This window comes from Falco cherrug, chromosome 5 (genome assembly GCF_023634085.1).
Source record: "Falco cherrug isolate bFalChe1 chromosome 5, bFalChe1.pri, whole genome shotgun sequence".
NCBI lineage: Eukaryota > Metazoa > Chordata > Aves > Falconiformes > Falconidae > Falco > Falco cherrug.
The window spans coordinates 77,519,938-77,590,033 of record NC_073701.1 but is presented as its reverse complement, the minus strand read 5'-3'; the positions used below and the strand labels follow the sequence as shown (position 1 = coordinate 77,590,033).

General features: G+C 52.4%; 1 protein-coding gene and 2 long non-coding RNA genes across 14 annotated transcripts; all 3 read left to right on the top strand.

Annotated features, from left to right (window-relative positions):
* The first annotated feature begins 14,158 nt into the window (after positions 1-14,158).
* On the top strand, positions 14,159-19,382 carry LOC129736179 (uncharacterized). Its single transcript, XR_008732454.1, has 3 exons — positions 14,159-14,263; positions 15,048-15,186; positions 15,488-19,382. It is a non-coding gene; the product is annotated as an uncharacterized LOC129736179 (long non-coding RNA).
* A 23,894-nt stretch (positions 19,383-43,276) lies between these two features.
* LOC129736178 (uncharacterized) lies at positions 43,277-53,775 on the top strand. Its single transcript, XR_008732453.1, has 2 exons — positions 43,277-44,587; positions 53,546-53,775. It is a non-coding gene; the product is annotated as an uncharacterized LOC129736178 (long non-coding RNA).
* Positions 53,776-55,133: 1,358 nt separating this feature from the next.
* Positions 55,134-68,035, top strand: LOC102047946 (zinc finger protein 239-like). Of its 12 annotated transcripts, none has more exons than XM_055711931.1 (4): positions 55,134-55,236; positions 64,047-64,094; positions 65,588-65,865; positions 67,045-68,035. In XM_055711931.1, exons 3-4 carry the CDS (start codon positions 65,697-65,699, stop codon positions 67,941-67,943), a joined length of 1,068 nt encoding a protein of 355 aa, XP_055567906.1. In that variant the 5' UTR covers positions 55,134-55,236; positions 64,047-64,094; positions 65,588-65,696; the 3' UTR covers positions 67,944-68,035. The 12 variants fall into 12 exon arrangements, 10 of the variants coding, with proteins under 10 accessions (XP_055567906.1, XP_055567904.1, XP_055567905.1 ...); XM_055711929.1 differs by having other exon boundaries at positions 67,042-68,035; XM_055711930.1 differs by having other exon boundaries at positions 64,047-64,098; positions 67,042-68,035.
* The last annotated feature ends 2,061 nt before the right edge of the window (positions 68,036-70,096 follow it).

Here is a 70,096-nt window from a genome sequence, read left to right as displayed (position 1 = left end):
ACCGCGCAGCAGGTGCAGAGTGGTCCCACACAGGAAGGGCTTTGGGGTGGCTCTCCAAAAGAGGCCAGCGGGTTCTGTGGTGATCAGGCACAGGGCTCAGGCAAGCGAAGCAGCCAGCACTTTGCTTCTGTGTGACAGTCTCCTCGATCCCCCCTGCTCTCCAATTGCCATCCTTATACGTGCCCCTCACCTTCCCTGGCTCCTCCCTTTCTCAGCCCTGCTCTCCTCCCAGAAACGGGGCCAACCCCGCTTCTTTTGCCCCGCCATGCTCCCAGGTTTGCCCCATCTGTCAACACACGCGGTCTTTGGGTGCTCTTAGCTAGGTCACCTCGGACTTGCGTGCCATTACTGGACGGGCTTGCCTGGCTACTGCTGTCCCTGCCAGAGTCCTCTCCTCCAAGTCACCCCAAGCTCTTCCTTCAAGCAGCTGTGAAGCGTGGCCACCTCTGACGGCATTCCCCGCTAGCCACCTGCCAAACATGGTGCTGGAAGAGCAGAGTTTCCCCAGCACACAAGTTGTCTTCTCCAAGGCCGCCTTCTGCCTGCTCTCAGCAGACCCATGGGAGCCGGCAGCAGGTCCCTTTTCAAAACACAAAGCAGCCTTGAGCCCGCTTGCTTGGAGGCCCGGTTCTGGGGCCTAGGAAGCCGGGCTGCGCCTCAAGCGCCTTGAGAGCAGCTCTTCCGCTTTCAGGCAGAGCCTGCGTGGTCCTCCTCCTCGGGACCCGGTTGCTCCCTCCGCTCTGTGCCTTACGCCTCGCCACACAAGCCAGGATGGCAGCAGGGAGCTGCCGCACCTCTCACAAGCTTTGGGGCTGCCATCCTTCAAGCCACTGCCCTCTACCCTCCAGGGACCTAGCCCTGCTGCGCAACCGTAATGCACGTGCCTGGCTCCTGCTTTTCTCCTGCACTCCAGCAGGTGAGCAAGGCTCCGCCAGACAGCGGCAGAAGGCAGACGCACGAGACAAGGCTGATGCAGGATTTACCAAAGCCATGGACAACAATGGCACGTACGGCTGAGAGCAGGAGCATCCTTCTCTCTCGAGAATTTCACCTTGCTTGTCCTTGCCACAAGTGCCCTGCTCGGTGTGCCCCCAGAACCGCAATCGAGCTCATAGGCAGCAAGGACACGAAGCCTGCCAGAGGGCGTTGCTGTGGCTGACATAGCCAGCCAGGACTGTGCTGCGCCTGCGTTTCACTGTGCTTTGTGCAGCAAGGTTGACAGTGCTGGGCTACGCGTGGCTTATTTGGCTTGCCCAGCACTGTTGCCGGCCGCAGCCGTAAGAGAGATTGGCTCTTGGACACCCAGGCACGCGCGTGCTGCCTGTAGTAGCCCCGCTCTCTGGTGTCTCTTTATTGGGAAGGAGACGGTGGCACAGGGCTGCAGAGAGCAGGGCGGCAGGGAACTTCGCAAAGAGGCTGCGAGGCCATGCTCGCTTTTGTCCTGTGAGCTGTTAACAGGCAGAGCTGGGAGCCAGGCGCCGCTGCCTGCCACGGGGCCTGCCCACCCTGATGGCGCAGCGCAAGCAGGGCATTGCACGGGGCTCTGTCGGGGTGTGCGATCCCAGCTTCTGCCTCCACTCCTGCTTGGAACCCCTCCTATTGCCTCCCCTCCCCCCCCACCCCCACCCCCCCGACACCACCACGCCCAGCACCCGGAACCGGGCACTCTGTGACATCAGCCCCACGTCCAAGGGAACCCCAGGCAACGGGAATCCTGCGGGCAGTACGACGGCGGCCGTACTGGTGGCGACAAGCCCTCGTCCTTGCAACTGCCACATGTCGCTGGCAGCGATGGATTTTCTGCATGTCCTCATTGTCCTGCTGGCCGTGTGCTGTCCTGTGCACGGCACGTGGGACAGCTGTGGGTAAGTGGCCCCAGGCTCTGGGAGGGAGCTTGGGCAACCCTTGTGGGCTTCACTGGAGGGGGCCTGCTTGTCCCCCATGGCCACCCCACAGGTTCTTGAAGGCCGTCTGGGAGGCTCAGCTCCTTGCCAGCTCCCGGGCTGCCGGCACAACTGGTCCACGGGCTGAAGCAGAAAGCGGGGCGAGGGGAGCGGGCGCACGCCCCACGGGTTTCCTCGGCCCTTCTGGCCATGCCGTGTGGGGAGGGAAGACAGCTGGCCTTCAGCCGCAACGGCGCAAGCCATCCAGCAGCACAGTAAGGAGTTTCTGGTTACAGAGGGAGCTGCGGCCTTCGGCCCATGGCTTTGCACTACGGCATGTCGCGCGTCGTGGGTGGCACAGATGCCCAGCCAGGGGCCTGGCCCTGGATCGTCAGCATCCAGGCTCTCTTGGAAGGAGGCACGGCGCACATCTGTGGGGGCTCCCTCATCAGCCCACAGTGGGTCCTCACAGCAGCCCACTGCTTCATCGAGGTCAGGTAAGGAGGACCAGGGGTCGGGGCTAGCCCCACAACACTAGCAGGTGCCCTGAGCGCAGGAGCACGTGCTACTGCCATCCCGTTGCCCTGCAGTATACGCCCAGTGCCTGGGCACTCCGGAGCCCCGCCGAGAGGCTTGCTCAGGAGAAGGCTGGGCTCGCGTGCCACTGCTTGCCAGCAGCCTCCAGCTGGACACTGCTTGAGCCCAAGGCACGCCAGGGCAGTCGCAGCCTCCCTAGCGCTGCTTGCCTCTCTCCCTTGCCAAGCAGAAGGCAGGGCAAGTGCCAGGCTGCTGCAGCATGTGGCTGCGCTCCCTCTGAGCCCTCTCTCCATCTGCCTTGCAGGTACATCACCGCCTTGCGTGTGGTGCTCGGTGTCACCCAGCTGACTCAGCTGGGCCCTGAGGCTCAGGTGCGCAACGTCAGGCAGCTGCTGGTTCACCAGCACTACCGGAATGTCACGCAGAGGAACGACATTGCCTTGCTGGAACTGGACCAGCCTGTCCAGTGCAACAGCTACGTACAGCTTGCCTGTGTGCCTGACGCCTCGCTGAGAGTCTCAGAGCTGACAGCCTGCTACGTCAGTGGCTGGGGTGCCAGGAATGCAAGAGGTGAGTTGCCAAAACCTAGTGGCGGCGCGAGTGCAAGCTTGGCCAGCTTGGGGAGGCAGGTTGCGCTTCCTGATGGCAGAGGCGAAAGCCAGAGTCAGGCTGTGGGGACGTATGCCTCTTAAGGAGATGGGCCTGAGCCATTCCCCCAGAGCAAGGCAGAAAGGAAAGAGCGGTCCAACGCCTCTCCGCATGCAAAGCCAAGCCCCGGGATAAGCCTTCAGCCCGCCAGACAGGGGGAGGAGAACTGGCAGTGAGCTGCTGGGTGTTCATTCCTTTCTGTGCTCTTCACAGCTGGAGCATCGGCATACGCGCTGCAGGAGGCCCAGGTCCACCTCATCGATGCCAGGGTCTGTAACAGCAGCGGGTGGTACAGAGGGGCCATCCACACCCACAACATCTGTGCTGGCTACCCGCAGGGCGGCATCGACACCTGCCAGGTAGGAGTGTGCTACAAGCCAAGCCCCGGCAGCACAGGCAGCCCCGCCACAACCGCCCAAACGTGTGCCGTCACTCACGGCCTTTTGCTGGCCACTCACACTCCCATGGCTGGGTCCCCACCGATGAGGGCCTTCCCCCGCCCTTCCCCACGGGAAGGCCCTTGCCCAGGGCCTGCCCGCCTTGTCCCAGAGGCATGACACTCTGCCTGGAAGGCCCACCCGGTGCCCTTGGCAGCCCAGAGCTCCACCATCCCAAGCCTGACACAGCCGTCTGCCTACACCTGCAGCATCACCGTGCCGCAGCGAGAGCGAGCCCTGCCTTGCAAGCCCACCGCCCCCTGCCAGGCAAGCTTCTACAGAGCTTGCCTGGCCACTCCATACAGCTCTGGCAGGTGCTGTGAGAGAGAAGGAGCCCGCCACCGGGCTGACGCTGGCCACCCAGCAACCCCTTCATCCTCTCTCCTGCGCTGCAGGGGGACAGCGGTGGGCCTCTCGTGTGCCAAGACAAGCGCGCGGACTACTTCTGGCTTGTTGGTGTGACCAGCTGGGGGACGGGCTGTGCGAGAGCAAGGAAGCCCGGCGTCTACACCTCCACCCAGCACTTCTACGACTGGATCCTGGCGCAGATGGGCCTGCGCCTAGCAGTAACGACTACTGCAAGGCCACAGCCGGTCTTCACCTACACCCCCGTCCAGAGGCCAAGGCCAAGGCCAAGGCCAACAGAAGCGGGCAGGTTTACACCCTGCCCGTTTCCAGTCCAGAAGCTGCTGGACTTCTTTACTCGGCTGCAGGAGCTCCTGCAGTACCTAAGGGGGAAACAGCTTGGAGCAGCACGATGAAGAGGGTCCAGGGCAGGCTGCAGCGCACCACCACCGCTTCCCGCTGGGGCAATGCCTGCTGAAGCAAAGGCAACCTCCGTGTCAAAGGCCTGCTCTGTCCTGCCCGCGCTCCTCGCAAGGGCAGAATGAAGCTGGCTGACTTCTCGCAATAAAGTGTTTCTGTCTGCACGGCTAACCACGCGCCAGTCCACTTCAGTCTCCTGTGCAAGGCAAGGACTTCCGCGCCCGGCACCTGCCGAAGGAGGCGGGCTGCCACGTCGGGCACAAAGGGTCACTGCAAAGGGCTGAAGCTCTGCCCGCTCTGAGAGAAGCATGAGGACAGAGTGGAAGAAGGGAAGGCAGGTCATCGCAGGGCTCGGGGCCTTGGGGGTGGCACCTGGAAGCAGAGAATGCCTTAGGCCGGCTCCTGGTGGGAACCCCGGGTGCTTCTGGACGAGGCGCAAGCAAACTTGAAAGTGGACTCTCACGGCCAGCTGGGGGTCAGGGCAGATCCACGAGCTTGGGCCTTTGCTTATGCCGCGGAGTTCCTGGGCTTCCCCAGGCTGCTCTGCTTTCACAGCTGCGCCATGTTGCCAAGCCCAAGCCTACAGCTGCCGTGGCTGGAGGGAGCGCCAGTAGCTTTGAGCGGGGAGCAAAGCAGCTGCTGCTTGGCTGTCCCCCCTCCCCCCTCTTTGGCCGCCTTCTGGCTGTAGTATCGACCACGCTTGACGAGCAACTGGAGGCTCTGGGGGTACCAGACATCTATGGAGGAGTGCCACGGGGACTTGAGTGGAATGGTCGAGTCTAGGGGACCAGATCCCTGGTCCAGTGTGCTTTTATTGAGCGCTTGAGGCTCTGCAGAGCGGTCTGGGGTGCTATGAAGGCCGTAGAAGGTGGCCTGAGTGGACTAGAGAGAACCTAAGGCTGCCTCAGGGTAGCCAGGGTAAAGGGTGCCCAGTGCCAGGTGGCCTCCACAGCTATCAGGGACCTGGGAACAGGCACTGTCATGTGGGGAGGCAGGGAGCGTGGCATGGGCTTGTTGTGCTCATCATCTCCATGCCCCTTTTCAGTGCCTTGATGTTGCAGCTAGTCCAGGCACTTCCCCCCACCAGCACAGGGACCCTTGCACAGCACCCAGCTTAAGATCACTGGCACCGGCTGCCCAGAGAGGCCTCTGGAAACATTCCAACACCACCTGCACATGATTTTTTGCAACCTGTTCTAGCACAGCCTGCTTTTGCAGGGGATTGGGCTAGATAATCTCCAGAGGTTCCCTCCAACAATGACCATTGTGTGATTCTGTGACTTGTGGCACTTTGGCTGAGGAAGAAAAGGTCAGGATCCTCAGGCAACTCGACATCTGACTGCCTTCCCAGTGTCTGTCCAAGAAACCTGTCAGTCCTCACTAACAGAAGTTTGACCTCCACATGTGGGCTTGCAGATGTGCATGAGCACTGCAGGGCAACAGCCTTCTCTCTCTTCCCCATCCTCTACTGCAGGGCGAGTGCAGATGTTCTGCCAAGGGAGCACCAGTCTGCACAGGCCCTGCTGCTGTCACTGTTGTGCAGCGGCTCTTCTACCCTGGGCTCCCTCTACTGTGTCCCACACCACTGGCCTGGTGTGATGGCAGAGCCAATGGCACTACCCTGTTGATGCAGAAGGCTCGGACACGACTTATACGACCAATGTGATCAAGTTAGTGCCACTTTATTAAGGGATACACAGCAATTTATACTCTACAGATGCTATTAATAGACTCACACCAATTTATACTCCCAGCTAAAAATACACACTCTACGCAGGCTTTGTTATGTAAAAGGTGATAGGTTAAAACTACTCGTTCACACGCTTCCACCTCCCCTAGGATTGGTCCCAGTGTGGTGCCCACACATTGCTCCCCCCTTGTGTAGGCATCCTGGTTTTTTCTCATCTTTCTGTCCAACTCTCTTATCTCTCTGCGAATACACAGTTTCTTTGTTTCTCTTGGCCTTGCATATGTCCTTCACAACACCGGCAGCTTGTTACAGCTTTGGCCTGCTCGGCCTGCTATTACAACAAAGTTACTTGGTCTGGATTGCTCATAACATGTCCGTTGTCTTCCAGCCACTCCACATACCCGGTACTGCAACTTCCTGGTCCATCAGGGCAACCTGGGTGCCAGTGGGGAAGCTGGGAATTGCCCTTGGCCAGGGCCTCTCCCTGGAACTTCCAGAGGAGGAATTCCTTGTGGATGGCAGGGATGCCAAAGCATGAGGAGTTCCCCATTGGATGGCAGGAACAGGGCGTAGAGCACCATCCATGTGATGGGGCAGCCCTTCAGCCATGGTCACACAGAACCTCACCAAGGAGCTCATCCGCATCATCAACGGCACCCTCACAGTGACCAGGCAGTACCAAAAGTTTCTGCAAGTAATGATGGCCAAGTAGCGAGAGGCAGCCTGTGGTGGGACACACACCACACACACCACCTCCCTGCAGTTCCCTCCCTCCACGCTGCCAGGAAAGAGGAGCAGCTCTAGCCAGGGCTGCTGGAGCCCAGAGGGTGACCCCAGGGCCTTAGAGTGGAGCTGCTGAGGGCAGATGCGCACATGGAGAAGATGGCAGATGATGACAAAGACCAAGGGGAGGACACGTGGCTAAGCAGAAGCAGCCCTGTGCAGGTGGGTAGGAGTCCAGTGGGGGTGAGGAAGAGGAGCCCCATGATGCCAGACAGAATCAGCTCCATGGGCCTGGGCAGCACCACCCACATGGGGCCGGGCAGGAGCACCCCAGCAGAGCCCAGGCCTCAGCACTGTGTGCCCGTGGGAAGGGCATGTGGCCAGGTGTCCTCAGGACTGTGCTGGGCAGGACTGTGCCTGCAGGAGGGCTGCTCCCACCTGTGGGGCTGCCCAAAGGCTTGGTGGAGATGCGACTGCCGGCCCCACTGTGTCCATTTCTGCAAGCCCCCATGGTGGCAGCGCTGCTCCCACAAGAGCAATGGGTTCCCCTGCCAGTGAGCAGCTGGCGGGGTGCAGGGCTGGGACCCTCCTGGGGTGCCCCCTCATCTGAAATGTTCAATCTTTTCTGTCTCCTGGTGCTAGAGCTCACCCATCCATCCTGCAGCTGGGGCTGCGTCATCCTCAGTGCCTGAACCCAGTGGGGATGGTCTGGCATTGGGCACTGCTGGCACCCACAAAACGGGGGGTAGGAGTGTCTGGGACCACAGTGGGTGTGCTGGCATGTGGGGACCGAGTTGGGCTGGAGAAAGGGGCCAGCAGGGAACTCATCAGGTCCAACAAGTGCTGAGTCCAGCCCCTGGGAAGGAACAAGCCCAGGCCCCAGCACAGGTGAGGGCCACCTTGTTGGAAAGAAGCTTGGCAGAGAAGGTCTTGGTGGGCCCCTCAACGAGCTGCCTACTGGGAAGGGGATCTGGACCCCTTGCAAAGGGGGGATCCAGTATGTATTAAGACCCCACGGTGAATCCATACACCACAAATAGAAAGTCAGCTTATCACCGGGTTGACATATTCAAATGCCTAACAAATGGGGTATGGCCTTGGTCCCTTGAACGTTTCTTGTCCAAACCAGATAATAGAGTTGAAACATGGGAAATAAATCCCCTACCCCATCTGAATACTCCCCTGAGGCATTGTTTGTGAACAATTTGATGTGAGTCGTGAAATAGAACCACAGTATACCCCAGAAGTGCAAACCCTTATTCCAGGCACGTGTCCTTGTTGGAGTTTTCTGGCACCAGGTTTTAAACCTGGAGATCACACATGTTATGCAAAAACTACCAATCCAGAAAACGCATCGAAATATGCAGTTTCGCTTACCCACAAAACAAAATGGAATTTTTTGTGGGAAGGAAAAAACCCAAACTACGACCCATCAGCACGCTCCACCAGTCAATATCTAGCCCCTCAGGGTCCTTTCTGGGCATGTTCAGATGGCAAGATGTACTTTGCACTAACTACTTCCTCAAAATTATTTACATATGCATAAGGCACTTGCCTATGTCACTTTGCTCCTGGGGGTCTTTGGAGACTGCTGGTGGTCAACAACTTGGTGAACTTCAGCTGAACTTTCCTGGGGCACCTGCACTCTACTTGTTCTTATAGGTCTTCATTTATTCTCTGTGCTATATGGTTTGGAAGGCAACGCTCTGTTACCCCACTTCCCTTGGCTACTGTTATAGCCCAGCTGCCTCAGAAGGCTAGCCACACCTTGGTGAGCTTATTCTATAGGTGGAGTTAATCATTGCTTTAGCTGCAGCCTCTCCTAGTGATGCTCTATAACTTAATCCTGTCAGCGAGGAGAGGCATCCAGCTCTGACACTGAAGGCAGCAGCCTCGAGTCACCAGGCTGCTCCCTACAGGAAGCAATCCTGACGGCCTGGATCTCGCCTCTGAGAGGCTGTATTTACAAATGAAGAGTTTTCCATCAAGGGAAACAAGGCTTGAGCACTCATACTCTGGCTGGTGACTCTCCCAGGCAGCTACATATTCCCAGTCCCTCAAGGGGACTGGGCTGCCTCCAGGGCTGCCCTGGGGCCTGGCACACCGGAGGCTGGGAGCTCCCTCCCGCACCCCAGGGCAGGCAGCAGACACTCCTGCGCCGGCCCAAGGGCCTCCCTCACCCCACGGCTGGCCACGGACCCCTCTCAGCTGGCCCCAGCCACAGCACAGGCTGTGCCTGCCTAGCCCAACATGGCTGCTGGGAGGCTGAGGGTGGTAAATGGCAGCTCCCAGCATGCCCTGGAAACAACATGGCTGCCCTGGAGTACCAGGCCTACAGCTCCCAGCATACACCAAAAAAAACACGGCCATGGGGCAGCCCCAGGCCTACAGCACCCAGCATGCCCCGGGAAAAAATAGCCATGGGCTGCCCCAGGCCTACAGCTCCCAGCATGCCCTGGGAAACACCTGGCCATGGGGCAGCCCCAGGCCTACAGTTCCCAGCATGCCCTGGGAACAACCTGGCCATGAGGCAGCCCTGGGCCTACAGCTGGCAGCATGCCCTGGGAAAAATATGGCCATGGGCTGCCCCAGGCCTACAGCTGGCAGCATGCCCTGGGAACAACATGGCCCTGGAGCAGCCCCAGGCCTACAGCTCCCAGCATGCCCCGGGGCACACCTTCTTTCAGCAGCCTCCCCAGGCAAGAGAGGGGAAACACCAGCTGTCCCGAGCGGCAGGGGTCAACAAAAGCCACCCAAGTGAGTTGGTGGCCAAACTGGATGCCTAAAGGTCAGGGTTTGTCTCGGCAGGTAGATGAAATTCCTTGGCAGCAGACCTGTCAGAGCCCAGGTCCTTTGCTCCATGAGTCTCACACGCACAGTCCTGTAGCTGGGACAAATGACAAAGAAACCCTGCGCAACATGACGGTGCCAGCCACAGCTGTGCACAGGCAGCTTCCAGCCCTGGGCAGGTGTTTCCTCCTCTGGCTGTCCGGAGCGGGGAAGAAGTGGGAGCTGTGCCGGCAGCCAAACAGCCCTTCGCCAGCAGCACGTGGGGAAGCCCAGCAGCAGCCACCTGCTGGCTGCAGGGGAGGTGGTGGCTGCGTGGCCACCGTGTGTCCCCGTGTAGCCTCGTATCACAAAGGGGCAGTGATGCGGCACCTGCCCGGAACCTGGCCAGGGCTTGATATCCTGCACAGAGGGATGGCGAAAGCCAGTGGGGCTGAGCTGCCCTTCGGGAACACATGGCTCCTTCTTTGGCTCCTGGCGTGGCTACCTCCTTCCACGCATTTCTCCTTTCCTGCTGACCCCTCCTCAGCTTCCACCCTCTTTCAAAGGTAAGTTGGGTTTGACTTTTGGCACAGATCCTACAGGAGGTAGATTGGGGATAAAAGTGGAGGCTGCTCTCTTACTCCCAAGCTGTAGGCAGAGCTCTTCTATCCTTCAAGGCTGGCCATACAGGCACTATGGGTAGCGTTCCTCTTGGGTAATTACTATCTCTTTGCCATCACCTAGGCTGGGGAAGTAGGGAGGTGGCAGCCCGAGGCGTCGAGCTCGGTGTAGCCTGACCCAAAGCCCACCTTGACTGATGGGTTAGGAAGGGAGACCAGAAACACAGCCCAGCAAAGGCAATCATTAAGGAGCGGACAAAAGCTGGTCACTCCTGCAGACAGGGTGGGCAAGTGTGGGCTGGAGAGCCAGAGGGCTCTGCTGCCAACAGTCGCTACAGGCAGTTAAAATGAACACTGGAACACTTTTGATGGCGATTTCTGGCCTCTGGGGTTTTTGGTGCTTGAATGATTTTCTTGAGCTCCGCTTCTTTCATTGCAACCAGGTGATGGGATTGGCATTGATCTTCTCTTTCTGGACCGTGGTGGACATCCATTGTCAGCCAAAGCTTCCCACTGTGCTGCTGAGAGGAGCAACGGCTGCAATGGGGAACAATTCCTGTGAGTAACAGTTTCACCGGCAGGCTTGGCCTTAGTGAATCCCCAAATGCAATGGGCATGGTTGGTGCTCCATCCCATATCTGGAGCTTTTCCTGAGAGCAGCCAGGCCTACCCAGGGTTTCTGTGCAACTGCTGCGAATGAAGAGATGGGACGCAGCTTGATGCAAGCAAATGTCAATTTATTGTACAGAAGCACAAGTTTATATACACTTTCAGAAGCTGCATGTTTTAAACAGATTGGTTCTTGAAGCTAAACATTGCATACTAGGCAATCCCTGATTGGTGGTTAACTACCATCAATTAACAGCAAGGTGTTACCTTTCCTTGGCGCCATCCTTGGCGCCATCCGTCTCCCACTCCCCTGTGCTCTGTAAACATGTCTCATCATGTTAATTGTTGTCTAGACAAGCTCGAGCACATTCCCCTCAGCTAACAGGTTGCCACGCATGGTCCTAGTTTCCAGCCCGCTCCTGCATGCAACAAACCTGTTATTTCCCTGCAGTCGTTGCCGAGGGAATGGCTCCACCACAAAAGATCCTCTTTCCCCTGGAGAAGATTTGCATGGACTGGCAGCAAAGGCAGAGAGCTGGAGCAGGGCTCTACAACCTGGGCAATACGTGCTTCCTCAACTCTGTGCTGCGGTGCCTGATGTACACCCCGCCTCTTGCCAACTACCTGCTCTCTCGTGAGCACAGTGACTCCTGTGAGTACTTTTAGGAAGATCTCCTTGTCAGTCTGATGAGCACTTCCCAAGGACCCCCAGAACCTGCCACTGGATGTAGGAGAAAAGCATCCCTTCTTTCTCAGCCACTGCCAAGGTGGTGCTCTTGGAACACTCAAGCCTACAAGCCGCTTGTCCTATCGAGGTGTGTTTGCTGTCACAAAGACGTCTCTTTCTAGTGCTGCCTGTCTTTCCCTATTCCTACATATAACCTACATATTTGCTGGTTGCACAGAAAACTTCTGTCAGCGAGGCATCCCTCTCAAGAATGTTTTCTATGCACTGAGATGTCATGGGCTTGCTGGGCCATTGTCACCTGGGGACGACTAGGAGGCTGTTCTAGCAGAACTCCAAGGTCTCCATGAAGTTTCCCATCACAATGGCTATTTTAGTAACCTGACCAGCTTCCCTCCCTCCCTCTTCAGGTCGCCAGCAAGGCTTCTGCATGATGTGCATCATGGAAGTGCACGTTAACGATGCCTTGTCCACCTCAGCCTGTGCCATCCAGCCCAGGGCCGTCATCAATGCCCTCTCATGTAAGTCGTCTCAGGTGCTTTGACATGCTTTCCTCTGTTGGTAGAGGACTGAAGTACTACCTTCCTCTTGATTAGGAATAGGAGGGCATTTCACGCTTGGCGTGCAGGAAGACGCCCACGACTTCTTACGCTGTACTGTCACTGCCATGCAGAGAGCTTGTCTGGCTGGAAGCAGCGCGTAAGCACAAGCAAATGACCTTTCAATGCACAGTGTACCCCATCAAGGAAAGCCTATGCCCAGGGCTTTCAGGCACAGGAAAACTCTTGGAGGAGATAACTCTCTGCCTTACCATTTCTTTCCAGCTGGGACATCTCTTCTCAATATACTACCATCGACCATCAAATATTTGAGGCTTCCTGAGGTCCAGAGGTATGTTTCCACAACTGTTGCTCTCCTTACACTTGCCTGTGCCCTGCTGTCTGCCCGTGAGAGACACCTGAGCATGGGGCTGGCTCTAGTAGGGATGAAGGGCATAAACAGGCACGGTCAATCGACTTCCCCTGTTGCTGAGCATTTCCGTTTGCCTTCCAATCATGTGCTGCAGCTGCAAAGCAGTTTCTGATTCCTACGAGGCCTTCCTGGATGTGCCTTTGGATATCAAAGTAAGAGGGTTTCTCACTGTGCTTCAAGACATCCCAAACTCCTTGTGGCTTCCCAGAATGCATGCAGTTGGCTTTGAAAAGTGCACTGTGTACACAGGAGAGCTGTGTGGGGGGGTGGAAGGTGGTATGGGTGATGTCCTCCTGCAGAGGCCATGGCAGTGGACTCCCTGTAGGTGCTGGCTTCAAGCTGGACAAGCACACATTATCCTCTCTGCACTTCTGAGGGACTCTCAGCCGCCTTCTCTTTGCTCTCCCTCAACACCCACCTGGCTCCTAGGCTGATGGCTCGTGTTGTTTTCATTCCTGATGACCCTGCACACCATCAGTAGCTGAACTGAGCGGTGGCACGGCAAGGTAGCTCTTGATAGTGCCGGCCAGTTAATCTCTGGGAAGGGAGGGAAGTGTTCAGCATCATACCCTCTTTCCGCCTACCTCTGGCCAAGGTTTGCAGGGTCACAGTGGGTCTCCTCAGTGGCAGCTACCCGGGTCTCATGGGCAACTCCTCCTGAGTGTTTGGGCAAGGACATTTCCCCCAGCTCAGAGCTCTCCTTTCTCACCCCTCCAGGCAGCCTCATCTGTCGCCGCATCTCTGGAGGACTTTGTCAAACCCGAGAGGCTGGCTGGTGAAAACAGCTTTCGATGTAGCAGATAAGAGGATGACTAACACCAGATTAAGACTTGTGCCTGTGTGGAGATGCTGCGTGTCATCGAGCCTCAGGAGGTTCGATGCACAATCAGGAGGCACAGCTTCTCTTTCTTCCGGGCTAATGATTCTGAAGAGTCTTGAAATGGTGTGAGGACGTGTGAGACGGGAAAGGTTGTCTGGCCACCTTGGGGCAAGCTAGGGTGCTTGTCTCTCTGCTTGCTTTCAAGGTGTGGCAAGAAGGTTACCGCCCTCAAGAGGTTTACAATTGATCGCATGCCCAGGGCTCACACGCTGTGCCTGAAACGCTTTGATTTCTCCAGCAAGAAGATCGGCAAGGTGTGTACGCAATTGAGAGCCACTTTCTTTCTCGTCCCAGAGCAGATTTCCCAAAGCAGGATGCTCTGTCACAAGCTGTTCAGGTGGAGCTTTTGATGTTCCCTTCTGGGGAGAGGAGAGCTCCCTTGGCAAGGCAAGCATATACTCTGCTGCAGCAGAGCTGCTCTGCCCAAGAACAGTTTCGTGCCACCCAAGGCGTTACCTGCTGCTTCAGGGACAAGCGAGTGTTGATGAGCTCCAGAGATGTGTTTCTACACGGCTGGGCCCCGGTCTTGGCAGGCTCTTTTACGTCATATGCCAGGATCCCTCCTTAGCCCTCTTGGTCTCTCCGCAGTTTGTGCAGTATCCCCAATACTTGGATCTCCGGCCATACATGTCTCAGGGAGCTGCAGAACCACCCCTCTACACCTTATACGCTGTCCTGGTGCACAGCGGTGGCAGCTCTCAGGCAGGACACTATTTCTGCTACACAAAGGTAAAGAGCCACTTCCTTCATCACAGCGACTATGTGTGCTGGGGAAGGAAAACTTTGGTGGCACTCTTTCTGGCAGCCAAGGTTCTGGGGGAGAAGGTCTCCTTACCAGCTGCATTGGATCTGTGTTGGTGGACTCTTGCTTCTGTAGTTATGCCTGTGTTGTTCAGGAGAAACCATGCAGTTCATCTCCACATGTCCTTGCCTTTCTTTGACAGGCCAGCAATGGACTCTGGTACCAGATGGATGAAACGCCTGTGGGTTGCTGTGACCGCAACACAGCTCTTGGGCAGCCAGCCTCCTTACTGTTTTATGTCAGGTAACAGCCAGGACTAACAGGTGTTCAGAACACGTTTCCTTTTCCGGGTTTTGCTATTTCTCTTCTGATCCTCCTGAGTCGTTCCGTCCCAGGAGGCAATTACTACCCACACCACTCAGGGCTGTCGAACGTGACCTACCTGCTGCCAGTCCTTCCCTTCCCTTGCTGGGCTTTAGGCTGCTTCCCCCATGTAAACTGCTACTTGTCTGCTCTCTGTAGCTGACTGATAGAGAGCAGAGTACCTAAAGGGGCCTACAGGGAAGATGGGGGGGGAGGACTCCTGGTCAGGGAGCGTAGTGATAGGGAGAGGGCCAGTAGTTTTCAACTTAAGGAATGTAAATTTAGATTTGATGTTAGGAAGAATTACTTTATGGCAAGGGTGGGGTGACAGTGGAAGAGGTTGCCCAGAGAATGCCCAGAGAATGCCCCCTCCCTGGAAGTGTTCCAGGCCAGCTTGGACAGGGCTTTGAGCAAGCCGGTCTAGTGGAAGGTGTCCCTGCCCGTGGCAAGAGACATGACCTAAATGATCACCAAGGTCCCTTCCAACGCAAACTGTTCTGTGATTTTACGATTCCATGAAATGGAGGCCATAGCGGGTATGAAGAGGAGGTCTTGCTGTGACAGGGGCAGAGCTGGTGGGAGGACCCCAAGTGAAGTCCCCATTTGTAGTCTTGATATGTCTTCTCTCTGTCATACAAACGGCTCCAAGTCAATGAGTGATACCCAGTGGAGGTTGCAAGAGCAGCCCTAAGTGGACATCACTCTTTTTTCTTATTTTCCCCAGATGCTCTGATGGGAAAACTGGTCAACAGGCATCAGTGTCACCAGCACCATCATATGCCGGCTCTTTCCTCGGTCAGCAGCAGGGCAGCAGGCAGCAGGCAGACCCTGTGGGACCACGGGATCAGCCTGATTGGACTAAGGTAACTCTGGAGAGGTGGGTCAGGGCAACAGATGGACAGCGGATTTCTTTTTGGGGTCTTGGCATTGCTCTCCTTGCCCCCACACACCGCAGCTTTCTTCAGAGCCGCCGCTCTACTCCCTCTCAAAGCATTGCCCCTAGATCCAACCTACTTGTGTGCCTTTGGCCCCTCTTCCTTTGCAGCCCTCCAGGAGGGTCTCTGGGAGGTCTTTAGCTGTCGCCTCAGAGAGCTCTGGGGGTTTCCCACTGTTCCGTCCCTTCCAGGAGGAAAGGACAGGACCTTTTCACAGCTCTCTTGGCAGGACATGACGATGGGCATGGAGGACTCTGCAGAGGACAGAAGCTCCTGGCCACGCGGGCTCAGCATCACCTCCCATGTGGACATGCCCTTGCATCACTCCTGTGGCTGTAGGAGGCTGGAGTCCTGCACAAGAGCTGCATGCCCACACTGCTGTCCACCATTTGACCATGTGCTGCACACTGTGTGAGAAGACAGCCACCGAGAAGAGCACAGATTCAGCCCTTCTTCCCGCTGCCAGAGGAATGGTGCCAGGGAGAGGACCTGGAGCAGATCTCCGCAGCGCAGAAATGATCTCTGCAGCTGCTTCGTGGGAACCACAGACTGCAAGTGCTCCACAGGGAGGAGGAGGAGAAGACCTAGTCCTCCAAGTTGTCACCACACTCCCAGGGATAACACAGCTCCAGGGCCCTCCAAATGCAGCTCCCAGTATACTCCTGCACCCAGGACTGCTCCCAGGGAGCAACCCCTGCCAATGCAGAGAGTGCAGAGCAGATCCCTGTGGCACCGCTATGATCTCCATAGGCAGTTCACAGGGTACCACCCCTCAGCAGCGGGGATGAGGAAAAGAGGAAATGAGGTGATTCTAAGGAGAGCAAACCCTGCTGTCCTCAGCGCCACAGAGACAGAGGGCTGGACTGAGCGGCGCTGGCAGGAGAGGCCATTGCTGCCTGTGGTGTCTGCAGCCCCAGAGAGCCTGTGGTGCCAGTGAAGCTGACCTCCAGGAAGGACAAGGTGCTTTTGAAACTGTCCTTGCCTATGGACATCCCGTGATGCAGCAACACTGTCAAAATCTTTGCTCCATTCCCTGAAGTGTCATCAAAGGGATGACAAAAGGATGTGGAGGAGCACTGCCCAGGTCTGCTGGCTGGGGGGGCGGGGGGAGGGCAGGACTTGCTTCCCTGCAGCTGCTGGAACAAAAGCACGGACCATGGCTGAGGTTCCCTTGGGCTCTGTTTGACTTTGCTGCTCTGAATGGGGATGGTGTTCCTGTAATGCTCGTGCTGTGCCTGCTGGTGGCACGCGGTTGTGCTGGAGAGCCCTGGCATCTGAGGAAGCACCACAGGCTGCAGTTAACCTTGACATTGAGCAGCTGCCCTGGATAAGGTTAGGCATTGCAGGGGTGTCGGTGGGAAGCTTGCCACAAGGCTCAGTGGAGAACCAGCCAATAGAGCTGGTGGGGAAGAGAGGCTTGGCTCTCCCCATGGCGATGACTCCATATACTCAGAGGAATAGCTCCATAGGCTGCCCTGAACAGTAGAAGCAGGATCAAGCTTCATGGCCCTCAAAGCGGGCATCTGCTGTCACTTCAGGTGGCACAAGGAACGTCCCATCAGCCTCCAGAATGAGGGCTCCAACATTGTCATGTCCCTCTGAATTGCTCCAGCATGGCTTACAATGATGTGCAAATATCTTGGAGCACCTCTGGCACCTCAGACGACACCTGTGGTTTGCAGGGATACAGGAGAGTCCTCCCTTGGACTGTCTGGGTGCCCTGTCTCACAGTGGGACAAGATTATTGGACCTAACTCTGTCACTGATCAGAAAAAAGACATTGCTGGAAAGAAGTGTCCCTTCCCATCTGAGAGCAGTAACACCAGTGATGACTTCAGGCTGTTCCCCAGCAAGTTCCCCTGCAGCCCCAGGGACCCCTGGAGGGAGCCCAGAGGGGCAGAGCAAGGGCTGCCTTGGGCTGCTCCCTGCTGCTGAGCTGGGCTGGGCTCCTGACATGGAGGGAGCTCATGGCAAATGGGCAGCGCTGCAGAGAGACAGCTCTGCCCACCAGCAGCTCCTCTGCAAAGCGCAGCAGGGCTGAGGCACTGCCTGCAGGCACCCAGGGCAGATAAGGGAAGGGAGCGAGGTGTTACAGTCAGTCTGTGGTGGGAGGATAGGTGCAAGCTGACCAGGGCAGGAATCATCACAGCCTTTGACAGGGTAAGTCTCTGCAGGCAGGGCAATGCAGAGGAGGTCCTGTAAGTGTCTCCTAGACCTGGCATATGTCACAGCTGAGAGGACCTGTCAGGATGGCTCTCCTGCATTTTCTGGTGTGGAGCATGGAGCAGAAGACATGCTCCAGGGCAGGGCTTGCCTGCTGCACCATCGGAAGGACAGAGCATGGTGGATCCCTCCTCCCGGGGATGGCTGCAGGGCTGTGAAGGTGGGTGTGCAGCCGGGTGTTCCCACCGCTGTCTCTCCCAGCAGGGTCCCTGCAGCCCAGGGCGTTGTGTGCTGGGAAGGGACTCTGCCACCTGCCAGGGTCAGCTCTCAGCCTGCCGGGGGCTCCCCACAGAGACGCGGGGGTATGGAGCAACCCCTGGTAGGGCAGTGCCCTTCTGTTGTTGAGGGTGTGCTGCGCTGGCCAGGGCTGCTCACAGGTCTAGGTGACCCTGAGAACGTGTCTGGAGACTTCCCATCACTGCAAAGTGAACAGTAATTTTAAACTGCAGAATGAAACGTCCTGTTAAAAGCATCCTGGAAAAGGGATATTCAAAATATCAGAATGGATTTCTAATAGAAAATGGGCGATGCTCCGTCACATTGATCACTGTGGTGAGGGATGTGCAAGTGGGGAAATCCTCACCTACTGTTTGTTTAAAACAGGCGAGCAAATGAACTAAGCAGGAATCATCTGCCATGACGCAATCATCACCTTTGTGTCTGGAGCTAGAAACCCCTGCAGAGGGGAAACTGGCCCCCCAAAAACATTGAGAGTCCTCCTTCAGCTACACTCCTTTTGTCTCAGCACACAAAACTGTGCACAGCTGAAAATCCTTACTCTGAACAGGTTGGGAGGCTGTAGGCAGAGAAATGAATGCGAATTCCAGCTCTGCTCTTTCCATTTTCTGGCCAGGAAAACGATTAAAAGGGATTATTTATGAATACAAGCCAACTCTGACAAATTATTTCAAGTCATGCCTGATCGCCTGGCTCGGAGGTCTCGCTAGCTTCCCCTGGCCATGAGGATGCCAAGGAATGGGCATCCCACTCCCCTTCAAATGAACACAAAGGTTCTGCAAATCAAACGTCACTGATTCAGTGCAATTTAATTACTGTCAGCGTCAAGGAGAACAACTGGGGGTGGAGGGCAGGTTTTGGGGGTGTTGGGAATGGAGGCTTGGCAGGCTGTAATTTGCCTTCAGATGGGAACATCCAGTGACTATGGTGACATGTTGCAAAGATGGAGCATCACATCATGGGGATGGATGTATCCTCCCACCCTCTTGGATGGCCCCAGCCCTTGGGCTGCCCCCAACATGCAGCCCCCTCGCCCACTTGGAAAGCAGCTTTGTCATTGCTGATACTGCTCCCCCCTGCCATGTCACCTTCACTTGCTGCTGCAAAGAGCATCCTTCATCCTGCTGCCCTAATCCTGCTGCCCAAAAAGGACAGGGCGGGGGAGTCTTTGATCCCACCAGCTGCTCTGCTGAGGGGGCATCTCTTGTCCCTCACTGCTGTAGCTATTGTCCCAAATGGCCTCTGCTCGGGGAAAACTGAGCTGAGAAGAACAAGCACAGCTTTTTATTTTTTTCTTCTTCTTTTTTTTTTTTTCTTTTATTTATGCTGCGAGGCAGCCAGCCTCATCCAGGCCGGGAAGCTGTCAACATTTTAAAACAACGATCCTCTAACACCTTCCCTTTCACACACCCAGCCACCTACCTCCTGATTTTCTGGTGTCCCACACAGAACTGGCCAGGGATTTGGGGAGAGTGGTGGAGATGGAGCCCAGGTAGAGGAGGGAGAGGGTGAGGAGGAGGAAGTACATGGGGGTGTGGAGGTGGTGGTTGCACTCTGCAGCACTGATAATGAGGCCATTGTCCAGAAGAGCAGCCCATGAAGAGCCAGGAGTGCAGGAGCTGCAGCTCCCGTGCATCTACAATTTCCAGGAACTGGGTGATGGAGCTGCCATTGGACATCTGCTGCCTCTGGGCATGGGGACCTCTCCCAGGAGAAAAAGTGACAAGTTATGGGGGACTTCTCCCAGCAAAACCAAAGCTGTTTCCCATCAACCATCCCCCCCCATCAGACAAAGAAACCCTTTTCTTTTTCTAGGAGACCTTCCTTGAGCTCTTAAAATGCAGAAAACTTAGAAATGGCTGTACTGGCTCAGACCAACTCCAGCAAGCCCCAGGTTCAGCCTCCAACAGAGCCAACACAAGACACTTAAACAAAAGCAGCAGAGCAAGACAAGCACCCTGCGATACTTTCCCAGCTTCCCTTCCTGAGCTGACCGGGATGTCCTTGAATTTAATATCCCCCAAAGGATTTATTTCACACGGTCTTGGGTTCTAGTTGTTCCTCAAGCCTGTGCAGACTTGCAGCATCCTCGCAGCACCATCACCCTCGGCAGCCACTCTTGGGACCTTGGAGATGACTGAAAAAGGGTCCAGACCTGGGGCTGTTGTAGCCAAAAATCTCAATAGCTTGGGCAGAAAAGGCTGGCTTAGATCCAAATTGGTTGAACGCTGCTCACAACGTGTTGGCCCCTGTTTGCCATCAGCGTGCAGGAGACAAGCACAAAATCGTGATTTCTGAAAGTATCTGAGTATGTTCTGGCACAGTCGTGTCCCAGCTGGGAAGCTCGGTTGGGAGTTTGGGGGTTGTTTTTTCTTGTGCACGTAAATTTTGGTTTTGTTGAAGCTAGTGGGATTTTCTGCAGAGATTTCAGCCTGCCTTTCCCAGTGACAACAACTGGCTTGGAGCTGAAAGTTGGATGGAGCAGTTTCTTGGACATGAATGCAGACAGGACTGAAATATTTTATAAATCCGTCTTGGTTTGGTGGACAACAAATGTCAGGAAAAGCAAGTAAATGCCTCCAAGAGGTATTAGACCAGCCCTGCCGTGGGGTAGCCTTGCAGCTCAGAACCAGACTCAGAAAGTCCATGTGGGTTTGAGGGAGAATAAAAATGGCATTTTTCTGTTCTTTTTTTTCTTTATTTCCACCAGGATAGAGACGGAACTTCAAATCAGGCCCTTCTTGATCATAATCCAGATGTTTCCTGGGATATTCCCAGATCAGGGATCATTTTCCACCCTTCAAAGCGTGGCCAAACCCTTCAAATGAGGGAATTGTGGCAAATCCTCTGTTGTCATAATTCACAATCTGTTACAATGCAGTAGCATTAATCCTTAGGAAACTGAAAAGTCATAAAACTTACTTGAGCCCCAGTATTTATAAACAAGGTAATAGGAGCGGTACCTTTCTTGGAGGTCAAAAGGAGGATTGCAGCACCAGAAGCTAAGCATTGAGCTTTACAAATGAGGATTTGAGACCTAAAAGAGGGGGTTGGACCCTACAAATAAGGGTTTGGACCCTCAAAACGATGGGCTGGAATCCTAAAAATGACACTTTAGACCCTGGAAGGGAGGGGAATCTCTAGGTTCTGATCTGAGCAGGCTTTGGTGCCCAGGAACTCCACAAAATGCCCTTCTTTTCCTATCCCAAGTGACCACTGTCGAGGCGGGGCCTGGAATCATGGACCTCATCAACTGTGGACATTTGGTGGATGTTTTACAGGGGCAGTCCATGGGCTAAGGGAAGAAAAGGAACAGAGGAGGAGGAGGAGGAGGAGGAGGAGGAGGAGGAAAATGAGAAACGGGATGCAGAAGAGGAGGAAGATTAAGAAGAGAACTTGGAAGAGGAGGAGGGGGAGGAAAATGGAGCAGAAGGAAAAGAGCAGGAAGACCAAAGCAGGGCAAGCAAGAAGTAGAGGAGGAGGAAAATAATTAAAAGGGGACAACCCCCCCCAGAAATAACAGGAAGAAAAGGGCAGCTAGCAGGAAAAAAAAGGAGGAGGAGGAAGAAACGCCCCCAGACTCCATTGTCAGCCCATCTGCCATCTGATCTCTGGTCCCAAGTGCTTGCTGGAGCCTGACTGTAAGGAGGGGAGCTCAGCCTCAACAGAGGTCACTCTAATCCTCCCTTTGTCCCTTTACTCTGCGCCTATGAAATTTCGCTGCCAGTGTTTGGCCCGCTTTTGGTGCTTGTCCTTTTGCTCTCAGTCGGCTACTCATGTGGTTAAAACTGCTTCATCAGCAGCAATGTCACAGCAGGCAAAAGGTTTGTGTCAGAGCAGGCAGCAGGTGACTGCTGACCATTTCACATTGGATGGTGAAGTCAGCAGCGGCGGCATCATTGTGATGTCACACCGGGTCTGTGACACAGGCCACGCAGGGGTACAAAAGGGGGCGTAGGGTGGTTGTTCCCACACTCTGGAGGAGCATCTCTGGGGTGAACACAGGGAAGAGCTTCCTACACGGCTGTTGCCACAAAGCAGTGAGGCGCTAGCATAAGGCAAAACAAGATGGACTTCTGGGATGGGATGAAGCCCATCTTCATGATGCCCAGCATCACCCCCAGAGGTACAAGCACCCACAGCCACTACAGGAGTGTTGTCAGGACGGAGAGTTGTGGCGTTGTGGGGGTGGGACGCAGGCAGAGCCAGCAGACAGAGAGTGTGACCTGGTTTTCCTTTGCTTTCCAGAGCAAACAGCCATCTGGGACGCAGTGGCCAGCTACATCCAACAACAGCTCTTGCTACACAAGGTAGAGTGACACCCGCATCTTCCTCATCCCCCTAGAGAAGCTGGGGGGATCCCGTGGCCGTGGAGCTTGGGCTGCAGTTGCTCCTTCCCTCCTCAAAAAGCAGGGAACTCCCCACAAAATCCCCACTGAGAGAGAAAACAGGGCTCGGGCAAGGGTGGTGTCACCTCTGCTAGGTAGTCTTCTACTGCAAGGCTGATCCGTTGTTGGAGAACCCTGGATGCCCTTGAGTGGCTTCTGCCCCCAAGTCCCGCTTTTTCCAAGGAGGAAAAGGAAGGGGAGGACTCGGCATCTCCTCCCCAAAGCTCTCCCCACTGTCCCAGCTGGTGCCTCCAAAGAGCGGGAGGTGGCAGGGTCCGAGGTACCATCCCTGGGTGGAGCCATCCCCCAGCTCTTCCCTCTTCACCCTTCACGCCCTTCTTCTCTGCTCCAGGGGGTACGAATTCCCACCCTCGGCTCCTTTGACGTGGTCCCCGCACAGAAGCAGGTTGGGACAGAGATTGTCACTATCCAGAGGCCTGTGTTTCGCCTGTCCAGGACCCTCAGAGACATCCACAACCTCATGGACAACGAGGATGACCTGTCTGGTAGGACAACAACTGCATGGTGTGGGTGAAGATGGGAGTTATCACATCCCTTGGCGAGAAGCAAACTGGCCCCTCTGCGAAGCTGGTCCGCAAACAGGACACGCGCAGTAAGAATCCCTCGGGGAGGGCTGCAGGGTGAGCGCCTTCATCCCTCTCGTGTGGTTTTTCCAGACAATAAGGTGTTGGAGCCTGTGAAATATGCCAAGGTGGCCACGGATGCCCACGTGTCCCGGTGCAAAGTGGAGGGATGCATCCTAGGCACCATGTCCCTCCTGTCTCACTGCCTGGCGAAGGGGAAGAGCATTGCACTTGTCCTGAGAGATGTTGGGGTGCTCCTCATTGAAGACAGGATGGTGCAAATGAGATTCTACTATGATTTCCTGGAAGAGATATCTGGGAAGACAAACCTCAGAATGGCTGCGTTCATAGTGAGTGTTTTGGATTCCCTGTGGCTCCAGCGGCTCATGCCGCCCTGAACTCCTCCGTGATTGAGTGTCATGGTCACGTCGAGGATGTCCTGGCATCTCCGTGTTCCTCCATTGCAGTTTCCCCAGCTGCTGGACATGGTGGTGTCCCGGATGGTACCTGTTTCTTCCCTGACTCGCACCAGCCGTGTCATCATCTTTCCTGAGTGAGTCCTTTCCCCAAGTGACCACGGGGGTCCTGCTGTGGCTCTGCCCTGTTGTCATTCCTGCAAACGATGGGATGGAGGAAGGATTTGAGGAGACCGGGACACCTTTCCTGGGCGACCCCATTTCCTGGGATGCTCCCTGGGGATGGGGAATGGATGATTTGGGGGGGGAAAAAACACCTTTTACAATGGTGCCAAGCTCTGGCTGGGAGCAGAGCAAAAAGGGCTGGTGGTGCCTTTGGTCATGCCACTGTCACCTCTTTGTCACCAGGTTTGAACTGGAGTTTGTGCCCAAATCTCAGTCCAGGCACCCTCTCAAGGTCTTGAGGCGTGCCCTTGGTGAGGACATGTGGAAGAAAGAAGAGGATTTGCCACCCATCAGGCAACACACAAAAGGTAAGGCAGTTCCCGGCTCTTTTCCGTAGCATGGGCAAGCGGCTTCCGGTAGGAAAATCCACAGCAATGATGGTCAAATGCTTGCACCAAAGCTTTGTGCCACATTGGCACGGCCTCTTCTCCCAAGCTTGGCTTTGGGAGTGGGCCAGGATGCTCGGATTCTTGGGAATGACTTAACATTCCCTCTCCAAAAGAGGCTTGCCTACATCACCCACCTCCCCTTTTTCCAAACCCCAGCGCTACCAGTGCCTTCGCCGAGGAGCCCGGTGAGCGCTGGTTGCTGGGGAAAAGGAACTTGGTGCACGCTCAAGGCGTCAAGTTCTACCACCTGAGACTTTGTAGACCCTTCATGGCGGGCCACTGATCCAACGGGCACGCTGCCTCGACTCCACACATGCACTCATGCAGATATTTTCCCTTTTTGCTCAACCCTAGGATCCCCCAAGCAGAATCTCAGGCAGGATCTTGATAGATTAATTTATTACAGCCGGCATAACCCGTACCGCTTCAAGGAGGACTTGCGTTTCTTAGAAACGAGGGGAGGAATATTGCACGTAGTTTTGACTTGCTCGGGATTTATCAGAGCCTGTCCTTCTCTCGGTGTAAACCTCCTTCCAAGCCAGCCATAACTTGGTGGGAGATGCACGGTGTCTGCTAGTACAGCCTGTATGCAGACAGCTCCTAGGACACATCTTTAGTTTTACTGGCCAGCACCGAGTAATCCATGTCCCGAATGAGAGCAGATTTCCCTGCTAATTCTACACCTTTTATTTCCAAGAACCCTTGAAAAAATAGTAGGGGAATAAGCAAATCCCCAGAGCGATGGAGCACAGGTTAATCATCATCCTTTCCACGTGAAAGCAGACAGGGGTTCACCCGCTTTCCTCAAGCCTTATGCTGATAAAAGCAGCTGTCTCGAGGCCTCCTTTTGTCCAAGTAGGGAAAAATGTGGGTGTAAATCCAAAGATTTTAGCTTTCACAGCTTGCAGCCAAGGCTTCCCAGCTGCTAACGCCAAGTTATGCTAAGTGATTCACATCACTTTTGCTGGTATTGGGGAGGCAGTGGATAGAGCAGAACGGCTGCCTTGGATGTTTTGGGATGAGATGTGAGCACCGCTCCATGTCCCTGGGACTGGGAGCATCACGGTGATGCTCTTCTTGACGAGGTTTCTCCTTCCCATTTGCAGCGGGACTTCCTGAAGTGCCTTTGCCTGCTGATTCCAGCTCGGTTACTAACAAACAGGAGGAAGTCCACAATAAGGCGGCGATGAATAAGAGGACGAAGCGCCAGGCTAGGTGAGTCTGGGGGCTCAGGACTGAGCATCTGCATCGGGTTACTTGCCGACCCGGTGAGAGCCCCAAACCCTCACTGGGTTCATCACTGCCTGACAGCAGCACAGGGCAGTGCGATGGGGCTAGGGGAGCCCCCATTTCTAAGGGGGGGGGGGTGTCCTCCTCCCCTTCATGAGAGCACAGGTGTGGCCTGGGGACATGGGGACAGCTGTGTGTCAGCTGAGGGTGCCGGCTTGGGGAGGGCATTTCCCCTCCTGAGCTGCCGGAGGCTGCGCCAAGAGGCACATGGCTTGCAGGGCAGGATGTAGCCCCGAAGCCATCATGGCCTCGGGCAAAGTCCTTGTGTTATGTCCTTCCAGGCAGCTGCCAGGGATCCCCGGGGCCGTGTCTGGAAAAAAGTTGCTGGTGAGCGGCCAATCCAAAGGCAAACCTGCAGCCAAAGGCCAAGCAGCAAAGCCGAACCAAACACAAGCAGCAAGACTGCAGAGGCACAAGCAAAGACAAGGAGAAAAAATATACCCTGTTGGAAGCAAATTCAACACTGAAACAAATTCATCAATGAGCCCGGAAGCCTGGATGCCCAAGGAGATCACCTACAAGGTCATGACTCCGCTGCCAACAAGAGACGAGGCAGCACAATTACTACAATCAAGACCTGAAAGGTTCTGGTCGGTGCTGAAAGACCCACAGTATACAGTCTTAGCGGGATACAACTTCACAATTCCCCACGTGATGCCCTATATGTTTTAAGGGTCTGGGCTGACACAACACCACGCATTTGAAGACCAGACTGGTGATCTCCAGGATGGAGCGATCAGGGTTTGGAGGTGCTCAGAGCACCCACCGAGGTGGCAGAAAGGTCTACATGCGGACAAAGAGCTTCCAGAACATGGCGGCACTGTTCGAGAAGAGCCTCTCTTCTTTTGCAGAAATCTCTCTGTCTTCAGGACGCAGGGAGCTGTGAAAAGAGACAAACAAAACGGCAAAGCTGTGAAATAGCACTGAGTTTTTTCATTGTTCGCAGCAACCGTTCACCTCTGTGATAAGAAAGGAGCAACAGACCTCAGTGCCCTTGGGGTGACCTTGCAAGCTGGAAAGCCCCTGGCTCACGGACAAGGGGGTGACGGTGCCCTGAAAAGGGCTGAGGAAAACGGTCACCTATTTTTTTTTTTTTTACGCGTGGTCAAAGCTGCTTTTGAGCCCTTTGACCTTCGTGTCCCCAGTGAGCCCCTCACTTCCCCACCGCCACCCAGAGTCACTTGAATTTGGGGTGCTGCGGTTAAAATTTATTACATTGATTACTGCTTCTGAAAAAGCCTTTGTTTTTAATCAGGGCTCGCTTCACTTGGGAGCTCAGGGAGCTCAAGGACAACTAATGAGTAGGTGGGTTTTGTCCTGAGACCCCCAAACAAGCAAGATGTGAGCAGGAACATCCAGACAATACAGTGTGCAGCTGTGTCATGGCGGTAACTCTGTCGCGCCTGGCCAACGTCCTGGCATGTGTGAACTTTGCAGATCATGACACAGCGCACACCTGCACTTTGCATTAAATTAAATGTTATACATATAGCAGGTGTGTAAACTATTTTTGTTTTTCACCGACTATAAAGGTGGGCATGCTGCGAGACGGGGCAGAACCCTCACATATGCGTAGACGCGCCTGCTAGGAATTTTTTAACCATTCCTGAGAGGCTCCTGGCACCAGCTGCAACGGGACTCCCAGCCAAAGGTGGGGGGGGGGGGGGCTGGACAATGTTTAGGCCGGAATCAGTGAAGGATCCTATTCTTAGTCTCATTAACACTTTGCAGGACTGATTCGATGAGCGACCCCCGGTAGGGCAGTGCCCTTCTGTTGTTGAGGGTGTGCTGCGCTGGCCAGGGCTGCTCACAGGTCTAGGTGACCCTGAGAACGTGTCTGGAGACTTCCCATCACTGCAAAGTGAACAGTAATTTTAAACTGCAGAATGAAACGTCCTGTTAAAAGCATCCTGGAAAAGGGATATTCAAAATATCAGAATGGATTTCTAATAGAAAATGGGCGATGCTCCGTCACATTGATCACTGTGGTGAGGGATGTGCAAGTGGGGAAATCCTCACCTACTGTTTGTTTAAAACAGGCGAGCAAATGAACTAAGCAGGAATCATCTGCCATGACGCAATCATCACCTTTGTGTCTGGAGCTAGAAACCCCTGCAGAGGGGAAACTGGCCCCCCAAAAACATTGAGAGTCCTCCTTCAGCTACACTCCTTTTGTCTCAGCACACAAAACTGTGCACAGCTGAAAATCCTTACTCTGAACAGGTTGGGAGGCTGTAGGCAGAGAAATGAATGCGAATTCCAGCTCTGCTCTTTCCATTTTCTGGCCAGGAAAACGATTAAAAGGGATTATTTATGAATACAAGCCAACTCTGACAAATTATTTCAAGTCATGCCTGATCGCCTGGCTCGGAGGTCTCGCTAGCTTCCCCTGGCCATGAGGATGCCAAGGAATGGGCATCCCACTCCCCTTCAAATGAACACAAAGGTTCTGCAAATCAAACGTCACTGATTCAGTGCAATTTAATTACTGTCAGCGTCAAGGAGAACAACTGGGGGTGGAGGGCAGGTTTTGGGGGTGTTGGGAATGGAGGCTTGGCAGGCTGTAATTTGCCTTCAGATGGGAACATCCAGTGACTATGGTGACATGTTGCAAAGATGGAGCATCACATCATGGGGATGGATGTATCCTCCCACCCTCTTGGATGGCCCCAGCCCTTGGGCTGCCCCCAACATGCAGCCCCCTCGCCCACTTGGAAAGCAGCTTTGTCATTGCTGATACTGCTCCCCCCTGCCATGTCACCTTCACTTGCTGCTGCAAAGAGCATCCTTCATCCTGCTGCCCTAATCCTGCTGCCCAAAAAGGACAGGGCGGGGGAGTCTTTGATCCCACCAGCTGCTCTGCTGAGGGGGCATCTCTTGTCCCTCACTGCTGTAGCTATTGTCCCAAATGGCCTCTGCTCGGGGAAAACTGAGCTGAGAAGAACAAGCACAGCTTTTTATTTTTTTCTTCTTCTTTTTTTTTTTTTCTTTTATTTATGCTGCGAGGCAGCCAGCCTCACCCAGGCCGGGAAGCTGTCAACATTTTAAAACAACGATCCTCTAACACCTTCCCTTTCACACACCCAGCCACCTACCTCCTGATTTTCTGGTGTCCCACACAGAACTGGCCAGGGATTTGGGGAGAGTGGTGGAGATGGAGCCCAGGTAGAGGAGGGAGAGGGTGAGGAGGAGGAAGTACATGGGGGTGTGGAGGTGGTGGTTGCACTCTGCAGCACTGATAATGAGGCCATTGTCCAGAAGAGCAGCCCATGAAGAGCCAGGAGTGCAGGAGCTGCAGCTCCCGTGCATCTACAATTTCCAGGAACTGGGTGATGGAGCTGCCGTTGGACATCTGCTGCCTCTGGGCATGGGGACCTCTCCCAGGAGAAAAAGTGACAAGTTATGGGGGACTTCTCCCAGCAAAACCAAAGCTGTTTCCCATCAACCATCCCCCCCCATCAGACAAAGAAACCCTTTTCTTTTTCTAGGAGACCTTCCTTGAGCTCTTAAAATGCAGAAAACTTAGAAATGGCTGTACTGGCTCAGACCAACTCCAGCAAGCCCCAGGTTCAGCCTCCAACAGAGCCAACACAAGACACTTAAACAAAAGCAGCAGAGCAAGACAAGCACCCTGCGATACTTTCCCAGCTTCCCTTCCTGAGCTGACCGGGATGTCCTTGAATTTAATATCCCCCAAAGGATTTATTTCACACGGTCTTGGGTTCTAGTTGTTCCTCAAGCCTGTGCAGACTTGCAGCATCCTCGCAGCACCATCACCCTCGGCAGCCACTCTTGGGACCTTGGAGATGACTGAAAAAGGGTCCAGACCTGGGGCTGTTGTAGCCAAAAATCTCAATAGCTTGGGCAGAAAAGGCTGGCTTAGATCCAAATTGGTTGAACGCTGCTCACAACGTGTTGGCCCCTGTTTGCCATCAGCGTGCAGGAGACAAGCACAAAATCGTGATTTCTGAAAGTATCTGAGTATGTTCTGGCACAGTCGTGTCCCAGCTGGGAAGCTCGGTTGGGAGTTTGGGGGTTGTTTTTTCTTGTGCACGTAAATTTTGGTTTTGTTGAAGCTAGTGGGATTTTCTGCAGAGATTTCAGCCTGCCTTTCCCAGTGACAACAACTGGCTTGGAGCTGAAAGTTGGATGGAGCAGTTTCTTGGACATGAATGCAGACAGGACTGAAATATTTTATAAATCCGTCTTGGTTTGGTGGACAACAAATGTCAGGAAAAGCAAGTAAATGCCTCCAAGAGGTATTAGACCAGCCCTGCCGTGGGGTAGCCTTGCAGCTCAGAACCAGACTCAGAAAGTCCATGTGGGTTTGAGGGAGAATAAAAATGGCATTTTTCTGTTCTTTTTTTTCTTTATTTCCACCAGGATAGAGACGGAACTTCAAATCAGGCCCTTCTTGATCATAATCCAGATGTTTCCTGGGATATTCCCAGATCAGGGATCATTTTCCACCCTTCAAAGCGTGGCCAAACCCTTCAAATGAGGGAATTGTGGCAAATCCTCTGTTGTCATAATTCACAATCTGTTACAATGCAGTAGCATTAATCCTTAGGAAACTGAAAAGTCATAAAACTTACTTGAGCCCCAGTATTTATAAACAAGGTAATAGGAGCGGTACCTTTCTTGGAGGTCAAAAGGAGGATTGCAGCACCAGAAGCTAAGCATTGAGCTTTACAAATGAGGATTTGAGACCTAAAAGAGGGGGTTGGACCCTACAAATAAGGGTTTGGACCCTCAAAACGATGGGCTGGAATCCTAAAAATGACACTTTAGACCCTGGAAGGGAGGGGAATCTCTAGGTTCTGATCTGAGCAGGCTTTGGTGCCCAGGAACTCCACAAAATGCCCTTCTTTTCCTATCCCAAGTGACCACTGTCGAGGCGGGGCCTGGAATCATGGACCTCATCAACTGTGGACATTTGGTGGATGTTTTACAGGGGCAGTCCATGGGCTAAGGGAAGAAAAGGAACAGAGGAGGAGGAGGAGGAGGAGGAGGAGGAGGAGGAAAATGAGAAACGGGATGCAGAAGAGGAGGAAGATTAAGAAGAGAACTTGGAAGAGGAGGAGGGGGAGGAAAATGGAGCAGAAGGAAAAGAGCAGGAAGACCAAAGCAGGGCAAGCAAGAAGTAGAGGAGGAGGAAAATAATTAAAAGGGGACAACCCCCCCCAGAAATAACAGGAAGAAAAGGGCAGCTAGCAGGAAAAAAAAGGAGGAGGAGGAAGAAACGCCCCCAGACTCCATTGTCAGCCCATCTGCCATCTGATCTCTGGTCCCAAGTGCTTGCTGGAGCCTGACTGTAAGGAGGGGAGCTCAGCCTCAACAGAGGTCACTCTAATCCTCCCTTTGTCCCTTTACTCTGCGCCTATGAAATTTCGCTGCCAGTGTTTGGCCCGCTTTTGGTGCTTGTCCTTTTGCTCTCAGTCGGCTACTCATGTGGTTAAAACTGCTTCATCAGCAGCAATGTCACAGCAGGCAAAAGGTTTGTGTCAGAGCAGGCAGCAGGTGACTGCTGACCATTTCACATTGGATGGTGAAGTCAGCAGCGGCGGCATCATTGTGATGTCACACCGGGTCTGTGACACAGGCCACGCAGGGGTACAAAAGGGGGCGTAGGGTGGTTGTTCCCACACTCTGGAGGAGCATCTCTGGGGTGAACACAGGGAAGAGCTTCCTACACGGCTGTTGCCACAAAGCAGTGAGGCGCTAGCATAAGGCAAAACAAGATGGACTTCTGGGATGGGATGAAGCCCATCTTCATGATGCCCAGCATCACCCCCAGAGGTACAAGCACCCACAGCCACTACAGGAGTGTTGTCAGGACGGAGAGTTGTGGCGTTGTGGGGGTGGGATGCAGGCAGAGCCAGCAGACAGAGAGTGTGACCTGGTTTTCCTTTGCTTTCCAGAGCAAACAGCCATCTGGGACGCAGTGGCCAGCTACATCCAACAACAGCTCTTGCTACACAAGGTAGAGTGACACCCGCATCTTCCTCATCCCCCTAGAGAAGCTGGGGGGATCCCGTGGCCGTGGAGCTTGGGCTGCAGTTGCTCCTTCCCTCCTCAAAAAGCAGGGAACTCCCCACAAAATCCCCACTGAGAGAGAAAACAGGGCTCGGGCAAGGGTGGTGTCACCTCTGCTAGGTAGTCTTCTACTGCAAGGCTGATCCGTTGTTGGAGAACCCTGGATGCCCTTGAGTGGCTTCTGCCCCCAAGTCCCGCTTTTTCCAAGGAGGAAAAGGAAGGGGAGGACTCGGCATCTCCTCCCCAAAGCTCTCCCCACTGTCCCAGCTGGTGCCTCCAAAGAGCGGGAGGTGGCAGGGTCCGAGGTACCATCCCTGGGTGGAGCCATCCCCCAGCTCTTCCCTCTTCACCCTTCACGCCCTTCTTCTCTGCTCCAGGGGGTACGAATTCCCACCCTCGGCTCCTTTGACGTGGTCCCCGCACAGAAGCAGGTTGGGACAGAGATTGTCACTATCCAGAGGCCTGTGTTTCGCCTGTCCAGGACCCTCAGAGACATCCACAACCTCATGGACAACGAGGATGACCTGTCTGGTAGGACAACAACTGCATGGTGTGGGTGAAGATGGGAGTTATCACATCCCTTGGCGAGAAGCAAACTGGCCCCTCTGCGAAGCTGGTCCGCAAACAGGACACGCGCAGTAAGAATCCCTCGGGGAGGGCTGCAGGGTGAGCGCCTTCATCCCTCTCGTGTGGTTTTTCCAGACAATAAGGTGTTGGAGCCTGTGAAATATGCCAAGGTGGCCACGGATGCCCACGTGTCCCGGTGCAAAGTGGAGGGATGCATCCTAGGCACCATGTCCCTCCTGTCTCACTGCCTGGCGAAGGGGAAGAGCATTGCACTTGTCCTGAGAGATGTTGGGGTGCTCCTCATTGAAGACAGGATGGTGCAAATGAGATTCTACTATGATTTCCTGGAAGAGATATCTGGGAAGACAAACCTCAGAATGGCTGCACTCATAGTGAGTGTTTTGGATTCCCTGTGGCTCCAGCGGCTCATGCCGCCCTGAACTCCTCCGTGATTGAGTGTCATGGTCACGTCGAGGATGTCCTGGCATCTCCGTGTTCCTCCATTGCAGTTTCCCCAGCTGCTGGACATGGTGGTGTCCCGGATGGTACCTGTTTCTTCCCTGACTCGCACCAGCCGTGTCATCATCTTTCCTGAGTGAGTCCTTTCCCCAAGTGACCACGGGGGTCCTGCTGTGGCTCTGCCCTGTTGTCATTCCTGCAAACGATGGGATGGAGGAAGGATTTGAGGAGACCGGGACACCTTTCCTGGGCGACCCCATTTCCTGGGATGCTCCCTGGGGATGGGGAATGGATGATTTGGGGGGGGAAAAAACACCTTTTACAATGGTGCCAAGCTCTGGCTGGGAGCAGAGCAAAAAGGTCTGGTGGTGCCTTTGGTCATGCCACTGTCACCTCTTTGTCACCAGGTTTGAACTGGAGTTTGTGCCCAAATCTCAGTCCAGGCACCCTCTCAAGGTCTTGAGGCGTGCCCTTGGTGAGGACATGTGGAAGAAAGAAGAGGATTTGCCACCCATCAGGCAACACACAAAAGGTAAGGCAGTTCCCGGCTCTTTTCCGTAGCATGGGCAAGCGGCTTCCGGTAGGAAAATCCACAGCAATGATGGTCAAATGCTTGCACCAAAGCTTCGTGCCACATTGGCACGGCCTCTTCTCCCAAGCTTGGCTTTGGGAGTGGGCCAGGATGCTCGGATTCTTGGGAATGACTTAACATTCCCTCTCCAAAAGAGGCTTGCCTACATCACCCACCTCCCCTTTTTCCAAACCCCAGCGCTACCAGTGCCTTCGCCGAGGAGCCCGGTGAGCGCTGGTTGCTGGGGAAAAGGAACTTGGTGCACGCTCAAGGCGTCAAGTTCTACCACCTGAGACTTTGTAGACCCTTCATGGCGGGCCACTGATCCAACGGGCACGCTGCCTCGACTCCACACATGCACTCATGCAGATATTTTCCCTTTTTGCTCAACCCTAGGATCCCCCAAGCAGAATCTCAGGCAGGATCTTGATAGATTAATTTATTACAGCCGGCATAACCCGTACCGCTTCAAGGAGGACTTGCGTTTCTTAGAAACGAGGGGAGGAATATTGCACGTAGTTTTGACTTGCTCGGGATTTATCAGAGCCTGTCCTTCTCTCGGTGTAAACCTCCTTCCAAGCCAGCCATAACTTGGTGGGAGATGCACGGTGTCTGCTAGTACAGCCTGTAAGCAGACAGCTCCTAGGACACATCTTTAGTTTTACTGGCCAGCACCGAGTAATCCATGTCCCGAATGAGAGCAGATTTCCCTGCTAATTCTACACCTTTTATTTCCAAGAACCCTTGAAAAAATAGTAGGGGAATAAGCAAATCCCCAGAGCGATGGAGCACAGGTTAATCATCATCCTTTCCACGTGAAAGCAGACAGGGGTTCACCCGCTTTCCTCAAGCCTTATGCTGATAAAAGCAGCTGTCTCGAGGCCTCCTTTTGTCCAAGTAGGGAAAAATGTGGGTGTAAATCCAAAGATTTTAGCTTTCACAGCTTGCAGCCAAGGCTTCCCAGCTGCTAACGCCAAGTTATGCTAAGTGATTCACATCACTTTTGCTGGTATTGGGGAGGCAGTGGATAGAGCAGAACGGCTGCCTTGGATGTTTTGGGATGAGATGTGAGCACCGCTCCATGTCCCTGGGACTGGGAGCATCACGGTGATGCTCTTCTTGACGAGGTTTCTCCTTCCCATTTGCAGCGGGACTTCCTGAAGTGCCTTTGCCTGCTGATTCCAGCTCGGTTACTAACAAACAGGAGGAAGTCCACAATAAGGCGGCGATGAATAAGAGGACGAAGCGCCAGGCTAGGTGAGTCTGGGGGCACAGGACTGAGCATCTGCATCGGGTTACTTGCCGACCCGGTGAGAGCCCCAAACCCTCACTGGGTTCATCACTGCCTGACAGCAGCACAGGGCAGTGCGATGGGGCTAGGGGAGCCCCCATTTCAAAGGGGGGGTGTGTGTCCTCCTCCCCTTCATGAGAGCACAGGTGTGGCCTGGGGACATGGGGACAGCTGTGTGTCAGCTGAGGGTGCCGGCTTGGGGAGGGCATTTCCCCTCCTGAGCTGCCGGAGGCTGCGCCAAGAGGCACATGGCTTGCAGGGCAGGATGTAGCCCCGAAGCCATCATGGCCTCGGGCAAAGTCCTTGTGTTATGTCCTTCCAGGCAGCTGCCAGGGATCCCCGGGGCCGTGTCTGGAAAAAAGTTGCTGGTGAGCGGCCAATCCAAAGGCAAACCTGCAGCCAAAGGCCAAGCAGCAAAGCCGAACCAAACACAAGCAGCAAGACTGCAGAGGCACAAGCAAAGACAAGGAGAAAAAATATACCCTGTTGGAAGCAAATTCAACACTGAAACAAATTCATCAATGAGCCCGGAAGCCTGGATGCCCAAGGAGATCACCTACAAGGTCATGACTCCGCTGCCAACAAGAGACGAGGCAGCACAATTACTACAATCAAGACCTGAAAGGTTCTGGTCGGTGCTGAAAGACCCACAGTATACAGTCTTAGCGGGATACAACTTCACAATTCCCCACGTGATGCCCTATATGTTTTAAGGGTCTGGGCTGACACAACACCACGCATTTGAAGACCAGACTGGTGATCTCCAGGATGGAGCGATCAGGGTTTGGAGGTGCTCAGAGCACCCACCGAGGTGGCAGAAAGGTCTACATGCGGACAAAGAGCTTCCAGAACATGGCGGCACTGTTCGAGAAGAGCCTCTCTTCTTTTGCAGAAATCTCTCTGTCTTCAGGATGCAGGGAGCTGTGAAAAGAGACAAACAAAACGGCAAAGCTGTGAAATAGCACTGAGTTTTTTCATTGTTCGCAGCAACCGTTCACCTCTGTGATAAGAAAGGAGCAACAGACCTCAGTGCCCTTGGGGTGACCTTGCAAGCTGGAAAGCCCCTGGCTCACGGACAAGGGGGTGACGGTGCCCTGAAAAGGGCTGAGGAAAACGGTCACCTATTTTTTTTTTTTTTACGCGTGGTCAAAGCTGCTTTTGAGCCCTTTGACCTTCGTGTCCCCAGTGAGCCCCTCACTTCCCCACCGCCACCCAGAGTCACTTGAATTTGGGGTGCTGCGGTTAAAATTTATTACATTGATTACTGCTTCTGAAAAAGCCTTTGTTTTTAATCAGGGCTCGCTTCACTTGGGAGCTCAGGGAGCTCAAGGACAACTAATGAGTAGGTGGGTTTTGTCCTGAGACCCCCAAACAAGCAAGATGTGAGCAGGAACATCCAGACAATACAGTGTGCAGCTGTGTCATGGCGGTAACTCTGTCGCGCCTGGCCAACGTCCTGGCATGTGTGAACTTTGCAGATCATGACACAGCGCACACCTGCACTTTGCATTAAATTAAATGTTATACATATAGCAGGTGTGTAAACTATTTTTGTTTTTCACCGACTATAAAGGTGGGCATGCTGCGAGACGGGGCAGAACCCTCACATATGCGTAGACGTGCCTGCTAGGAATTTTTTAACCATTCCTGAGAGGCTCCTGGCACCAGCTGCAACGGGACTCCCAGCCAAAGGTGGGGGGGGGGGGGGCTGGACAATGTTTAGGCCGGAATCAGTGAAGGATCCTATTCTTAGTCTCGTTAACACTTTGCAGGACTGATTCGATGAGCGACCCCCGGTAGGGCAGTGCCCTTCTGTTGTTGAGGGTGTGCTGCGCTGGCCAGGGCTGCTCACAGGTCTAGGTGACCCTGAGAACGTGTCTGGAGACTTCCCATCACTGCAAAGTGAACAGTAATTTTAAACTGCAGAATGAAACGTCCTGTTAAAAGCATCCTGGAAAAGGGATATTCAAAATATCAGAATGGATTTCTAATAGAAAATGGGCGATGCTCCGTCACATTGATCACTGTGGTGAGGGATGTGCAAGTGGGGAAATCCTCACCTACTGTTTGTTTAAAACAGGCGAGCAAATGAACTAAGCAGGAATCATCTGCCATGACGCAATCATCACCTTTGTGTCTGGAGCTAGAAACCCCTGCAGAGGGGAAACTGGCCCCCCAAAAACATTGAGAGTCCTCCTTCAGCTACACTCCTTTTGTCTCAGCACACAAAACTGTGCACAGCTGAAAATCCTTACTCTGAACAGGTTGGGAGGCTGTAGGCAGAGAAATGAATGCGAATTCCAGCTCTGCTCTTTCCATTTTCTGGCCAGGAAAACGATTAAAAGGGATTATTTATGAATACAAGCCAACTCTGACAAATTATTTCAAGTCATGCCTGATCGCCTGGCTCGGAGGTCTCGCTAGCTTCCCCTGGCCATGAGGATGCCAAGGAATGGGCATCCCACTCCCCTTCAAATGAACACAAAGGTTCTGCAAATCAAACGTCACTGATTCAGTGCAATTTAATTACTGTCAGCGTCAAGGAGAACAACTGGGGGTGGAGGGCAGGTTTTGGGGGTGTTGGGAATGGAGGCTTGGCAGGCTGTAATTTGCCTTCAGATGGGAACATCCAGTGACTATGGTGACATGTTGCAAAGATGGAGCATCACATCATGGGGATGGATGTATCCTCCCACCCTCTTGGATGGCCCCAGCCCTTGGGCTGCCCCCAACATGCAGCCCCCTCGCCCACTTGGAAAGCAGCTTTGTCATTGCTGATACTGCTCCCCCCTGCCATGTCACCTTCACTTGCTGCTGCAAAGAGCATCCTTCATCCTGCTGCCCTAATCCTGCTGCCCAAAAAGGACAGGGCGGGGGAGTCTTTGATCCCACCAGCTGCTCTGCTGAGGGGGCATCTCTTGTCCCTCACTGCTGTAGCTATTGTCCCAAATGGCCTCTGCTCGGGGAAAACTGAGCTGAGAAGAACAAGCACAGCTTTTTATTTTTTTCTTCTTTTTTTTTTTTTTTCTTTTATTTATGCTGCGAGGCAGCCAGCCTCATCCAGGCCGGGAAGCTGTCAACATTTTAAAACAACGATCCTCTAACACCTTCCCTTTCACACACCCAGCCACCTACCTCCTGATTTTCTGGTGTCCCACACAGAACTGGCCAGGGATTTGGGGAGAGTGGTGGAGATGGAGCCCAGGTAGAGGAGGGAGAGGGTGAGGAGGAGGAAGTACATGGGGGTGTGGAGGTGGTGGTTGCACTCTGCAGCACTGATAATGAGGCCATTGTCCAGAAGAGCAGCCCATGAAGAGCCAGGAGTGCAGGAGCTGCAGCTCCCGTGCATCTACAATTTCCAGGAACTGGGTGATGGAGCTGCCGTTGGACATCTGCTGCCTCTGGGCATGGGGACCTCTCCCAGGAGAAAAAGTGACAAGTTATGGGGGACTTCTCCCAGCAAAACCAAAGCTGTTTCCCATCAACCATCCCCCCCCATCAGACAAAGAAACCCTTTTCTTTTTCTAGGAGACCTTCCTTGAGCTCTTAAAATGCAGAAAACTTAGAAATGGCTGTACTGGCTCAGACCAACTCCAGCAAGCCCCAGGTTCAGCCTCCAACAGAGCCAACACAAGACACTTAAACAAAAGCAGCAGAGCAAGACAAGCACCCTGCGATACTTTCCCAGCTTCCCTTCCTGAGCTGACCGGGATGTCCTTGAATTTAATATCCCCCAAAGGATTTATTTCACACGGTCTTGGGTTCTAGTTGTTCCTCAAGCCTGTGCAGACTTGCAGCATCCTCGCAGCACCATCACCCTCGGCAGCCACTCTTGGGACCTTGGAGATGACTGAAAAAGGGTCCAGACCTGGGGCTGTTGTAGCCAAAAATCTCAATAGCTTGGGCAGAAAAGGCTGGCTTAGATCCAAATTGGTTGAACGCTGCTCACAACGTGTTGGCCCCTGTTTGCCATCAGCGTGCAGGAGACAAGCACAAAATCGTGATTTCTGAAAGTATCTGAGTATGTTCTGGCACAGTCGTGTCCCAGCTGGGAAGCTCGGTTGGGAGTTTGGGGGTTGTTTTTTCTTGTGCACGTAAATTTTGGTTTTGTTGAAGCTAGTGGGATTTTCTGCAGAGATTTCAGCCTGCCTTTCCCAGTGACAACAACTGGCTTGGAGCTGAAAGTTGGATGGAGCAGTTTCTTGGACATGAATGCAGACAGGACTGAAATATTTTATAAATCCGTCTTGGTTTGGTGGACAACAAATGTCAGGAAAAGCAAGTAAATGCCTCCAAGAGGTATTAGACCAGCCCTGCCGTGGGGTAGCCTTGCAGCTCAGAACCAGACTCAGAAAGTCCATGTGGGTTTGAGGGAGAATAAAAATGGCATTTTTCTGTTCTTTTTTTTCTTTATTTCCACCAGGATAGAGACGGAACTTCAAATCAGGCCCTTCTTGATCATAATCCAGATGTTTCCTGGGATATTCCCAGATCAGGGATCATTTTCCACCCTTCAAAGTGTGGCCAAACCCTTCAAATGAGGGAATTGTGGCAAATCCTCTGTTGTCATAATTCACAATCTGTTACAATGCAGTAGCATTAATCCTTAGGAAACTGAAAAGTCATAAAACTTACTTGAGCCCCAGTATTTATAAACAAGGTAATAGGAGCGGTACCTTTCTTGGAGGTCAAAAGGAGGATTGCAGCACCAGAAGCTAAGCATTGAGCTTTACAAATGAGGATTTGAGACCTAAAAGAGGGGGTTGGACCCTACAAATAAGGGTTTGGACCCTCAAAACGATGGGCTGGAATCCTAAAAATGACACTTTAGACCCTGGAAGGGAGGGGAATCTCTAGGTTCTGATCTGAGCAGGCTTTGGTGCCCAGGAACTCCACAAAATGCCCTTCTTTTCCTATCCCAAGTGACCACTGTCGAGGCGGGGCCTGGAATCATGGACCTCATCAACTGTGGACATTTGGTGGATGTTTTACAGGGGCAGTCCATGGGCTAAGGGAAGAAAAGGAACAGAGGAGGAGGAGGAGGAGGAGGAGGACGAGGAAAATGAGAAACGGGATGCAGAAGAGGAGGAAGATTAAGAAGAGAACTTGGAAGAGGAGGAGGGGGAGGAAAATGGAGCAGAAGGAAAAGAGCAGGAAGACCAAAGCAGGGCAAGTAAGAAGTAGAGGAGGAGGAAAATAATTAAAAGGGGACAACCCCCCCCAGGAATAACAGGAAGAAAAGGGCAGCTAGCAGGAAAAAAAAGGAGGAGGAGGAAGAAACGCCCCCAGACTCCATTGTCAGCCCATCTGCCATCTGATCTCTGGTCCCAAGTGCTTGCTGGAGCCTGACTGTAAGGAGGGGAGCTCAGCCTCAACAGAGGTCACTCTAATCCTCCCTTTGTCCCTTTACTCTGCGCCTATGAAATTTCGCTGCCAGTGTTTGGCCCACTTTTGGTGCTTGTCCTTTTGCTCTCAGTCGGCTACTCATGTGGTTAAAACTGCTTCATCAGCAGCAATGTCACAGCAGGCAAAAGGTTTGTGTCAGAGCAGGCAGCAGGTGACTGCTGACCATTTCACATTGGATGGTGAAGTCAGCAGCGGCGGCATCATTGTGATGTCACACCGGGTCTGTGACACAGGCCACGCAGGGGTACAAAAGGGGGCGTAGGGTGGTTGTTCCCACACTCTGGAGGAGCATCTCTGGGGTGAACACAGGGAAGAGCTTCCTACACGGCTGTTGCCACAAAGCAGTGAGGCGCTAGCATAAGGCAAAACAAGATGGACTTCTGGGATGGGATGAAGCCCATCTTCATGATGCCCAGCATCACCCCCAGAGGTACAAGCACCCACAGCCACTACAGGAGTGTTGTCAGGACGGAGAGTTGTGGCGTTGTGGGGGTGGGACGCAGGCAGAGCCAGCAGACAGAGAGTGTGACCTGGTTTTCCTTTGCTTTCCAGAGCAAACAGCCATCTGGGACGCAGTGGCCAGCTACATCCAACAACAGCTCTTGCTACACAAGGTAGAGTGACACCCGCATCTTCCTCATCCCCCTAGAGAAGCTGGGGGGATCCCGTGGCCGTGGAGCTTGGGCTGCAGTTGCTCCTTCCCTCCTCAAAAAGCAGGGAACTCCCCACAAAATCCCCACTGAGAGAGAAAACAGGGCTCGGGCAAGGGTGGTGTCACCTCTGCTAGGTAGTCTTCTACTGCAAGGCTGATCCGTTGTTGGAGAACCCTGGATGCCCTTGAGTGGCTTCTGCCCCCAAGTCCCGCTTTTTCCAAGGAGGAAAAGGAAGGGGAGGACTCGGCATCTCCTCCCCAAAGCTCTCCCCACTGTCCCAGCTGGTGCCTCCAAAGAGCGGGAGGTGGCAGGGTCCGAGGTACCATCCCTGGGTGGAGCCATCCCCCAGCTCTTCCCTCTTCACCCTTCACGCCCTTCTTCTCTGCTCCAGGGGGTACGAATTCCCACCCTCGGCTCCTTTGACGTGGTCCCCGCACAGAAGCAGGTTGGGACAGAGATTGTCACTATCCAGAGGCCTGTGTTTCGCCTGTCCAGGACCCTCAGAGACATCCACAACCTCATGGACAACGAGGATGACCTGTCTGGTAGGACAACAACTGCATGGTGTGGGTGAAGATGGGAGTTATCACATCCCTTGGCGAGAAGCAAACTGGCCCCTCTGTGAAGCTGGTCCGCAAACAGGACACGCGCAGTAAGAATCCCTCGGGGAGGGCTGCAGGGTGAGCGCCTTCATCCCTCTCGTGTGGTTTTTCCAGACAATAAGGTGTTGGAGCCTGTGAAATATGCCAAGGTGGCCACGGATGCCCACGTGTCCCGGTGCAAAGTGGAGGGATGCATCCTAGGCACCATGTCCCTCCTGTCTCACTGCCTGGCGAAGGGGAAGAGCATTGCACTTGTCCTGAGAGATGTTGGGGTGCTCCTCATTGAAGACAGGATGGTGCAAATGAGATTCTACTATGATTTCCTGGAAGAGATATCTGGGAAGACAAACCTCAGAATGGCTGCGTTCATAGTGAGTGTTTTGGATTCCCTGTGGCTCCAGCGGCTCATGCCGCCCTGAACTCCTCCGTGATTGAGTGTCATGGTCACGTCGAGGATGTCCTGGCATCTCCGTGTTCCTCCATTGCAGTTTCCCCAGCTGCTGGACATGGTGGTGTCCCGGATGGTACCTGTTTCTTCCCTGACTCGCACCAGCCGTGTCATCATCTTTCCTGAGTGAGTCCTTTCCCCAAGTGACCACGGGGGTCCTGCTGTGGCTCTGCCCTGTTGTCATTCCTGCAAACGATGGGATGGAGGAAGGATTTGAGGAGACCGGGACACCTTTCCTGGGCGACCCCATTTCCTGGGATGCTCCCTGGGGATGGGGAATGGATGATTTGGGGGGGGAAAAAACACCTTTTACAATGATGCCAAGCTCTGGCTGGGAGCAGAGCAAAAAGGGCTGGTGGTGCCTTTGGTCATGCCACTGTCACCTCTTTGTCACCAGGTTTGAACTGGAGTTTGTGCCCAAATCTCAGTCCAGGCACCCTCTCAAGGTCTTGAGACGTGCCCTTGGTGAGGACATGTGGAAGAAAGAAGAGGATTTGCCACCCATCAGGCAACACACAAAAGGTAAGGCAGTTCCCGGCTCTTTTCCGTAGCATGGGCAAGCGGCTTCCGGTAGGAAAATCCACAGCAATGATGGTCAAATGCTTGCACCAAAGCTTCGTGCCACATTGGCACGGCCTCTTCTCCCAAGCTTGGCTTTGGGAGTGGGCCAGGATGCTCGGATTCTTGGGAATGACTTAACATTCCCTCTCCAAAAGAGGCTTGCCTACATCACCCACCTCCCCTTTTTCCAAACCCCGGCGCTACCAGTGCCTTCGCCGAGGAGCCCGGTGAGCGCTGGTTGCTGGGGAAAAGGAACTTGGTGCACGCTCAAGGCGTCAAGTTCTACCACCTGAGACTTTGTAGACCCTTCATGGCGGGCCACTGATCCAACGGGCACGCTGCCTCGACTCCACACATGCACTCATGCAGATATTTTCCCTTTTTGCTCAACCCTAGGATCCCCCAAGCAGAATCTCAGGCAGGATCTTGATAGATTAATTTATTACAGCCGGCATAACCCGTACCGCTTCAAGGAGGACTTGCGTTTCTTAGAAACGAGGGGAGGAATATTGCACGTAGTTTTGACTTGCTCGGGATTTATCAGAGCCTGTCCTTCTCTCGGTGTAAACCTCCTTCCAAGCCAGCCATAACTTGGTGGGAGATGCACGGTGTCTGCTAGTACAGCCTGTATGCAGACAGCTCCTAGGACACATCTTTAGTTTTACTGGCCAGCACCGAGTAATCCATGTCCCGAATGAGAGCAGATTTCCCTGCTAATTCTACACCTTTTATTTCCAAGAACCCTTGAAAAAATAGTAGGGGAATAAGCAAATCCCCAGAGCGATGGAGCACAGGTTAATCATCATCCTTTCCACGTGAAAGCAGACAGGGGTTCACCCGCTTTCCTCAAGCCTTATGCTGATAAAAGCAGCTGTCTCGAGGCCTCCTTTTGTCCAAGTAGGGAAAAATGTGGGTGTAAATCCAAAGATTTTAGCTTTCACAGCTTGCAGCCAAGGCTTCCCAGCTGCTAACGCCAAGTTATGCTAAGTGATTCACATCACTTTTGCTGGTATTGGGGAGGCAGTGGATAGAGCAGAACGGCTGCCTTGGATGTTTTGGGATGAGATGTGAGCACCGCTCCATGTCCCTGGGACTGGGAGCATCACGGTGATGCTCTTCTTGACGAGGTTTCTCCTTCCCATTTGCAGCGGGACTTCCTGAAGTGCCTTTGCCTGCTGATTCCAGCTCGGTTACTAACAAACAGGAGGAAGTCCACAATAAGGCGGCGATGAATAAGAGGACGAAGCGCCAGGCTAGGTGAGTCTGGGGGCACAGGACTGAGCATCTGCATCGGGTTACTTGCCGACCCGGTGAGAGCCCCAAACCCTCACTGGGTTCATCACTGCCTGACAGCAGCACAGGGCAGTGCGATGGGGCTAGGGGAGCCCCCATTTCAAAGGGGGGGGGGGTGTCCTCCTCCCCTTCATGAGAGCACAGGTGTGGCCTGGGGACATGGGGACAGCTGTGTGTCAGCTGAGGGTGCCGGCTTGGGGAGGGCATTTCCCCTCCTGAGCTGCCGGAGGCTGCGCCAAGAGGCACATGGCTTGCAGGGCAGGATGTAGCCCCGAAGCCATCATGGCCTCGGGCAAAGTCCTTGTGTTATGTCCTTCCAGGCAGCTGCCAGGGATCCCCGGGGCCGTGTCTGGAAAAAAGTTGCTGGTGAGCAGCCAATCCAAAGGCAAACCTGCAGCCAAAGGCCAAGCAGCAAAGCCGAACCAAACACAAGCAGCAAGACTGCAGAGGCACAAGCAAAGACAAGGAGAAAAAATATACCCTGTTGGAAGCAAATTCAACACTGAAACAAATTCATCAATGAGCCCGGAAGCCTGGATGCCCAAGGAGATCACCTACAAGGTCATGACTCCGCTGCCAACAAGAGACGAGGCAGCACAATTACTACAATCAAGACCTGAAAGGTTCTGGTCGGTGCTGAAAGACCCACAGTATACAGTCTTAGCGGGATACAACTTCACAATTCCCCACGTGATGCCCTATATGTTTTAAGGGTCTGGGCTGACACAACACCACGCGTTTGAAGACCAGACTGGTGATCTCCAGGATGGAGCGATCAGGGTTTGGAGGTGCTCAGAGCACCCACCGAGGTGGCAGAAAGGTCTACATGCGGACAAAGAGCTTCCAGAACATGGCGGCACTGTTCGAGAAGAGCCTCTCTTCTTTTGCAGAAATCTCTCTGTCTTCAGGACGCAGGGAGCTGTGAAAAGAGACAAACAAAACGGCAAAGCTGTGAAATAGCACTGAGTTTTTTCATTGTTCGCAGCAACCGTTCACCTCTGTGATAAGAAAGGAGCAACAGACCTCAGTGCCCTTGGGGTGACCTTGCAAGCTGGAAAGCCCCTGGCTCACGGACAAGGGGGTGACGGTGCCCTGAAAAGGGCTGAGGAAAACGGTCACCTATTTTTTTTTTTTTTACGCGTGGTCAAAGCTGCTTTTGAGCCCTTTGACCTTCGTGTCCCCAGTGAGCCCCTCACTTCCCCACCGCCACCCAGAGTCACTTGAATTTGGGGTGCTGCGGTTAAAATTTATTACATTGATTACTGCTTCTGAAAAAGCCTTTGTTTTTAATCAGGGCTCGCTTCACTTGGGAGCTCAGGGAGCTCAAGGACAACTAATGAGTAGGTGGGTTTTGTCCTGAGACCCCCAAACAAGCAAGATGTGAGCAGGAACATCCAGACAATACAGTGTGCAGCTGTGTCATGGCGGTAACTCTGTCGCGCCTGGCCAACGTCCTGGCATGTGTGAACTTTGCAGATCATGACACAGCGCACACCTGCACTTTGCATTAAATTAAATGTTATACATATAGCAGGTGTGTAAACTATTTTTGTTTTTCACCGACTATAAAGGTGGGCATGCTGCGAGACGGGGCAGAACCCTCACATATGCGTAGACGCGCCTGCTAGGAATTTTTTAACCATTCCTGAGAGGCTCCTGGCACCAGCTGCAACGGGACTCCCAGCCAAAGGTGGGGGGGGGGCGGGGCTGGACAATGTTTAGGCCGGAATCAGTGAAGGATCCTATTCTTAGTCTCGTTAACACTTTGCAGGACTGATTCGATGAGCGACCCCCGGTAGGGCAGTGCCCTTCTGTTGTTGAGGGTGTGCTGCGCTGGCCAGGGCTGCTCACAGGTCTAGGTGACCCTGAGAACGTGTCTGGAGACTTCCCATCACTGCAAAGTGAACAGTAATTTTAAACTGCAGAATGAAACGTCCTGTTAAAAGCATCCTGGAAAAGGGATATTCAAAATATCAGAATGGATTTCTAATAGAAAATGGGCGATGCTCCGTCACATTGATCACTGTGGTGAGGGATGTGCAAGTGGGGAAATCCTCACCTACTGTTTGTTTAAAACAGGCGAGCAAATGAACTAAGCAGGAATCATCTGCCATGACGCAATCATCACCTTTGTGTCTGGAGCTAGAAACCCCTGCAGAGGGGAAACTGGCCCCCCAAAAACATTGAGAGTCCTCCTTCAGCTACACTCCTTTTGTCTCAGCACACAAAACTGTGCACAGCTGAAAATCCTTACTCTGAACAGGTTGGGAGGCTGTAGGCAGAGAAATGAATGCGAATTCCAGCTCTGCTCTTTCCATTTTCTGGCCAGGAAAACGATTAAAAGGGATTATTTATGAATACAAGCCAACTCTGACAAATTATTTCAAGTCATGCCTGATCGCCTGGCTCGGAGGTCTCGCTAGCTTCCCCTGGCCATGAGGATGCCAAGGAATGGGCATCCCACTCCCCTTCAAATGAACACAAAGGTTCTGCAAATCAAACGTCACTGATTCAGTGCAATTTAATTACTGTCAGCGTCAAGGAGAACAACTGGGGGTGGAGGGCAGGTTTTGGGGGTGTTGGGAATGGAGGCTTGGCAGGCTGTAATTTGCCTTCAGATGGGAACATCCAGTGACTATGGTGACATGTTGCAAAGATGGAGCATCACATCATGGGGATGGATGTATCCTCCCACCCTCTTGGATGGCCCCAGCCCTTGGGCTGCCCCCAACATGCAGCCCCCTCGCCCACTTGGAAAGCAGCTTTGTCATTGCTGATACTGCTCCCCCCTGCCATGTCACCTTCACTTGCTGCTGCAAAGAGCATCCTTCATCCTGCTGCCCTAATCCTGCTGCCCAAAAAGGACAGGGCGGGGGAGTCTTTGATCCCACCAGCTGCTCTGCTGAGGGGGCATCTCTTGTCCCTCATTGCTGTAGCTATTGTCCCAAATGGCCTCTGCTCGGGGAAAACTGAGCTGAGAAGAACAAGCACAGCTTTTTATTTTTTTCTTCTTTTTTTTTTTTTTTTTCTTTTATTTATGCTGCGAGGCAGCCAGCCTCATCCAGGCCGGGAAGCTGTCAACATTTTAAAACAACGATCCTCTAACACCTTCCCTTTCACACACCCAGCCACCTACCTCCTGATTTTCTGGTGTCCCACACAGAACTGGCCAGGGATTTGGGGAGAGTGGTGGAGATGGAGCCCAGGTAGAGGAGGGAGAGGGTGAGGAGGAGGAAGTACATGGGGGTGTGGAGGTGGTGGTTGCACTCTGCAGCACTGATAATGAGGCCATTGTCCAGAAGAGCAGCCCATGAAGAGCCAGGAGTGCAGGAGCTGCAGCTCCCGTGCATCTACAATTTCCAGGAACTGGGTGATGGAGCTGCCGTTGGACATCTGCTGCCTCTGGGCATGGGGACCTCTCCCAGGAGAAAAAGTGACAAGTTATGGGGGACTTCTCCCAGCAAAACCAAAGCTGTTTCCCATCAACCATCCCCCCCCATCAGACAAAGAAACCCTTTTCTTTTTCTAGGAGACCTTCCTTGAGCTCTTAAAATGCAGAAAACTTAGAAATGGCTGTACTGGCTCAGACCAACTCCTGCAAGCCCCAGGTTCAGCCTCCAACAGAGCCAACACAAGACACTTAAACAAAAGCAGCAGAGCAAGACAAGCACCCTGCGATACTTTCCCAGCTTCCCTTCCTGAGCTGACCGGGATGTCCTTGAATTTAATATCCCCCAAAGGATTTATTTCACACGGTCTTGGGTTCTAGTTGTTCCTCAAGCCTGTGCAGACTTGCAGCATCCTCGCAGCACCATCACCCTCAGCAGCCACTCTTGGGACCTTGGAGATGACTGAAAAAGGGTCCAGACCTGGGGCTGTTGTAGCCAAAAATCTCAATAGCTTGGGCAGAAAAGGCTGGCTTAGATCCAAATTGGTTGAACGCTGCTCACAACGTGTTGGCCCCTGTTTGCCATCAGCGTGCAGGAGACAAGCACAAAATCGTGATTTCTGAAAGTATCTGAGTATGTTCTGGCACAGTCGTGTCCCAGCTGGGAAGCTCGGTTGGGAGTTTGGGGGTTGTTTTTTCTTGTGCACGTAAATTTTGGTTTTGTTGAAGCTAGTGGGATTTTCTGCAGAGATTTCAGCCTGCCTTTCCCAGTGACAACAACTGGCTTGGAGCTGAAAGTTGGATGGAGCAGTTTCTTGGACATGAATGCAGACAGGACTGAAATATTTTATAAATCCGTCTTGGTTTGGTGGACAACAAATGTCAGGAAAAGCAAGTAAATGCCTCCAAGAGGTATTAGACCAGCCCTGCCGTGGGGTAGCCTTGCAGCTCAGAACCAGACTCAGAAAGTCCATGTGGGTTTGAGGGAGAATAAAAATGGCATTTTTCTGTTCTTTTTTTTCTATATTTCCACCAGGATAGAGACGGAACTTCAAATCAGGCCCTTCTTGATCATAATCCAGATGTTTCCTGGGATATTCCCAGATCAGGGATCATTTTCCACCCTTCAAAGCGTGGCCAAACCCTTCAAATGAGGGAATTGTGGCAAATCCTCTGTTGTCATAATTCACAATCTGTTACAATGCAGTAGCATTAATCCTTAGGAAACTGAAAAGTCATAAAACTTACTTGAGCCCCAGTATTTATAAACAAGGTAATAGGAGCGGTACCTTTCTTGGAGGTCAAAAGGAGGATTGCAGCACCAGAAGCTAAGCATTGAGCTTTACAAATGAGGATTTGAGACCTAAAAGGGGGGGTTGGACCCTACAAATAAGGGTTTGGACCCTCAAAACGATGGGCTGGAATCCTAAAAATGACACTTTAGACCCTGGAAGGGAGGGGAACCTCTAGGTTCTGATCTGAGCAGGCTTTGGTGCCCAGGAACTCCACAAAATGCCCTTCTTTTCCTATCCCAAGTGACCACTGTCGAGGCGGGGCCTGGAATCATGGACCTCATCAACTGTGGACATTTGGTGGATGTTTTACAGGGGCAGTCCATGGGCTAAGGGAAGAAAAGGAACAGAGGAGGAGGAGGAGGAGGAGGAGGACGAGGAAAATGAGAAACGGGATGCAGAAGAGGAGGAAGATTAAGAAGAGAACTTGGAAGAGGAGGAGGGGGAGGAAAATGGAGCAGAAGGAAAAGAGCAGGAAGACCAAAGCAGGGCAAGTAAGAAGTAGAGGAGGAGGAAAATAATTAAAAGGGGACAACCCCCCCCAGGAATAACAGGAAGAAAAGGGCAGCTAGCAGGAAAAAAAAGGAGGAGGAGGAAGAAACGCCCCCAGACTCCATTGTCAGCCCATCTGCCATCTGATCTCTGGTCCCAAGTGCTTGCTGGAGCCTGACTGTAAGGAGGGGAGCTCAGCCTCGACAGAGGTCACTCTAATCCTCCCTTTGTCCCTTTACTCTGCGCCTATGAAATTTCGCTGCCAGTGTTTGGCCCGCTTTTGGTGCTTGTCCTTTTGCTCTCAGTCGGCTACTCATGTGGTTAAAACTGCTTCATCAGCAGCAATGTCACAGCAGGCAAAAGGTTTGTGTCAGAGCAGGCAGCAGGTGACTGCTGACCATTTCACATTGGATGGTGAAGTCAGCAGCGGCGGCATCATTGTGATGTCACACCGGGTCTGTGACACAGGCCACGCAGGGGTACAAAAGGGGGCGTAGGGTGGTTGTTCCCACACTCTGGAGGAGCATCTCTGGGGTGAACACAGGGAAGAGCTTCCTACACGGCTGTTGCCACAAAGCAGTGAGGCGCTAGCATAAGGCAAAACAAGATGGACTTCTGGGATGGGATGAAGCCCATCTTCATGATGCCCAGCATCACCCCCAGAGGTACAAGCACCCACAGCCACTACAGGAGTGTTGTCAGGACGGAGAGTTGTGGCGTTGTGGGGGTGGGACGCAGGCAGAGCCAGCAGACAGAGAGTGTGACCTGGTTTTCCTTTGCTTTCCAGAGCAAACAGCCATCTGGGACGCAGTGGCCAGCAACATCCAACAACAGCTCTTGCTACACAAGGTAGAGTGACACCCGCATCTTCCTCATCCCCCTAGAGAAGCTGGGGGGATCCCGTGGCCGTGGAGCTTGGGCTGCAGTTGCTCCTTCCCTCCTCAAAAAGCAGGGAACTCCCCACAAAATCCCCACTGAGAGAGAAAACAGGGCTCGGGCAAGGGTGGTGTCACCTCTGCTAGGTAGTCTTCTACTGCAAGGCTGATCCGTTGTTGGAGAACCCTGGATGCCCTTGAGTGGCTTCTGCCCCCAAGTCCCGCTTTTTCCAAGGAGGAAAAGGAAGGAGAGGACTCGGCATCTCCTCCCCAAAGCTCTCCCCACTGTCCCAGCTGGTGCCTCCAAAGAGCGGGAGGTGGCAGGGTCCGAGGTACCATCCCTGGGTGGAGCCATCCCCCAGCTCTTCCCTCTTCACCCTTCACGCCCTTCTTCTCTGCTCCAGGGGGTACGAATTCCCACCCTCGGCTCCTTTGACGTGGTCCCCGCACAGAAGCAGGTTGGGACAGAGATTGTCACTATCCAGAGGCCTGTGTTTCGCCTGTCCAGGACCCTCAGAGACATCCACAACCTCATGGACAACGAGGATGACCTGTCTGGTAGGACAACAACTGCATGGTGTGGGTGAAGATGGGAGTTATCACATCCCTTGATGAGAAGCAAACTGGCCCCTCTGTGAAGCTGGTCCGCAAACAGGACACGCGCAGTAAGAATCCCTCGGGGAGGGCTGCAGGGTGAGCGCCTTCATCCCTCTCGTGTGGTTTTTCCAGACAATAAGGTGTTGGAGCCTGTGAAATATGCCAAGGTGGCCACGGATGCCCACGTGTCCCGGTGCAAAGTGGAGGGATGCATCCTAGGCACCATGTCCCTCCTGTCTCACTGCCTGGCGAAGGGGAAGAGCATTGCACTTGTCCTGAGAGATGTTGGGGTGCTCCTCATTGAAGACAGGATGGTGCAAATGAGATTCTACTATGATTTCCTGGAAGAGATATCTGGGAAGACAAACCTCAGAATGGCTGCACTCATAGTGAGTGTTTTGGATTCCCTGTGGCTCCAGCGGCTCATGCCGCCCTGAACTCCTCCGTGATTGAGTGTCATGGTCACGTCGAGGATGTCCTGGCATCTCCGTGTTCCTCCATTGCAGTTTCCCCAGCTGCTGGACATGGTGGTGTCCCGGATGGTACCTGTTTCTTCCCTGACTCGCACCAGCCGTGTCATCATCTTTCCTGAGTGAGTCCTTTCCCCAAGTGACCACGGGGGTCCTGCTGTGGCTCTGCCCTGTTGTCATTCCTGCAAACGATGGGATGGAGGAAGGATTTGAGGACACCGGGACACCTTTCCTGGGCGACCCCATTTCCTGGGATGCTCCCTGGGGATGGGGAATGGATGATTTGGGGGGGGGAAAAACACCTTTTACAATGGTGCCAAGCTCTGGCTGGGAGCAGAGCAAAAAGGGCTGGTGGTGCCTTTGGTCATGCCACTGTCACCTCTTTGTCACCAGGTTTGAACTGGAGTTTGTGCCCAAATCTCAGTCCAGGCACCCTCTCAAGGTCTTGAGGCGTGCCCTTGGTGAGGACATGTGGAAGAAAGAAGAGGATTTGCCACCCATCAGGCAACACACAAAAGGTAAGGCAGTTCCCGGCTCTTTTCCGTAGCATGGGCAAGCGGCTTCCGGTAGGAAAATCCACAGCAATGATGGTCAAATGCTTGCACCAAAGCTTCGTGCCACATTGGCACGGCCTCTTCTCCCAAGCTTGGCTTTGGGAGTGGGCCAGGATGCTCGGATTCTTGGAAATGACCTAACATTCCCTCTCCAAAAGAGGCTTGCCTACATCACCCACCTCCCCTTTTTCCAAACCCCAGCGCTACCAGTGCCTTCGCCGAGGAGCCCGGTGAGCGCTGGTTGCTGGGGAAAAGGAACTTGGTGCACGCTCAAGGCGTCAAGTTCTACCACCTGAGACTTTGTAGACCCTTCATGGCGGGCCACTGATCCAACGGGCACGCTGCCTCGACTCCACACATGCACTCATGCAGATATTTTCCCTTTTTGCTCAACCCTAGGATCCCCCAAGCAGAATCTCAGGCAGGATCTTGATAGATTAATTTATTACAGCCGGCATAACCCGTACCGCTTCAAGGAGGACTTGCGTTTCTTAGAAACGAGGGGAGGAATATTGCACGTAGTTTTGACTTGCTCGGGATTTATCAGAGCCTGTCCTTCTCTCGGTGTAAACCTCCTTCCAAGCCAGCCATAACTTGGTGGGAGATGCACGGTGTCTGCTAGTACAGCCTGTATGCAGACAGCTCCTAGGACACATCTTTAGTTTTACTGGCCAGCACCGAGTAATCCATGTCCCGAATGAGAGCAGATTTGCCTGCTAATTCTACACCTTTTATTTCCAAGAACCCTTGAAAAAATAGTAGGGGAATAAGCAAATCCCCAGAGCGATGGAGCACAGGTTAATCATCATCCTTTCCACGTGAAAGCAGACAGGGGTTCACCCGCTTTCCTCAAGCCTTATGCTGATAAAAGCAGCTGTCTCGAGGCCTCCTTTTGTCCAAGTAGGGAAAAATGTGGGTGTAAATCCAAAGATTTTAGCTTTCACAGCTTGCAGCCAAGGCTTCCCAGCTGCTAACGCCAAGTTATGCTAAGTGATTCATATCACCTTTGCTGGTATTGGGGAGGCAGTGGATAGAGCAGAACGGCTGCCTTGGATGTTTTGGGATGAGATGTGAGCACCGCTCCATGTCCCTGGGACTGGGAGCATCACGGTGATGCTCTTCTTGACGAGGTTTCTCCTTCCCATTTGCAGCGGGACTTCCTGAAGTGCCTTTGCCTGCTGATTCCAGCTCGGTTACTAACAAACAGGAGGAAGTCCACAATAAGGCGGCGATGAATAAGAGGACGAAGCGCCAGGCTAGGTGAGTCTGGGGGCTCAGGACTGAGCATCTGCATCGGGTTATTTGCCGACCCGGTGAGAGCCCCAAACCCTCACTGGGTTCATCACTGCCTGACAGCAGCACAGGGCAGTGCGATGGGGCTAGGGGAGCCCCCATTTCAAAGGGGGGGGGGGTTTCCTCCTCCCCTTCATGAGAGCACAGGTGTGGCCTGGGGACATGGGGACAGCTGTGTGTCAGCTGAGGGTGCCGGCTTGGGGAGGGCATTTCCCCTCCTGAGCTGCCGGAGGCTGCGCCAAGAGGCACATGGCTTGCAGGGCAGGATGTAGCCCCGAAGCCATCATGGCCTCGGGCAAAGTCCTTGTGTTATGTCCTTCCAGGCAGCTGCCAGGGATCCCCGGGGCCGTGTCTGGAAAAAAGTTGCTGGTGAGCGGCCAATCCAAAGGCAAACCTGCAGCCAAAGGCCAAGCAGCAAAGCCGAACCAAACACAAGCAGCAAGACTGCAGAGGCACAAGCAAAGACAAGGAGAAAAAATATACCCTGTTGGAAGCAAATTCAACACTGAAACAAATTCATCAATGAGCCCGGAAGCCTGGATGCCCAAGGAGATCACCTACAAGGTCATGACTCCGCTGCCAACAAGAGACGAGGCAGCACAATTACTACAATCAAGACCTGAAAGGTTCTGGTCGGTGCTGAAAGACCCACAGTATACAGTCTTAGCGGGATACAACTTCACAATTCCCCACGTGATGCCCTATATGTTTTAAGGGTCTGGGCTGACACAACACCACGCGTTTGAAGACCAGACTGGTGATCTCCAGGATGGAGCGATCAGGGTTTGGAGGTGCTCAGAGCACCCACCGAGGTGGCAGAAAGGTCTACATGCGGACAAAGAGCTTCCAGAACATGGCGGTACTGTTCGAGAAGAGCCTCTCTTCTTTTGCAGAAATCTCTCCGTCTTCAGGATGCAGGGAGCTGTGAAAAGAGACAAACAAAACGGCAAAGCTGTGAAATAGCACTGAGTTTTTTCATTGTTCGCAACAACCGTTCACCTCTGTGATAAGAAAGGAGCAACAGACCTCAGTGCCCTTGGGGTGACCTTGCAAGCTGGAAAGCCCCTGGCTCACGGACAAGGGGGTGACGGTGCCCTGAAAAGGGCTGAGGAAAACGGTCACCTATTTTTTTTTTTTTTACGCGTGGTCAAAGCTGCTTTTGAGCCCTTTGACCTTCGTGTCCCCAGTGAGCCCCTCACTTCCCCACCGCCACCCAGAGTCACTTGAATTTGGGGTGCTGCGGTTAAAATTTATTACATTGATTACTGCTTCTGAAAAAGCCTTTGTTTTTAATCAGGGCTCGCTTCACTTGGGAGCTCAGGGAGCTCAAGGACAACTAATGAGTAGGTGGGTTTTGTCCTGAGACCCCCAAACAAGCAAGATGTGAGCAGGAACATCCAGACAATACAGTGTGCAGCTGTGTCATGGCGGTAACTCTGTCGCGCCTGGCCAACGTCCTGGCATGTGTGAACTTTGCAGATCGTGACACAGCGCACACCTGCACTTTGCATAATATTAAACGTTATACATACAGCAGGTGTGTAAACTATTTTTGTTTTTCACCGACTATAAAGGTGGGCATGCTGCGAGACGGGGCAGAACCCTCACATATGGGTAGACGCGCCTGCTAGGAATTTTTTAACCATTCCTGAGAGGCTCCTGGCACCAGCTGCAACGGGACTCCCAGCCAAAGGTGTGGGGGGGGCTGGCCAATGTTTAGGCAGGAATCAGTGAAGGATCCTATTCTTAGTCTCGTTAACACTTTGCAGGACTGATTCGATGCTTTGCTGCTCTTGCTCTTTGTTCACATCGTGCATAATAAATAGTACTGTTTCCTTCTATCACATTGCCTGATATTTCCCCTTTTTATATTGTAATATAATAGGAATATAATAAAATAACCTGCATTTATTCTTACATTGGATTTGGAATTCATTTTGGCTGAGTATTCAGTCCGTCGGAAAAAGGGCAAGATGTGGGCCCAGGGGTTCTGCCTGCGCAGGGGTATGGGTCTCCTCGCATCTGTGTTGTGGAGGGTGGACGGTGAGTGCTGCAGTGAGCAGAGCCGAGGCTGTGCCCTCGTTGGGCCAGATGAGCCAAGAGCTTCGGGAACTGGCCCAGCACCCTCCTGCTCCCCAAGCCCATCACCCTGATCCTCCTGCAAGAGCTTGAGGCGGCCCCAGCATGGTACGGCTCGGGGGGGTGATGACAGACCTCCCCCGTGGACAGCATCAAGGATCTCCTGTTTATCGCTGGAGTACAGCACAGGGATAAAGATGGAGTCAGAGCGCAATCGGCCGGGTCACCATGGCAGCAAATGCAGGAATTTCCCAGTACTGGGCTGTTCTGCACACCGGGACATGCAGGCACAAGGGGGGCAGCAGGCAGGGAGCTGGGCACGTGACTCGCTGACCGTAAAAACGAGGGGACGGACCATGAGAGAGTCTTTTGCCTCGACAAAGATTTGAACCCTAAAAACAAAGCTTTGGGCCCTAGAAGAGGGGTTACACCCGTAACAATGGGGGTTTGAGCACCCAAGCAGCTTTGTGCCCTACAGGTGAGGGTTTCAAGGCTAAAAATGAAACTCTGGGCCCTAAAAGAGGCTTTGGTAACAAAAAGAGAGGGGGTTTGGCCCAGCATGTGAGCCTTTGGCCCACATTAAAATAAAGAGTGCGCAAAGTCAGCATGCGTGCTGGGCACGACTTATCCCCCGTGCATCCAGGGCTGGAAATAAAGACCGCCTGCTTTCGAACACTCAAAACCCGAGTATTAAAGAGATTTATCTCTGATTTTTTGGTATCAAACAGGTTATTTCTCCCCCTGGGCACGCCGCGTCACCTCCAGCAGCCATGGCGGCCCTTGTGCACAGGTGGTTGTGGCGGGAGAGGCGTCCCTGCAGCGTCCTGGCATTTTGTCACTTGTATTTATCGCTGCGGTTCATTTGGGGCCCTTTGCTGCTGGTTTGGAGCAGCTTTGCTTCAGGGAGCGCAACTTCCTGAGGACTGAGGGGCGCGGCCGGGTGCTTGGCGGACTTCCGGCCCATCGAGGGTGCGCTCCGGACGACTGAGGGGAGCTTCCGGTGCGCTGGAGGACTTCCGGCGCATAGAGCGGCACGCCCGCTGTCGCGGGGGGCGCTGGTGTCGCTCGTGGCCGCTGCGGCAGCCGGCCTCGGCCTCGGCCTCGCTCCGTGCCCGAGAGGCCGCTGGGGGTGACAAGATCCACCGGGAACCTACCCCCCCCCCCCGCCCCCCCCTCCGGGCGGGGCCGGGCCGGGCAGCGGGGCCGGGCCGGGCAGTGGGGCCGTGGCAGGCGGCGGCGGGGAGGCCCTGGGGCTGTTACTGGCGGTCGGGAGCGGAGGGGAGGAGGGGGGGCAGGAGTGTTATAAATTGAGACCACAATAGATCATAATCCAATTAAAATTTTTATTAATTATAGCAAGTAGAATATGAGCAAAAACAGTGCTGGACGACAGGGGAGTCTGCGCTCCACCAACTGCCGTACTGAGCAGTTCAAACAGTCCCTTTTTATACTTTTTTTTTCTTTTACTTTCGTGTTCATGAAGTAGTGGAGGTGTTGGCCCTTCATTCATACGCACAAGCGGCATCCTGGACACCTGGTGGTGATCTTATCTTTCACAAGCGGCATCCTGGACACCTGGCGGTGATCTTATCTTTTGCTGCCTAATCTTTACATTGGGCTTAACATAAATCTTAATAAACAATACCCTAGTCCATAGTTTTTTACAATTCCCCCTTTTTTTTTTTATCCTATTATTGTTTATTACACGCTGCTTTCATTCTCGGCACTGTGAACAAACCTTTTTCCGCAATCCCAACATTTATCATAACACTCACAAGGTAATACCTCACAATTACAATAGGCATAGTTTTCACGTGGCATAATGCATTTGCAACAATCTTCATCCTCATTAATAGATACACTCTTATATTTTGCCCTAGACCTCGTAGTTAAAATAAGCAATTTAGCTATGTCAAACCGTTCTCTAATAAAGTGTAAAATATAGCGTAATATACAAGGCCCAAATATAAGTCCCAGAATCAACATAATAAGTCGTCCTGCTAAAGCAGACAACAAAGTGGTTAGCCAAGGTGAGATATTAAACCAGTTTTCATACCATGACCTGCCCGCCTCACGATCTTTCTTACGTTGATCTAACCTTTTCCGGAGTTCAGACATGGTGTCCTGGACTACTCCCGTATGGTCAGCAAAAGAGCAACATTCTTCATTGAGAGCTACACATAACCCTCCTTCCTTTAAGAACAATAGATCTAATCCTCTTCTATTTTGCAGCACTACTTCTGATAGAGACTTTACTGAAGTGGCTAAATTTTGGATGGATTGTTCTATTTTTGCTAAATCCTCATCTACAGCCATCTGCAAACTTTGTAATTCCTGACCTTTTACTAGGGAGGCTATGCCTGTACCTGCTCCAACTCCGCCCGCTATCAGCAGTGTAGCTAGGGTTACCACTGTAATTGGCTCTCGTTTTTGTCTATTCAGGTCTCCTTCAAAGTGGCATAACACCTCCTCAGAGGTGTGATAGATCAGTCGAGGAACAATAATCACCTGTACGCAAAACTGAGATTGATTAAACACGTTTAGGGATAGGCAAGGCGTTATTCCGATGTCTGAACAAACCCATTTAGCTCCTGGTGTCGGGATAGCCCATTTGTCATTTTGATTCTTGTGTTTCTCTATATTGGTGTTAGTGACTGTTTGGTTGCACAAAGGCTGATACTTTTCGGGCACTGTACCTATACATTTTCCTTGACCTGTTACTAATTGAATAGTAATTCCTTGCGTATGGTTCCTCTGGTCATCCCATGGGCCTTCTCGTGGGTTCGAACCATTAGACCATTGAATCCTACCTGGTTTTCCAATTGCCTCAAAATATGGTGGTCTAACATTATAACATAACCAGCATTCCTCAGTTAAATTTGGTTTGCTTTCATTAAGGGCATGATAAGAGGCTTGCATGAGATTCCATAAGGGGTCTTTGGATTCTGACAACTCTAGATCCCTGGATAAGGAGAATTCAGTCACAGTGTCATTAGTTTTTTTCGAAAGGGAGTCTGGAGAAGGGGTTACGACAATTATGGGGGCAACCTTTTCTTCAGATAAAGTGGGTGGATTCAGGACCAGATTTGGTCCTACTGGTAAAGGATCGTGAGGTATCGGTTCCTTTTTTATAAGGAAATGTCCTCCCCTATCGGTTCCTGATTCCCAAAGTCTAGCCCCCCATGTTTTTCCTATCAACCAACCTGCATCTTCTGGGTGTGTCACATTAATGTAGATTTTGTCACATGTACCCTCATTCAAAAAACCTCCATTTGTTCCATGTTTCGGTGGGTCACATCCGAAAGGACCCCACCCTACCCATAAATACTTGTCTTGGTCAACCTCCCAGTCTGAGGCTACTGTTTCACAACCCCAGTAGGCACAATAATAATGTCCTGGGTAATTACAGTATCCTTTCTCATGGTTCGAACTAGGGCAAAAATAAAATCCATGTTTGTTCAGGCAGGGTTTTACCAGTATGAGATCACACAGCGCACAGAGAAAACTAGGGGCTCCTGGAGTAACTTGAGTCTGAATGGTTACTTGTCCTTCCCACCTGATTAAGGTCCATTTAAAAGGTTCATGAGGGTTTCCATTTGCTTGGGTTATTATCAATAACAAAACTAACGGTATACCAGGAAAAAGGGTGTCTGTCAATTTTGTCAATCCAAATATATTTTTACCAGTCCTGGGGAAGTTCGGCCATTGCTGCTTTTGCATCCCATTGTTCTGGTTCTTTTCTCCTCAGTATGTTCCTCCTCTGCCTTGCCCGTCGACTCGGTTGCTTCGAGCCACGAGGTGTACCATCTTCTCGGCAGCAAGGGAATTCTTCAGGAGAACAGCTGCTTTGGGCTTTCTGCCTGTTTACAGAGGCTTCCCACTTTGCAGCTTTAACTAATGGGGCAAAGCAAGACACGGTTAATACTTCCCTTTTGCACTTTATAACCAAGATTTCAGCTACAAAGGGGACTGGTTCGGTGGAGTGGTAACAATAATATTGAGAGTTTATTCCTTTGGCAAAAATTTCCCACCACTCATGGGCTTCTCAAATAATTTCTTGTTTAGACTCTAATTGTTTTAATTTCCACTCAGTAAGAGTTCTTTGGATTTTCCAATACTGTGTACAAACTCCTGTCGGAGGGTATCCGAATTCACAGTGTGTCCACCATTTATCCTGGCATATCTTACATTTAAAACAAGCAAATGGATAATAATTGTAGTTCAAATTATTACACCTAATTCGTATATCCAAAATGCATATATCATTAACATCAGCATATTTTCTATATTCAATATTGTGTGGCTGCATGAGCTTAGCAATTACACTTCTTACACTTCCATATATAATTGATAAAAAAGCGAGATAACTATAGCAAATGTAAACAATAATACACACTTTATACCAAAAGGTAATGCGTCAAAATAATCAAATAAAATCTCTATCATAACTTTATCTTCTCAATGTTATCTTGGTATCACCTGGAGTACTGATTACTTTCCAGTGGGGTCTCGTCACTGGGCCTTTAATGCGACTGGCATGAGTCCATCCACGCTCAGCAGTCCGGACAGCTGTTTCTGTTGTGAGCAAAACAAGATAAGGTCCCTCCCAATTGGGTTTTAGAGTTTCTTCTTTCCACGTTTTAACTAATACCCAGTCCCCAGGTTTAAGAGTATGAATTTTTAAGTCCAACGGTGGTCGTTGTACAATCAGTCCATGTTCCCAAAGCTTGTTACGATGTTCTGCTAATTGTGAAACATATTCATTAATCACACGGTCTCGAATTAAAACATTTGTTTGTGGACTTTCAATTCTATAGGACATTCCATACACCATTTCAAATGCTGATATTCCTACATCTGCTCGGGGTCTGGTTCTGAGAATTAATAGTGCCATGGGTAGGCACTTAATCCATGATAATTTGGTTTCTATCATTAATTTAGTCAAAATAGTTTTGATTTCTCCATTCATCCTTTCAACTTTTCCCGAACTTTGTGGATGCCATGGCGTATGGTATTCCCACTTAATACCCAAGCTTTCTGTTAGATCTCTAACAATTTTTGACACAAAGTGTGTTCCTCTGTCCGAGTCGATTACTTCAGGTACTCCATATCGAGGTATAATGTGTTCAAGTAACACTTTAGTAACTTGGTTAGCAGTTGCCTTGGAGGTAGGAAAAACCTCAACATAATGTGTTAAATGATCCACCATTACTAATAAATATTTGTAACGCCCTACCCTGGGTAGTTCAGTAAAATTCACTTGTATGTGTGTGAAAGGTCTGTATGCTGGGGAACGTCCTCCAAGAGGCTTTTGTCTCATGTTGTTTCGATTAACCTTTTTACAGGTCTCGCAGGCTGCCGTGACTGTCTTTGCTATGTTATATACGCCTATACAGGCAAACTGTTGATTGAAATGATCAACTAACGCCTGGGTTCCCCAGTGTGTTTTACTATGTATTTTTGAAAATATTTCAAGTGCTATGCCCTTCGGCAAAACTTCTCTCCCATCTGGCAATATGTACTTACCATCCTGTTCCTTAGCTCCCATTTGTTCTAGTTTTTCCTTTTCTGCAGACTCAAAACTCAAATTTTTACTAACAGGTATTTGTTGTATAGTTAAAATCGTACTATAATTGCCTGCTACTCGTTTTGCTTCTGTATCAGCTGCATTATTTCCCCTAACTTGGTAACTTGTACCTCGCTGGTGTCCCTTTATATGTACAACTGCTATTTTATTCGGCATTTTTAATGCCTCCAGAACTCGCCGAATTAATTCTGGGTGTATCAGTTCTTTTCCCTGTGAGTTAACGAATCCTCTTTCTTCCCATATTTTCCCAAAAGTGTGCACTACTCCGAACGCATAGCGTGAGTCTGTATATATAGTTCCATCCTTTCCCTTTAGTGACACTAATGCTTTCCACAATGCATACAGCTCACAGGCTTGAGCCGACCAGCTGGCACTCAGGGGGCCTGATTCTATTGTCCTAAATTCTCTTTTTTCCAACTTAACGATGACATATCCGGACAATCGTTTACCTTCCACTATTCGTGATGACCCATCTATAAATAATACTTCTCCATATTGTAGTTCTTCTTCTTCTAAGTCTGGCCTAATGCGTGTCTGCTGTTCAATTGTTTGAAAACAATTGTGCAATAGTTCATTACCTTCTCCTGGGTACAAAAATTCAGCGGGGTTAACTGCTCCAATAGTTTTCAAAGATAGTTTAGGGGATTCTATAAGTATTCCCTCATACTTTAATAATCGGCTATCTGTAAGCCATTTTTCTGCTTTTTGTTGTAACACTCCCCTGATATTATGAGGCGCATATAAGACAACTTCTCCGTTAAAGGTAATGCGATTTGTTTCCTCAAGTAATAAGGCAGCAGCAACAATGATTTGTAAACAACTCGGCCAACCCCTGCTCACAGGGTCCAACAGCTTTGATAAGTATGCCACCGGTTTCTTTTGTCCGGCCCATTCCTGAGTTAATACTCCGAATGCCGTTCCTTCATGTATGTTAACAAATAAATGGAATGGCCGCTTTAAATCTGGTAGGCTTAAAACCGGTGCTTGGCTTAGCTCCCTTTTGAGACTGGCAAACTGCTCTTGATCCTGAGGGGTCCACTTGGGCATATTGTCTTTAGACAGTTGTTCATATAAGAATTTAACTTTAAAGCTGTAGTTCTCTATCCATTGCCTACAATACCCAAATAGCCCTAATGCCTGCCGAATTTGCCTCTTAGTGACAGGCATAGGTAATTCCAGAATTCCTTTAATGCGCTCTGGATCTAATATCTTCTTGCCGTTAAACAAATAATGCCCCAAGTATTTCACTTTTTCCTCCACAAATTGTAACTTTTCCTGTGATACCCGTAGTCCCTTTTGTGCAAGAAAGTTTAGGAGTCGAATGCTTTCTTTCCTTACATCCTCCTTATTATTCCCTGCTATGAGCAGATCATCTACATACTGTAACAGCACGTTTCCCGTTTGTACCTGGTATTCTTTTAAGAGCTCTTCCAGGGCCTGTCCAAACAGATTAGGGGACTCAGTGAACCCTTGGGGGAGCACGGTCCATCTCAATTGCTGCCTACGGCCTGTCTCTATGTCTTCCCATTCAAAGGCAAAATAATCACGGCATTCTTCTGCCAGTGGACAGGCCCAAAAGGCATCCTTTAAATCAGCCACACTATACCAGGAGTTATGGGGTCCTAGTTTGCTTAGCAGTGTGTATGGATTTGCTACTACAGGGAACGGGGTGATAGTTCTTTTGTTTATTTCCCTTAAATCATGTACGAGCCGATATTTCCCATTTGGTTTCTTTACAGGCAGAATGGGGGTGTTAAAGGGTGACATACAAGGCTCTAAGATTCCTTGTGCTAACAATCGATCAATTTCTGGTTTTAATCCTCTCCGTCCTTCTAGGGATATAGGATATTGCCTTACCCTCACAGGTATGTGGGGTTCGGAAATTTGAATTTTAATCGGTGGGATTTCCAGTCTACTAATTGTGTCTGGAGAGTACCAGACATAGGGGTTAATTTGTTTTTGATCATCCACGGTCAAAGGATAAGCAGACACTGTTAGCTCTTGATTTTTTACTTTAATTTCTAATTGCAATTCAACAATTAAATCTCGTCCTAACAGATTAAATTCTGCTTCAGGGACGAGCAAGAGTTCACCCATTCCAAATTTATTTTCAGTTTCGAATACCACATTTTTGATTTTGCTTACTTTAAAGGGTTCTCCTTTTGCCCCAGTTACTTGTACTTTTTCAGGGGAAACTTTACATCCCTCAGGTATTTGCTTAATAGTTGATTTTTCAGCCCCAGTGTCTACTAAAAAGGTGAACTCTTGTTTATGGGGACCTATTTTTAATTTTATCAAGGGCTCATGATGACTCCGGTCCCCTAAGATATAGAGCCCCTGACTCTCCTATTCTGTTTTCAGTATTTCCTCATCCCTGATCCTTTCTCTGCAATTCTTCTTTATATGTCCCTTCTTTCCACAATAAAAACAACATCTCTGTTCCTTCTTTACTACTACGTTCCCTTGTTTCGTTCCAGCAGATCTGTGTTCACCAGTTCGCCCTTTGCAATCCTCTCTGACTGCTGCTACCATCATTTTTACTTGTCGCTTGCTGCTCTCTTCTTCCCGCCTTACATAGACTTTCTGAGCTTCCCTCAATAATTCATCCAACCCTCTATTCTGCCAGTCTTCTAACTTTTCAATCTTCTTTCTGATATCTTCCCATGATTTTGCCACAAACTGAGTTTTGAGGAGTGCTTGCCCTAAAGGGTCGTCTGGATTTACCCCAGAGTACAGCTGAAGGGCTTTCCTCAGTCGTTCCAGCCACTCAGTAGGGCTTTCATCTTTCTTTTGCATTTCATTAAATGCTTTATTGATATTCTGGCCACGGGGTACTGCTTCCCTAATCCCCTGAATTACTATAGTTCTCAGGTCCTGCATATGAGTTCTATGCACTGGATCCTGATTATCCCAATTAGGTCTTTGGAGTGGCCATTTAACATCTGCTTGGGGTCCCTGGGCATGCTGAGCATCCCACAGTCTCATTCCTGCTCGTCTAATCATATCTCTTTCCTCGGTAGTAAATAATTGACCAAGGATAGATTGCATCTCATCCCAAGTATAAAGGTTTGGTCCCAAAAATTGATTTAATCTTTCTGCCACTCCGAGTGGGTCCTCAATTAAGTTTCCCATCTCGGTTCTTTTAAAATCTCGTAGGTCAGCCGAGTTTAGGGGTACGGAAATATATCCAATCACAGGTTGAGGTCCTCCCATGGGTATTTCCCTTAGGGGGTACATCTGAGCTGCCCCTTTTTGACTTCTAGTTACGCGTCTAGGAAGAGGGGGAGACCCTTGTTCCGACTCTGGTGGGGGAGTGGGCGCTCTGGGGACCTCTGCAGGAGCAGGAGGAGGAATGTAAGGAGGGGGGGTTAGAAGGGTTTCGTCTAACTCTTCCTGCTTTTTCTTTTGTTTAGTTTTTATTTCATTCAGTGGGTAAAGTCTAGCTCCCGGTCTTTCTAGCCACACTTCCGCATATCGACTCTCCTCCGGGTTAAGGGGTTTTTTATTATTAACCCAGAGGTTTAATTGCTGTCTTACCCAATCTTCTTCTGACCCATAGGCTGGCCAAAAGACATTTTTAGAAATTTTCTTCCCTCCCCATATCTTAGTACAATATTCTATCACCTTCCGCTTATCTTTCCCTAGAGTTCCAGGGAAATATCTCCAATTGTCTAAGATATATGCCAGAGGGGTATTCTTAGGTACAATGGGTACCCTTCCCATGGGAGTCGAAGGCTTGCTGCCCTTCGCCCCCATCTTCTGGAATATCCACAAACATACACTCACTCGCTCCCCTTGTTCCTGGCCCAGTCCCTCGCGGGAGATGGGAGACGCAGTACTTAAGAGTCCGCACTCGCTTGGTTCAGTATATCGAACCTCTCACTCGTTATATTCCAGGAAACCCAATCCCGCCCGAACGGCAAACCCGCGAAAAACTTCGCAATATACTTACGCGTCCTGCGTCTTCGTCCGGACTCCCGTGCACAGAATTTTTATGGGATTTTACCGGTTTCTCCTTTGCTCATTATTCTAGAATTTAGGTTCGTCGGTAAGGTTGGAGTAAGCTGTTGGTTGTGGGGCCGCGAAAAGTCGCGGGGCGCCTCCCCGGAGGACCAAAGCCCACCGTTCCTTATCCGAGTCATAGCACCAGAATTGTTATAAATTGAGACCACAATAGATCATAATCCAATTAAAATTTTTATTAATTATAGCAAGTAGAATATGAGCAAAAACAGCGCTGGACGACAGGGGAGTCTGCGCTCCGCCAACTGCCGTACTGAGCAGTTCAAACAGTCCCTTTTTATACTTTTTTTTTCTTTTACTTTCGTGTTCATGAAGTAGTGGAGGTGTTGGCCCTTCATTCATACGCACAAGCGGCATCCTGGACACCTGGTGGTGATCTTATCTTTCACAAGCGGCATCCTGGACACCTGGCGGTGATCTTATCTTTTGCTGCCTAATCTTTACATTGGGCTTAACATAAATCTTAATAAACAATACCCTAGTCCATAGTTTTTTACAGGAGGAGGCGGCGGCGGCGGCGACGCTCTGAGCGGGACCGAGGCCAAAGGTAGGTGGGTGCGCCCCCTCCTCTTCTCTTAATGCCCTTCTTTCTTTTTCTTCTTCCTTTTGCGCTTTCTTTCTGCATTTCGATTTTTTTGTGTGTGTCTTTAGCTTCTCTTTTTCTTTATTTTTCTTTCGCTTTTTTTTTTTTTACTTTTCGCCTCAGTTCCATGGCCTTCCTCTCTTCCCTATGTAGATGTGTGGGTGCACATAGGTACCGGTTTATATCTGCGTTTCCCTGATGAGTGCGGTGGCGTGTCCTTGGAAAAGGAAGGACGGGAGGGAGGGAGGCCGGCGCCCAGGGAAGGCCGATCCTCACTCATCGTCATTATTTCGCTGTTTATTCATGTCTCGTCTGGGCTGCAGCCTTCGGTCAAACACTGTGGCTGGTAAACGTGCCGGGGACGTTAATGACCCCCAATAAGCATCTAAACGTTGACAAAAATTCGATTAAACTGCAGCGTATGCTGATGTAATTTGCATCGGCTTTACTCTCGCTCCCCTCGGAAGTAATTCGTGCTTGTTTGGGCGTTTATTTCCATCCCCCCAAACCATGTGCATTTAAATTGGGCTGGTCACGACGTTCTCTTCGCTTTCTAATTTTATTTTCAATCTCAATCTTAATATTATTAACTCTGGTTGAGAACCGTTGCCACCATTTTCTTAATATTTGACTGTGTCCGTTATTGAATTACTCAGTTTTATTTCTTTTTATTTAAAAATCTAAAGCTTCGATTAATATCTGGGTTACAAGCAGGAGCTGCAGTGAACTTAGAGCTGCGTTAGAATTGTAGTTATTAAGCACACCGACTTCACTTCCCAAATCTTTATTTTCATTTTAAAATCTAAAACTTTCTTATTTTTCTTGGAAAATTATTTACTTCAGGAGCAAATAATCACCTTGTACTTTCCTTGGGAGTCATTAACACCCGCAGTTATATATAACACAGCGGCTATATTTCGAATTAGACTCTCCGCTAGTTTTCTGTCTTGAAAAAAGGATTGCTAATTTTTTGGAATTTATCTAGAATTCCAAATGCTAATTAAGGACTAATTACTGTCCTCACCGTCCCTGTCCCCCCCCCAGTTTGTTGAGTCATGGCAACAATGAAATTTTGTTGTGACTCATCCCTAAATTTCCTTTGTTGGTTCGTACCCTTGGTGTTGTAATCGTCGCTTTACCACTGAGTGGGATTAACTAACGCCTGTGATTTGTTTTTTTTAATACTAACTAGAGTTGTTTCTCTATCGATGTTAATCCTGATTAGCCCTTTATTATTTATGTTTTGCCACTGGTGATTTTATAACCTAAAATAATGTAAAATAATATAAATCGTGAGGAGTCGCTGCCTGTAAAGTTTTGTGTGGTGCCTTGAGTCTGGCTACTGCTTACCCCTAAAGACTCCTCTGTTATTTAAGTGTATATCCTAGGCGCGTTAAAGTGAATAACAAAGAGTAAAAATTAAGATTTACAGTATGTATCTCTTCTCTATTATATAGATAAATAAAGAGCAGGGACGTCGGAATTCCCAGGAAAAATGCAGTGTGCCCAGAGGTCGGAGAAGCACCCCAGCGTGTCTCGTTCTCTACAGGATTTCGCACTTTGACCATGCCAGCCTGTGTTTTTTATTTTCTGGGAATCAAATTCCCCGAGGAAGGAAGGAACGAAGCATTGTGGGTGCAGCAGGTAAGACGGCAGCACCAAACAGATGTGGAGCCAGCTACCAGAGACACCGATGCGCTCCTTCGCTGCAGTGTCGCACCCACAACCTCTCCAGGTCCGTAATTAAACTTAATTTGGCTGCGTGGAACACAAACCTGTTTTTTAAAGAGGTAAATAATTTAGGATTCTACAAAATGACGAGGGAAGGTGGTTTGTTAAATGTGGTACCACCAAAAATTTTCTGTCTGAAAAAGAAAATGCGCTGCTGTTGCTGGTTGCATCCATCAGGACCGTGCGTGCCACGGGGTAGGTTCAATCCCATAAAAGTCCTTCTCTGCTTTATTCCCAGCCGCGGGGCGAGTTATTCCCTGGAAATCACCCCTGGCAGATCCCAGGCACCGTGGTTTCTCCCTGCAGCCCCCATAACAGATAATAAATGTGTCCCGAAGGGTGGAAAGTGCGACGGGGGGTGAAAAAATTACTAAAAAAATAAAAAAGACGCGTGGCAGCCGCATCAAGCGCTGTGACTCGCACCCCAGCGGAGAAACAAAGTGGCTTGGGGGGAGGTTGGGGTGCTCGGGGCAGAGTGCAGCCCCCCTGCCTTGGGGAATCTGGAGAAGGTTTGGGGCAGCTGCAGAGCAAAAAGAGTCCTGGGAGAGGAGGGTGTCATGGGGGAGCATGTAGGGAGCCCCCGGGTGCCGGCAGCCCCTTGCTGTGGGCGCTGTGCTGGAGGGAGGTGGCCAGGGGCGGCCATGGTGCTGTGGGATGAGGGGTGTGAGGTGCTTGGATCTTGGCAGGGGGTCCTGGGGTGGGGTGGGGTAAGGAGGTAGGGGGGACAGCCCATTCCTGTGCCACCCACCCATCTGGGTGGGCCTGGGGGACCCTTGGGGTAGGCACAGACACCACCTTGTGCCTTGATGGGTGGAGGCCCCCCCTCCATGGAGGGTGCTGAGGCTGGGGGGTCGTTGGGCTGCTGTGTGTGTGTGTGCGCTCCCCCCCAGCCCCCTGCTGGCCCCGTTAGGCTTTAGGGGTAACACGTTGCCTGTCACCTGCCTTGCGCTGCCAGCAGACCCCAGCTCCGCTGGCTAGTGCCCCCTGCCCCCCCCCCCAGCAGTTTCTCTCCCCAGGGGACAAAGGGTCCCTGCATGGACCCTGGCACCTGTGGCCCCGCAGCAGAAGCAAGCCAAGGAGACGCTGCGGCAGGTACCAGGATGGGAGTGGGCTCCACACTCATCCCCGCGAGCTGGGGGGATTGGCACCCACCTCCCCTCCTGAGCACCATGTCCCCCAGCAGGTGACGGGCGGGAGGTTGAGGATCAGGAGCATGAGCCGGGGCACAGTAGTGGCACCAATGCCTGTGAGATGTGCGGCAAGAGCTTCCGGCTCCGCTCCAACCTGCTGACCCACTGCTGTGGCCACCAGGGCCAGCGGCCCTATGCCTGCCCTGAGTGCGGGTGCCGCTTCGGGCAGAGCTCCAACCTCCTCACCCACCAACGGCTTCACACCGGTGAGCGGCCCTACCCCTGCCGCGACTGCGGCCGCAGCTTCAATGTCAACTCGGACCTGGTGAAGCACCGGCGGATGCACACAGGTGAGCGGCCGTACCTGTGCCCTGAGTGTGGGCGGCGTTTTGGCAGCAGCTCCAACCTCACCCGCCACCAGCGCCTTCACACCGGCGAGCGCCCTTACCACTGCCCCGACTGCAGCGAGAGTTTTCGGGACTGTTCAGCACTCACCATCCACCGGCGCGCTCACATGGGCGAGCGGCCCTACCCCTGCCCAGCATGCGGCAAAGCCTTTGCCGACAGCTCGCTGCTGGCCAAGCACCAACGCACCCACTGTGCCGACAAATCCTTCGCTTGCCCCGACTGCGGGAAGAGCTTTTCCACCAATTCCTACCTCCTCCGGCACCGGCGGACACACTTAGCAGAGAAACCGTATCGCTGCGGGGAGTGTGGGCGGGGGTACAGCCAGCTCACCCACCTCAGCACCCACCAGTGGGTGCACAGTGGCGAGCGGCCCTACAGCTGCTGCGAGTGCAGCAAGAGCTTCACCACCAGCTCAGCGCTCACCAAACACAAGCGTATCCACACTGGCGAGCGCCCCTACATCTGCCCCGACTGCGGCAAGAGCTTCAGCCAGAGCTCCAACGTCATCACCCACTGGCAGCTGCAGCACGGCAAGTCCCTCTGATGCCCCGTGCCCTGCCACCCCCTTCGCCCCTACTACCACCAGCCCCCTCCCCACTGTTTCTCTTAATTAAATCTGCGGCAGAGGCCACCAAAGTGCCTGGAGTTGGCAGGGGTGTCACCCCCCAGGGGCTTTGCTGAGTGGTGGTTGTACCCCCCCAGCCCCCCCCCCCCCCCCCCCCCATCAGCCCCCTCCCCACCATTTTTTTTAAATAAAATCTGCAGCAGAGACCACCGGTATGCCTGGAGTTGGGGTGTGATGCGGGGTGAAGCGTTGCCCCTGGGGCCTTTGCCGAGCAGTGGCTGTGGCCCACCATCCCCCCCCCCAGCCAGGCACTGTGGTGAGGGGGGTGGCAGCCATCATTCTGCGGGCGGGACACACAGGAACGAGGCAGGGGGGTCATCCCAAAAAGTGGCTGTTGCACAACGCAGGTATGAATTTGGGGGATGTGCGGCTCCTTTGAACTGGCAGGGACACTGGCGGGGTGTGCTGGGGTCCCCTGGTTGCCCCAGAGAGTGCACCCAGCACCCCCGGTGTTCCTGGAGGCCTGGGCCCCACACAGGATGGGAGGTGGGCTAGCAGGGTGCCCCCCATGCCAGATAAATCCCTGAGGATGTGGAGCTGGCGCTGGCTGTAGCCAGTGGGACTCCCACTGAAAGGGGAAGGGGAGAACAGGGTGCTCCCCTCTCACTGTCACCCCGAGGGGGCTGGGACTGGCCCAGCAAGGGGGGAGACAGGGATGGGGACAGGCTGGGGTACTGGGACGGGAGTGGGATGCAGGAGGGACCAGGAGACTGGGATGGTATGGAGGTGGTGAGGGTGCTAGGGGTGGGACTGGGATGGGGGTGCAGGAGGGGACAGAGATAGGTTGGGAACTGGGGTGGAACTGGGACCAGGATGGGACTGGAATGCAGGAGGGGACTAGCATGAGACTGGGACTGGGATGGGTGTGCAGGAGCTGATGGGACTGGAACCAGAATGGAAATGCAGGAGGGGACTGGGATGGGGGTGCTGTGCGGGGCAGTACTGGGATGGCACTGTTAGGCAGGAGGGACTGGGAGACTGCGATAGGATAGGGGTGCTGCAGGGGACAGGGCTGGGGCGGGGGTGGAGGAGGAACCAGGAAGGGACTGGGATGCAGCAGGGGCCAGGGGTGGGGCAGGGATGGCATTGGGACCAGCAAGGGGGTGCAGGAGGGGAAAGGGATGGGACTAGGACTGGGATGGGGATGCAGAAGGGGACAGGGAGTGGGATGGGGCTGCAGGAGTGGGTGCGGATGGCACAGGGATGGGGATGGCGGTGGCACTGGGAGCAGGACTGGGATGCAGGACGAGACTGGGATGGGATTGGGACTGGGATTGGGGTGCAGGGACTGGCCGGGAATGGCACTGGGACTGCGATGTGGTTGCAGGGGGGGGATTGGGATGCAGGAGGAATGGGGATGGGGCAGGGATGGGATTGGGACCAGGATGGGAGTGCAGGAGGGGACAGGGATGGGGTGGGGATGCAGGAGGGGTGGGGATGGGATGAGGACCAGGATGCAGGAGAAGATGGGGATGGGATGGGGATGCAGGAGGGAACAGTGATGGGTTGGGGGCAGGGGGAGGGGTGTGCAACAGGAATGAGACTGGGATGTAGGAGGGTACTGGGATGAGACTGGGACTGGGATGGGGGGGTGGTAGGGGACAGGGATGGGACAGGGTGAGTATGACGGACAGGGATGAGACTGGGATGCAGGAGGGGACCAGGGTGAGACTGGGACTTGGATGGGGATGCAGAGGGGATGGGCCTGGGCTGGGGGTGCAGAGGGGGATCAGGATGGTAGTGGGACAGGACTGGGGGTGCAGGGGGAGACAGGAATGGATTGGGACTTGGATGGGGGTGTCGGGGGGCACACAGATGGTACCGGGACCAGGAGGGGGGTGCGGGGGGGGGGACTGGGTTGGCTCTGGGAGGGGCTGCAAGGAAGATCTGGGGGGGGCCTGCAGAAGAGCCAGGGAGGCTTTGACAATGGACGGCAAAGGTGCTTCCTTGTGTAGTTGCTTTCCCCATCTTCCCTTATCCCCTCCCCATCCTTCCCCTCTGTGAGGCTGTCTGTGGTGTGCCTGCTCTGATGAAAAGTGCTCCCACGCCAGACCGAGAGCAAAGGAAAAGGG

Excerpts from the sequence above, each read along its gene's own strand:
- LOC102047946 (XM_055711929.1), top strand. The coding sequence starts at position 65,697 with ATGCCAGCCTGTGTTTTTTATTTTCTGGGAATCAAATTCCCCGAGGAA. Across the intron at positions 65,866-67,041 it reads CGCACCCACAACCTCTCCAG|CAGGTGACGGGCGGGAGGTT; the intron begins GTCCGTAATTAA and ends CATGTCCCCCAG.